Source organism: Rattus norvegicus, chromosome 6 (genome assembly GCF_036323735.1).
Source record: "Rattus norvegicus strain BN/NHsdMcwi chromosome 6, GRCr8, whole genome shotgun sequence".
NCBI classification, from domain to species: Eukaryota; Metazoa; Chordata; class Mammalia; order Rodentia; family Muridae; genus Rattus; species Rattus norvegicus.
The window spans coordinates 86,167,703-86,239,791 of record NC_086024.1 but is presented as its reverse complement, the minus strand read 5'-3'; the positions used below and the strand labels follow the sequence as shown (position 1 = coordinate 86,239,791).

At 36.4% G+C, this 72,089-nt stretch overlaps 1 pseudogene; it reads right to left on the bottom strand.

Annotated features, from left to right (window-relative positions):
• Nucleotides 1–17,377: 17,377 nt before the first annotated feature.
• Cct6a-ps11 (chaperonin containing Tcp1, subunit 6A (zeta 1), pseudogene 11) lies at nt 17,378–20,824 on the bottom strand (annotated as a pseudogene).
• Nucleotides 20,825–72,089: the final 51,265 nt, after the last annotated feature.

Genomic DNA, 72,089 nt, shown 5'->3' with positions numbered 1-72,089 from the left:
CATAAGAATATCAGTAGTCAGCAACTTGCAACCCTATAAGAACAATAAACAATACCAACCAACTAGAGCTCCAAGGAACTAAACCACTACCCAAAGAGTACACATGGACAGACCCATGGCTCCAACTGCATATTTAGCAGAGGATGGCTTTGTTGAGCACCAATGGGAGGAGAAGCCCTGGGTCCTGCCAAGGCTGAATTCCCAAGTATAGGGGAAAGTCAGGGAGGAAAGGGGGAATGATTGAGGAGGGGGAACACTCACATAGAAGGGGGTGTTGGGATGGGATAGGAGGCTTATGGTCAAAAAATTGGGAAAGGGAATAATATCTGAAATATAAATAAAAATATATCCACTTAAAAAACGAAAGAATACCAGCAGTGTCACCTAATCCAAATCCTAGGGAGCTCCCAGAGACTGAGCCACCAACCAGGAGCATACACAGGCCAGTCCAAGGTCCCTGGCACAATTATAGATCTGCCTGGACTGGCCTTAGTGGGAGAAGATGTGCATAGTCCTCAAGAAACTTGAGGCCCCAGGTAACAGGGAGTCCTGGTGGAAGAGGAGCACCCTGTCAGAGGCAACGGGGAGGAAGAATTAGATGAGGAACTATGGGAGTGGAGACTGAAAGGGGGCAATGACAGGAATGCAAATAAATAAAATAATACAAATTAAAGAAAAACAATATAGACAGCAGACAAATAAGTGATGATAATCAATAAATAATTTCCAAGTGACTAAATGTCTCCATATTGTTTCAAACACCTTTTACAAATGTGTAATTCAAAAGAATTCCATACTCCTGAACCAATTCCAACTGAACAATTACTTAAATATACACTGAATTCAGCTTCAAGACTAAACTTTTCTCTACGAAAAAAGTATTGGGAATAAATAAGAATCTTGATTAGAGAGGGGTTAGAAGTAAACACGAGCATATCTTCAGAGACAAATACTGAAGCAATATGATGTTATTTAACCATTTATAATGATGTGTAAAATTATTTAATTAAATATGGCCATCAATTTTGTATTCTATTACAAACATTATTAGACAAAAAATATTTAACTCTAGTCAATCACACACACACACACACACACACACAAACAAACAATTGTATAACTTCATGAATTCTCTAAATGGTTTAAAGTGGCATTGTCTACTAGTGTAGCAGTGTAGTGTTTCTCCTTTTTATCTTTATTATTTTGAAATTTAAAAAAAATAGCCTACTTGTATAAGTAGTAGAGTTTTAACTTACTTCTGGCTACACTGCTGCAAATAAAGACAGGTCTGTATTTAGCCAATTAAACTAGTGGTTCCCCAGTGGTTTACTTGGAACAAAATTGGGAACAAGGAAACTTCTTTAGTATTTAGCTCATTCAAATATAGAACAGTGCATTTTCTTCTCTACCTATGTCCTATAAATTTTTATCACTGCCTTGTCATAATAGATTTGCCTTTGACATGGGAATTAATCTACTATGGTAATGAACATAAGAATCCCATAACATTAAAAATTATTGAAGGTCGCTTTTAGAAAAATAATTAATCTGTTTAAATCATTTGCCTATTTATTATTACAGAAATATTTCTTGCCTTGGCAAGATTTCAAAGTCATTTTAACAGGATAAATTATACATATTTACCTTAATTAAGTAAAAATATACATTAGTAGGATATAGAGATATCCTATAGATTAAAATCATAATGATAATGTAGTCAGTAAACATTACATTCTGGTAATATTAAAACGTTTTGTTAGGAATGACATTTCAGCAACACTCACGTAGCTGAGAATTGTTTAGCTTGTTCTGGGGAGTCCAAGGCTGTATCTCAGGGGTACAGAACATGACTAGGATGTAGGAGAACCTAGATTTATTCTTCAGCATCATCGACGACATAATAATATTGTTACAAAGAATAGTTTATACATTTATTTACAAGTATCATTTTATCCTTCTTGGTTAAGATCTATCTACTCAGTTAAGTATCTTTATATCACTTAAAATTTTTCCCATACAGTTATTTCTAAAAATTACTTAACATATTGTTCTCATGTGGATTTGATCAACCTACACAAGTTTATTTTTGCACAATCCCAGTTTCCAAACATTGATTTTGAGATACCTGATTGAGATACTCACAGTTTTCTCTTATAGAAAAAGATTATCTAAGCTTTTCTCTTTACCAAAGAGTCAGATTCCTGATGAACAATAAAATATCTCCTATTCCACTGGGAAAAATAATAGATTTTTTGTGTATTAGCTATTTATTGTTCACAAATAGAAAAAAATAAGATATAATATGAAATGAAGTTGTAATATCATTTACTTTATTGTGGTCATATGTTTGTTATTAATAAATACAACCAACGCTTCCTGGTTGCTGCCGCTGCAGAGAGCCCGTGGGCAACACCCCACGAGCGAACTTGAGCCTCGGGACCACAGGTAAGACCAAATTTTCTGCTGCAAGAAAGCTGTCTGGTGAACTCAAGACACAGGCCCACAGGAACAGCTGAAGACCTGTAGAGAGGAAAAACTACACGCCCGAAAGCAGAACACTCTGTCCCCATAACTGACTGAAAGAGAGGAAAACAGGTCTACAGCACTCCTGACACACAGGCTTATAGGACAGTCTAGCCACTGTCAGAAATAGCAGAACGAATTAACACTAGAGATAATCTGATGGCGAGAGGCAAGCGCAGGAACCCAAGCAACAGAAACCAAGACTACATGGCGCCATCGGAGCCCAATTCTCCCATCAAAACAAACATGGAATATCCAAACACACCAGAAAAGCAAGATCTAGTTTCAAAATCATTTTTGATCGTGATGCTGGAGGACTTCAAGAAAGACGTGAAGAACTCCCTTAGAGAACAAGTAGAAGCCTACAGAGAGGAATCGCAAAAATGCCTGAAAGAATTCCAGGAAAACATTAATAAACAAGTAGAAGCCCATAGAGAGGAGACACAAAAATCCCTGAAAGAATTCCAGGAAAACACAATCAAACAGTTGAAGGAATTAAAAATGGAAATAGAAGCAATCAAGAAAGAACACATGAAAACAACCCTGGATATAGAAAACCAAAAGAAGAGACAAGGAGCTGTAGATACAAGCTTCACCAACAGAATACAAGAGATGGAAGAGAGAATCTCAGGAGCAGAAGATTCCATAGAAATCATTGACTCAACTGTCAAAGATAATGTAAAGCGGAAAAAGCTACTGGTCCAAAACATACAGGAAATCAGGACTCAATGAGAAGATCAAACCTAAGGATAATAGGTATAGAAGAGAGTGAAGACTCCCAGCTCAAAAGACCAGTAAATATCTTCAAAAAAATCATAGAAGAAAACTTCCCTAACCTAAAAAAAGAGATACCCATAGACATACAAGAAGCCTACAGAACTCCAAATAGATTGGACCAGAAAAGAAACACCTCCCGTCACATAATTGTCAAAACACAAAACGCACAAAATAAAGAAAGAATATTAAAAGCAGTAAGGGAAAATGTCAAGTAACATATAAAGGCAGACCTATTAGAATCACACCAGACTTCTCGCCAGAAACTATGAAGGCCAGAAGATCCTGGACTGATGTCATACAGACCCTAAGAGAACACAAATGCCAGCCCAGGTTACTGTATCCAGCAAAACTCTCAATTAACATTGATGGAGAAACCAAGATATTTCATGACAAAACCAAATTTACACAATATCTTTCTACAAATCCAGCACTACAAAGGATAATAAATGGTAAAGCCCAACATAAGGAGGCAAGCTATACCCTAGAAGAAGCAAGAAACTAATCGTCTTGGCAACAAAACAAAGAGAATGAAAGCACACAAACATAACCTCACATCCAAATATGAATATAACGGGAAGCAATAATCACTATTCCTTAATATCTCTCAATATCAATGGCCTCAACTCCCCAATAAAAAGACATAGATTAACAAACTGGATACGCAACGAGGACCCTGCATTCTGCTGCCTACAGGAAACACACCTCAGAGACAAAGACAGACACTACCTCAGAGTGTAAGGCTGGAAAACAACTTTCCAAGCAAATGGTCAGAAGAAGCAAGCTGGAGTAGCCATTCTAATATAAAATAAAATCAATTTCCAACTAAAAGTCATCAAAAAAGATAAGGAAGGACACTTCATATTCATCAAAGGAAAAATCCACCAAGATGAACTCTCAATCATAAATATCTATGCCCCAAATACATGGGCACCTACATACGTAAAAGAAACCTTACTAAAGCTCAAAACACACATTGCACCTCACACAATAATAGTGGGAGACTTCAACACCCCACTCTCATCAATGAACAGATCATGGAAACAGAAATTAAACAGTGATGTCAACAGACTAAGAGAAGTCATGAGCCAAATGGACTTAACGGATATTTATAGAACATTCTATCCTAAAGCAAAAGGATATACCTTCTTCTCAGCTCCTCATGGTACTTTCTCCAAAATTGACCATATAATTGGTCAAAAAACGGGCCTCAACAGGTACAGAAAGATAGAAATAATCCCATGCGTGCTATCGTACCACCACGGCCTAAAACTGGTCTTCAATAACAATAAGGGAAGAATGCCCACATATACGTGGAAATTGAACAATGCTCTACTCAATGATAACCTGGTCAAGGAAGAAATAAAGAAAGAAATTAAAAACTTTTTAGAATTTAATGAAAACGAAGGTACAACATACCCAAACTTATGGGACACAATGAAAGCTGTGCTAAGAGGAAAACTCATAGCGCTGAGTGCCTGCAGAAAGAAACACGAAAGAGCATATGTCAGCAGCTTGACAGCACACCTAAAAGCTCTAGAACAAAAAGAAGCAAATACACCCAGGAGGAGTAGAAGGCAGGAAATAATCAAACTCAGATCTGAAAGCAACCAAGTAGAAACAAAAAGGATCATAGAAAGAATCAACAGAACCAAAAGTTGGTTCTTTGAGAAAATTAACAAGATAGATAAACCCTTAGCCAGACTAACGAGAGGACACAGAGAGTGCGTCCAAATTAACAAAATCAGAAATGAAAATGGAGACATAACTACAGATTCAGAGGAAATTCAAAAAATCATCAGATCTTACTATAAAAGCCTATATTCAACAAAACTTGAAAATCTGCAGGAAATGGACAATTTCCTAGACAGATACCAGGTATCGAAGTTAAATCAGGAACAGATAAACCAGTTAAACAACCCCATAACTCCTAAGGAAATAGAAGCAGTCATTAAATGTCTCCCAACCAAAAAGAGCACAGGTCCAGACGGGTTTAGTGCAGAATTCTATCAAACCTTCATAGAAGACCTCATACTAATATTATCCAAACTATTCCACAAAATTGAAACAGATGGATCCCTACCGAATTCCTTCTACGAAGCCACAATTACTCTTATACCTAAACCACACAAAGACACAACAAAGAAAGAGAACTTCAGACCAATTTCCCTTATGAATATCGACGCAAAAATACTCAATAAAATTCTGGCAAACTGAATTCAAGAGCACATCAAAACAATCATCCACCATGATCAAGTAGGCTTCATCCCAGGCATGCAGGGATGGTTTAATATACGGAAAACCAGCAACGTGATCCATTATATAAACAAACTGAAAGAACAGAACCACATGATCATTTCATTAGATGCTGAGAAAGCATTTGATAAAATTCACCACCCCTTCATGATAAAAGTTTTGGAAAGAATAGGAATTCAAGGCCCATAGCTAAACATAGTAAAAGCCATATACAGCAAACCAGTTGCTAACATTAAACTAAATGGAGAGAAACTTGAAGCAATCCCACTAAAATCAGGGACTAGACAAGGCTGCCCACTCTCTCCCTACCTATTCAATATAGTTCTTGAAGTTCTAGCCAGAGCAATCAGACAACAAAGGGAGATCAAGGGGATACAGATCGGAAAAGGAGAGGTCAAAATATCACTATTTGCAGATGACATGATAGTATATTTAAGTCATCCCAAAAGTTCCACCAGAGAACTACTAAAGCTGATAAACAACATCTGCAAAGTGGCTGGGTATAAAATTAACTCAAATAAATCAGTTGCCTTCCTCTATACAAAAGAGAAACAAGCCGAGAAAGAAATTAGGGAAACGACATCCTTCATAATAGACCCAAATAATATAAAGTACCTCGGTGTGATTTTAACCAAGCAAGTAAAAGATCTGTACATTACGAACTTCAAGACACTGAGGAAAGAAATTGAAGAAGACCTCAGAAGATGGAAAGATCTCCCATGCTCATGGATTGGCAGGATTAAGGTAGTAAAAATGGCCATTTTACCAAAAGCGATCTACAGATTCAATGCAATCCCCATCAAAATACCAATCCAATTCTTCAAAGAGTTAGACAGAACAATTTGCAAATTCATCTGGAATAACAAAAAACCCAGGATAGCTAAAGCTATCCTCAACAATAAAAGGACTTCAGGGGGAATCACTATCCCTGAACTCAAGCAGTATTACAGAGCAATAATGATAAAAACTGCATGGTATTGGTACAGAGACAGACAGATAGACCAATGGAACAGAATTGAAGACCCAGAAATGAACCCACACACCTATGGTCACTTGATATTTGACAAAGGAGCCAAAACCATCCAATGGAAAAAAGATAGCATTTTCAGCAAATGGTGCTGGTTCAACTGGAGGGCAACATTTTGAAGAATGCAGATCGATCCATCCTTATCACCCTGTACAAACTTAAGTCCAAGTGGATCACGTACCTCCACATCAAACCAGACACACTCAAACTAATAGAAGAAAAACTAGGGAAGCATCTGGAACACATGGGCACTGGAAAAAATTTCCTGAACAAAACACCAATGGCTTATGCTCTAAGATCAAGAATCGACAAATGGGATCTCATAAAACTGCAAAGCTTCTGTAAGGCAAAGGACACTGTGGTTAGGACAAAACGGCAACCAACAGATTGGGAAAAGATCTTTACCAATCCTACAACAGATAGAGGCCTTATATCCAAAATATACAAAGAACTCAAGAAGTTAGACCGCAGGGAAACAAATAACCCTATTAAAAATGGGGTTCAGAGCTAAACAAAGAATTCACAGCTGAGGAATGCCAAATGCTGAGAAACACCTAAAGAAATGTTCAACATCTTTAGTCATAAGGGAAATGCAAATCAAAACAACCCTGAGATTTCACCTCACACCAGTGAGAATGGCTAAGATCAAAAACTCAGATGACAGCACATGCTGGCTAGGATGTGGAGAAAGAGGAACACTCCTCCATTGTTGGTGGGATTGCAGACTGGTAAAACCATTCTGGAAATCAGTCTGGAGGTTTCTCAGAAAATTGGACATTGAACTGCCTGAGGATCCAGCTATACCTCTCTTGGGCATATACCCAAAAGATGCCTCAACATATAAAAGAGACACGTGCTCTACTATGTTCATCGCAGCCTTATTTATAATAGCCAGAAACTGGAAAGAACCCAGATGCCCTTCAACAGAGGAATGGATACAGAAATTGTTGTACATCTACACAATGGAATATTACTCAGCTATCAAAAACAACGAGTTTATGAAATTCGTAGGCAAATGGTTGGAACTGGAAAATATCATCCTGAGTGAGCTAACCCAATCACAGAAAGACATACATGGTATGCACTCATTGATAAGTGGCTATTAGCCCAAATGCTTGAATTACCCTAGATGCCTAGAACAAACGAAACTCAAGACTGATGATCAAAATGTGAATGCTTCACTCCTTCTTTAAAAGGGGAACAAGAATACCCTTGGCAGGGAAGAGAGAGGCAAAGATTAAAACAGAGACTGAAGGAACACCCATTCAGAGCCTGCCCCACATGTGGCCCATACATATACAGCCACCCTATTAGACAAGATGGATGAAGCAAAGAAGTGCAGACCGACAGGTGCCGGATGTAGATCGCTCCTGAGAGACACAGCCAGAATACAGCAAATACAGAGGCGAATGCCAGCAGCAAACCACGGAACTGAGAATAGGTCCCCCGTTGAAGGAATCAGAGAAAGAACTGGAAGAGCTTGAAGGGGCTCGAGACCCCAAAAGTACAACAATGTCAAGCAACCAGAGCTTCCAGGGACTAAGCCACTACCTAAAGACTATACATGGACCGACCCTGGAATCTGACCCCATAGGTAGCAATGAATATCCTAGTAAGAGCACCAGTGGAAGGGGAAGCCCTGGGTCCTGCTAATACTGAACCCCCAGTGAACTAGACTATGGGGGGAGGGCGGCAATGGGGGGAGGGTTGGGAGGGGAACACCCTTAAGAAGGGGAGGGGGGAGGGGGATGTTTGCCCGGAAACCGGGAAAGGGAATAACACTTGAAATGTATGTAAGAAATACTCAAGTTAATAAAATAAATAAATAAATACAACCAACAAATTAATTATCAGTTTGTTCATTTACTGTATGTATTATCAGAAATTATATATAATGAATTGGTTCAAACAAATTAATCATGTGTCATATTCTTAAAGCACCAATAGAATGAAAAGAATAAACTTTGATTTAAATAATGAATTCACACGCATAATTTGCCACCAGAAGCTTTGTACTTTTGAGAAGTAAATGAAAATTATGAAACTTATAGAAAATATAAAGGAATGATAAAATAGCTTTTATGAATTTTGATTGTTACATTAGAACTAGTGAGAGAGGCCTGATATTGATTTCCTTTGCAAATGGATTCCAAGGATAAGCAAAGTTTTAGTCCAAAAGAATGATGTCCTAGATCAAATAACAGATGACAATAGACAGAAAATCACTGAGATTTCAGGAACCACAGTATTAGCAAGGGCAAGGTCATACCCTGTAGATGAGTTCATCTCATTTGTTTCACTTGAAATGAAAACTAAGTTATCAACTGGGAAATTGTCCTGAACAAAAGTGACTAAATATAAAAATTAGGTTATGGTTCAGTATACTAACTTTGTTCTCAGGCCAGTAATTCTGTCAATATGTTCAGAGAAGATTTAAATCAACCTCCTGGGAATCATATCATCATATGTATGACATTATGAATTAAGCATTGAGTTTCTTGGAGTAGTAGGATTACACAATGTGAAGGTTACCTGCTTGTCAGTTTTATCACAAAACAAATTAGTAGTTATTAAAAAGTTATGGGGTTAGGGATTTAGCTCAGTGGTAGAGCGCTTGCCTAGGAAGCGCAAGGCCCTGGGTTCGGTCCCCAGCTCCGAAAAAAAGAACCAAAAAAAGTTATTATTATGATTTCTTAAATTATTTGCTTTTATTATGTACTATATATTACTTACATAGGATGTGTCATTGTAAATACGTTCACTCATAATTGTCATTACTTAATGCTGAATTCTTAGGGAGAAATGTTATCCTTCTGTTTTTGTTCAAAAGCTTGTATGTGACAAATTTCCACTGAGTGCTGTCACTGTAGCAAAGCTCATTTCCAAATGAGCACCTCAAGAAAATATATCAAGATTCTCACTGCTATGATGGGACTCCTTTCGGTTGTTAAAGACAGATTCTATCTTCTTTAAAGTTTCTCTTAAATTCTCCAGTCAATTGAAGAAAGGCCTATCTATAGGCATCCTTGAAATCATCTAGCTACTTTAGTTTCCCATTTGAGTAATCATTGGTCAAGTCATTGGCTACTCGACAGAGGTCAGATCTCAGAAAAACAAAACACCTATTATTATTATTGTGTACTGCATCCATCACTACAAGTTGGTGCAATGAGATATTTCCTTCCTTTTACATTTATGGATTTCTATAACTAATAAAGCATGTCATTCTTTAAACTGAGATGAATGCTTTGATGCCCAGTGGAATATTTTTTTGTTAATTATCTACCACTTCTCTTACAGTATGAACTAGTAGTTAGTCCAAACCAACCTTGAAAACGGCTATTGTTTTATATAAATAAACCCTATTTTCTTATATCCTTTAATAGGCTCATTTGTAAAATCTTGTTTTATATCAATATGGGCCTCTAAAGAGAATAGTCTTATTTCAAAGTCTATATTTATTAGAAACCTTCAGATTATATAAATTTATTAACTTATAGTTATAATTTTAGCAATTTTATAATAATCACTAAATGTTTATTTCAAAATTCTATCGTCGGCTTTTGTTGAGAAAATACGGAACATCCTTAAATCTTACTTTGAATTGCTAGATATCAAGCCCACCTTTGTAATAAATAATTGCCTATCCAATCTCTATCTCTTTGTCCTCCTTTTGTTCCCTGATTGATCTGGCTAGGACTTAGAGTACTATTTTGAATAAGAAGGCGGATAGTGGGCAGCCTTGTCTACTCCCTTACCTTACTGGGATTGCTTCAAGTTTCGCTCCACTTAGTTTAATATTAACTACTGGTTTGTGGTGTATTGCTTTTATTATGTTTAAATATGGGCCTTGAATTTCTGATCTTTCCAGTACTTTTATCATTAAGGGGTGTTGAATTTTTGTCAAATACTTTCTCAGCATCTAATGAAATGATCATTTTTTTCCTTTGAGTTTGTTTATATAGTGGATTACTTTGATGGATTTCCATATATCAACCACCCTTGCATCACTGGGATGAAGCCTACTTGATCATGATGGATGATTGTTATGGTGTGTTGCCAGACTTGGTTTGCTAGAATTTTATTAAGTATTTTGCATCTATATTCTTAAGGGAAATTGGTCTGAAGTTCTCTCTCTCTCTCTCTCTCTCTCTCTCTCTTTTTTGTTTTGTCTTTGCTAAGAATTTAGGTATGAGGGTAATAGTGGCTACATAGAAGGAATTCGGTAGTGCACTGTCTGTTTCTATTTTGTGGAATAGTTTGGACCACATTGGTAAGAGAGATCTTCTATGAGGGTCTGATAGAATTCTTCAATAAACCCATTTAATCTGGGATATTTTGTAGATGATATGATAATATACTTAAGTGACCCCAAAAGTTCCACCAGGGAACTACTAAGCCTGATAAACAACTTCAGCATAGTGGCTGTGTATAAAATTAACTCAAACAAATCATTAGCCTTCCTCTACTCAAAGGATAAACAGGCTGAGAAACAAATTAGAGAAATGACACCCTTCACAATAGTCCCAAATAACATGAATACCTCAATGTGACTCTAAGCAGCAGATGAAACATGTATGGCCAGAACTTCAAGCCTCTGAAGAAAGAAATTGAAGATCTCAGAAGATGGAAAGACCTCCCAATGCTCATGTATTGGTAGGATTAATAGAGTAAAAATGACCATTTTACCCAAAGTGATCTACAGATTGAATGCAGTCCCCATCAAAATTCCAACTCTATTTTTCAAAAACTTAGAAAGAGCAATTTTCAAATTGATTTTGAATAATGAAAAACCCAGGATAGCAAAAAACTAGCTTAAACCATAAAAGAACTGCCAGGGGAATCACCATCCCTGACTTCAAGCAGTATTAGAGAGCAATAGTGATAAAAACTGTGTGGTATTGGTACAGAGACAGACAAGTAGATCAGTGGAACAGAATTGAATACCCAGAAATGAACCCACACACCTATGGTCACTTGATCTTTGACAAATAATCTAAAATCATCCAATGGGAAAACGAAAAGAACATTTTCAACAAATGGTGGTAGTTCAACTGGAGGTCAGCATATAGAAGAAAGACAATCAACCAATTCTTATTGCCCTGTACAAAGCTTAAGTCCAAGTGGATCAAGGACCTCCACAAAAAAACCAGATACACTCAAACTAATAGAGGAAAAGTTGGGGGAAGAGCCTCAATTACATGGGCATTCAGGAAATTTTCCTGAACAAAACACCAATGGCTTATGCCCTGAAATCAAGAATCAACAAATGGGACCTCATAAAACTGCAAAGCTTCTGTAAGGTAAATGACACTGTCATTAAGACAAAATGGCAACCAAAAGATTGGGAAAAGATCTTTACCAATACTTCATTAGATAAAGGGCTAATATCCAAACTATAAAAAGAACTCAAGAAGGTATACTCCAGGGAGCCAAATAACTCTATTAAAAATGAGGTACAGAGCTAAACAAAGAATTCTCAGATGAGAAATATTGAATGGCTGAGAAGCACCTAAAGAAATGCTCAACATCCTTGGTCATCAGGGAAATGCAAATCAAAACAACCCTGAGACTTCACCTCATACCAGTCAGAATGTCTAAGATCAAAAACTCAGATGAAAACATCTGCTATCGAGAACATGGAGATCGAGGAATACTCCTCGATTGTTGGTGGGATTGCAAGCTGGTGCAACCACTCTGGAAACCAGTCTGGAGTTTCCTCAGAAAATTGAACACTTTACTACCTGAGGACCCATCTATACCTCTCCTGGGCATATATTCAAAAGATGGTCCAACACAAATCAAAGACACATGCTCCATTATGTTCATAGCAGTCTTCTTTATAATAGCCAGAAGCTTGAAAGAACCCAGAGGTATGGATATAGAAAACATGATACATATACACAATGGAGTACTACTCATCTCTCATAAAAAGTGACTTCATTAAATTCATAGGCAAATGGGTGGAACTAGAAAATATCATCCTGATTGAGGTAACCAAATCACAGAAAAACACATATAGTATGTATTCACTGAAAAGTGGATATTAGCCCAAAAGCTCAAATTATCCAAGATGCAATCCACAGACCACATGAAGCTCAAGAAGAAGGAGGACCAAAGTCTGGATGTTTCACTCCTTCTTAAAAGAGGGAGGGCATGTGGAGGCAAATTTTGGAGCAGAGACTGATGGAATGGCCATTCAGAGCCTGTTCCACATGGGTATACAGCATATATATATATATATATATATATATATATATATATATATATATATATATATATATATATCAACCAAAACTAGATAAGATTGATGAAGCTAAGGAGTGCATGCTGATAGGAGCCTGATATAATTTTACCTGGCGAGACACAGTCAGACTATGTCAAATACAGAGGTGAATGCTAGCAACTAATCATTGAACTGAGAATGGAATCCTTTTTGGAGGAATTAGAGAACAGATTGAAAGGGCTGAAGATGCTTGCAAAGTACATAAGTACATCAATGCCAACCAACCAGAAACTAAACCACTACCCAAAGGCTACACATGGACAGACCCATGGTTCCAGCTGCATATGTAGCAGAGGATGGCCTTGTTGAGCACCAATGGAAGGAGAAGGGGTCCTGCCAAGTCTGGATCCCCTAGTGTAGGAGAACGTTGGGGATTGGAAAGCTGGGTGGTTGGGGAGGGGAACAACACCCTTATAGAAGAAGGGGAGGGAGATGGGATAGGAAGCTTACATCCTGGAAAGCGTGAAAGGGAATAACATTTGAAATGTAAATAAAAAATTATCCAATTTAAAAAATTATACTTTGAAAAAATAAGTCCCTATATAAGTTCAGGTTACAGGGATTTCCAAATAGCATCTGAGTGCACCTGCTGATATATAAGTAGTTATTATTCAGTGTTTGTTCAAAATAACAATTTCTTTCCTAATGATTTTTATAGAGCACCTATGTATATTACAAAGGGTAAAATGGGCATCCTTAAAGTACACAACTCAGGGTTCAGCTTTTACACTCACCATAATTATAGATATTGCAAATGTCTTGTTTTAGTTCTCTATGGAAAGTCACACATGGCTTCTGCCAAAATTATTCTAAAAATATAATTTACAATTTGAGCATTTATTGGATGCTTTAAAATCACCTACCAATTCTTTTAGACATTTATGTCAACAATTAATTTATTTTGTGCTGTATTTACATTTTCACCTTTTGTTACTTTAATTATTATACCAACCATCACATATCATGTTACTTCATATCAGTATAACGTCTAATTTCCATGTAATCAAAATATAGTAATAAGATTATATAGTCCAAAAATTTTAAGATGACACAGTCTACTGTGATTTCAATGTGAAGAAAATCTGTGTGTTTTCATGTCAATTATGAAATCAGGAATATGATATCTGTGCAACAAATCACCAACTGTCAGTCTCTCTCTCTCTCTCTCTCTCTCTCTCTCTCTCTCTCTCTCTCTCTCTCTCTCTTTTTCCTAACTGCCATCTCTTTTCTTTTTGTTTGAGTCATACTTCTTTGATTGCAGTTCAGGATCAAGTGTAAAGGTATTTAATAAAGTGCATCAATTTTCAGTTTATAAAATGAATAACCTCTTGTGACCAACTGTATTGCTAAATGACTAATGTGTATCAATTATTTCACACTGAAATTTCCTAACAAGGTAGATCTTCAATATCCTCAATGCATAAATTAAGGATAATTAAGCAAATTTATTAATGTATTAACAGGTAAGACTTGATTGACATTCATTTTACAATCCAGAAAGATAAAGATATAATAAATATTTTAATTATAGGCAATTTTATTTGGAAATACATATTAAAATTTGAAGTAAAAGAATGAATGAAATGAATGAAATTGTCAGAAGCAGTAGAAGCTATAGTTTTTGATAATCTGTAAACTTCTAGGTGAAAAAAAATCATAATTTTCTTTACTCCTTTTAGCCTTTTGCTTTTGTTACTTTTAATTTCAAAGTATATGATATTTAATATAAACATTGCCTAAAATTTTAAAGATCTGTTTATTTTTTACTAATGATTTAATTTGTTCCCTATATTTTATCCTATACAATACAATTTCTAAATTGTAAGGAGTCTAATGTGGGGTGTAGTCCACTGGAGGCTGAGGCAGTAGTTTGCTATTAGCTAAAGGACAGCCTGGGCTATATAGTGAATTTCAGGTCAGCCTGGACTACAGTGAGATTCTGTTTAAAAATATCAAACCAATAAATCAATAAATAAACAATGAAATGAATAATTGAAGGATATGTTTCTATACATTCCTCATTGCATTGTTGTTGCATAAAGTCTCCATATATTCTGCAATTTCCTCAAACAGAAAAACTCTGCTCTCTTACTTTTTTTTAATTGGATACTTTTTATTTACATTTCAAATGTTATTCCCTTTCCTGGTTTCCTGGTCATAATCCCTCTATCCCATACCCCTCCCCTTATCCGATAAGGGTGTTCCCCCTCCTCAACCACCCCATTTCCCATCCCTCCTAACATTCACCTGCACTGGGGGGGATCCAGCCTTTACCACTTCAGAAGCTTCTCCTCCCATTGGTACCCAACAAGGCCATCCTTTGCTATATATGCAACTGTAGTCATAGGTCTGTCTATGTGTACTCTTTGGGTAGTAGTATAGTACCTGAGAGAATTTACTTTTAACTCCTCTTTATGACATTAATTTGGGGTTAACACTATTTTTCTATACTCATATAACTTATCAGATACTTTTGATCATACCCATTAGATTTCTTAAAGCCACAGAGTTTCTAACAATTTAATTCAATTTTAAAAATCGTTGTCTAAGAAATCAGGAAAGGGAATAACGTTTGAAATGGAAATAATACCCAACTTAATAAAAATGGAAAAAAATCATTGTCCAGATGTGCTTTAAAATCCACAGTTTAAATGCTAAGATTGCCCGACTTCCCCTCACTTCAGATATTCACCAGCAAAGATGGATAAATAAGAAACGCATAATTCATCTGATTTGGCTTTGAATTGATGGTTCCCACAATTTCCTGCCTTTGAATAATGTTTCTTGTATCCTTTTAAGGCTCATACTTGCTTATTTTAAAGAGCGTGATTAAATATCCATCTAAAAATTCAATGACAGGAAGTGCTCCAGTTTTAGATTACATGTCAAGAGACTTGGTAATTATTCTTTCGTTAAGTATATATATTCTTCAGTCTCAAAGGTCATAAAGCTTTATTTTTTCAATAATTGTCTAAGAGATTTAGTTCAATTTTACATATATTTGCAGAGATCTTGAATTTATTTATTACATACTTTAGTTCACGATCTTGAAAATATGTTGACATGTGTTATGAAATGTGAATTCAGATGTAATTAAAAACATGTTAATCTCACTATATAGATTATATATAATTTGAATATATGCATATTTTAATAAAATATTAAGGTCTTTATGAAATTTTTATAGAACTTAAATATTATTTCTAAGGAGTATTCTACCATCTGTATTATTCAAAAAATTGTAAAGAGTTTGTAAGTCTCTGCTAAGATTACCATCAAGTATCTAATTAGTACTGTATAGTTTCTAATGTTTCTTGAAACTATTAAACTTTACAAGATTGTGAACCATTGAAGTTGCACCCCCCATTTTTCTATAGATATTCTGAATTATACAATTTGAATTTACAAAATTCTCTATGTTCTTATTTATCATGTACAAATAAGTCTATAGAGGATCAACATATGCTTTCTGCTTTATAGTCATGAGGAAGAAAAAAAAATCATCCACAGAAGACACAATGAACACTTCAATGATTCCAATGGGGAGAGAAAACACAACTACTTCATTTAAATGCTATTAATGCACTCAATTTACAGTAAGATATTCATTTATTCCCTATACTGCCAAGATAGGTAATATGTATAATTTACACATGATTTTGAAATTGTAGACTATTATAATTCCATTGTAAAAATAACCCTAAAAATCCACCTTATTATACTCTGGTTACTTCTCCTCTCACAAATATTCAGGTAGTCTTGTGTTCTGCCCTGGGTATAAAGCCTCTAAATATCATCAGTTCTCATGGTAATTGATTTTACAGACCAATATCACTGATAACTTAAGGCCAAGTTTCTCATTCTCTAATTGTCTACTAGTAGTTCAAGTTCATCCAGGACTTAGAGGATGTAATAGAATATTCCATTTGTGGGAAGAGGAGAGCATTCATTCCATATATGTTTTTTTTAGCTTCACTAATAAGTATTTATTAGAGACACTATGAAACCCATAAATTACCCAGATGAGTTTTACACTGGTGAGAATCTTTCTTGTTTAACAGGGAGTTGGCTGAATAAAGTCAAATACATCCACAACAAAATTATTCATATGAGCCATGGTCTTCTGTAGCCTGAGTTGGTGCAGAACTTTCTGACTTTATTTCCAAAGTGCTATGCCCACAGGCATACATCACCATGCCTTATTTAGTAGAAAAACATTACAAAATGTCAAAGAACACTTAAGAAACAAGGTAGACAACACCCCTTATCTTATTATGTAATTTTGTATCACTATAACTAAAACATTTTGTTTAGTGGGTTTAAAAAGACCTGCTTTGGGTGTGATCACTCAATGCAAAAAAACATTTAAATATTCATAGTATTATAATTTGAATAGGTACCAAATGTCTTGTTCCTGTTCTCCAATCAAGAAGAGAACTGTATTTTTCCAAATCACTTGGACAAAAATAACCACTCCCCCCAACATTCTGTAGCGTCACAGGCAGACTTCTTCAGCCCTTCAGAGAGGACATCCCAGCTCTCATGATCTCATCAACCAGGAGAATATTGGTGGCGATCACAGTACAGGGGTGAAGCAGCTGTTTCTTCACACAGTAGTTATCCCACATACCCATTTCGGCGGCCACCATCCGCTCACCTGTGTTCAGATCCACACCTACAAGCTGAGTAGATTCTGAATGTTCAGCTTGAACTTTAGTGTTTCCTGAAGGTCAAAACCAGATTTCTGCATAAGAACCTTGGGAATGATGAGCAAGGCCTGGACTCCAAGCTAAGACTTGCCCTTCACACTGGGCTTGTATTTATCAGAGCTTCTGCCAGTGCCACTTCTACTGCACCTGCACACAGACAACACAGCCATCATCAACAGCATTTTTGACAGCCCTCAAGCCATCTCTTATTGCAACCTTGATTTCAGTCAGCGTGTGCTTATTTGGTCCGTTAACCAGTAAAGTGAGAGAACGGGAACAGTTACACTTCTCAATAAAGTTGAACTTCTCCTCACACAGTGTATACTCATAGATAAGCCCTGCATGTCCCAGTCAGGATTCAGGTCATCAAAAGAGTTCAGAGCTATCCCACCTCAAGCAAGTGTTAGCCTTTCCATGTTTCTCCTCTTGCTCTGCGCAGAACTACTAAACCTTCTTTCACAAGGGTATCTAAAGAAAAGGGGTCAATTCCTTTTTGATTAATAATGACAAATTCTTTATCTGAATTACCACAGACTTTCTTCTTCAGTTCTACGATTTTAATTAACTCTATCTTCAGCGAATTTCCTTTCAGCTTTTACTAGTTTCTCTCTCTCTTCTGCACTCTTGTGAAAAAACCCAGAATTCAACTCTACCTTCTCATACTCCAGGGACACATTGCATGTGAGGATCTAGGCATTTTCTACTTTTTTCTTCATATCAGGATGCTTCGCTCCATGATCCAAAACAAGCCCTGTGATTAAGCTTGTATCAGTTTCAGATTTATGCTTCATCTCCATGATCTCAACCATGAAGAGGTCAATGGGCTCATCTTTTTACTAATGGACAAAATGGAGTCCACCACAGCCTCTGTCAAGACATCTGAAAATTCAGCATGAACTTTAGACTGCAGAGATATCCTGGCCACATCGATGAGCATTTCTCTGTGCATCTCTGTGCTTACTTTGACTTGTTCCACACACTGGAGTGCCTTTTGCTTTGCAGCTTCAAAATCTTCAGTTATTATTCTGGGATGAAGACCTACAGATTCAATGCCATCCCCATCAAAATACCAATCTAATTCTTCAAAGAGTTAGACAGAACAATTTGCAAATTCATCTGGAATAACAAAAAACCCAGGATAGCTAAAACTATCCTCAACAATAAAATGCCTTCAGGGGGAATCACTATCCCTGAACTCAAGCAGTATTACAGAGCAATAGTGATAAAAACTGCATGGTATTGGTACAGAGACAGACAGATAGACCAATGGAACAGAATTGAAGACCCAGAAATGAACCCACATACCTATGGGCACTTGATTTTTGACAAAGGAGCCAAAACCATCAAATGGAAAAAAGATAGCATTTTCAGCAAATGGTGCTGGTTCAACTGCAGGTCAACATGTAGAAGAATGCAGATCGATCCATGCTTATCACCCTGTACAAAGCTTAAGTCCAAGTGGATCAAGGACCTCGACATCAAACCAGATACACTCAGACAAATAGAAGAAAAACTAGGGAAGCATCTGGAACACATGGGCACTGGAAAAATTTTCCTGAACAAAACACCAATGGCTTATGCTCTAAGATCAAGAATCGACAAATGGGATCTCATAAAACTGCAAAGCTTCTGTAAGGCAAAGGACACTGTGGTTAGGACAAAACAGCAACCAACAGATTGGGAAAAGATCTTTACCAATCCTACAACAGATAGAGGCCTTATATCCAAACTATACAAAGAACTCAAGAAGTTAGACCGCAGGGAGACAAATAACCCTGTTTAAAAATTGGGTTCAGAGCTAAACAAAGAATTCACAGGTGAGGAATGCCGAATGGCTGAGAAACACCTAAAGAAATGTTCAACATATTTAGTCATAAGGGAAATGCAAATCAAAACATCCCTGAGATTTCACCTCACACCAGTGAGAATGGCTAAGATCAAAAACTCAGATGACAGCAGATGCTGACGAGGATGCAGAGAAAGAGGAACACTCCTCCATTGTTGGTGGGATTGCAGACTGGTACAACCATTCTGGAAATCAGTCTGGAGGTTCCTCAGAAAATTGGACATTGAACTGCCTGAGGATCCAGCTATACCTCTCTTGGGCATATACCCACAAGATGCCCCAACATATTAAAAAGACTCATGCTCCACTATGTTCATCGCAGCCTTATTTATAATAGCCAGAAGCTGGAAAGAACCCAGATGCCCTTCAACAGAGGAATGGATACAGAAAATGTGGTACATCTACACAATGGAATATTACTCAGCTATCAAAAACAATGACTTTATGAAATTCGTGGGCAAATGGTTGGAACTGGAAAATATCATCCTGAGCAAGCTAACCAATCACAGAAAGACATACATGGTATGCACTCATTGATAAGTGGCTATTAGCCCAAATGCCTGAATTACCCTAGATGCCTAGAACAAATGAAACTCAAGACGGATGATCAAAATGTGAATGCTTCACTCCTTCTTTAAAAGGGGAACAAGAATACCCTTGGCAGGGAAGAGAGAGGCAAAGATTAAAACAGAGACTGAAGGAACACCCATTCAGAGCCTGCCCCACATGTGGCCCATACATATACAGCAACCCAATTAGACAAGATGGATGAAGCAAAGAAGTGCAGACCGACAGGAGCCAGATGTATGCCGCTCCTGAGAGAGACAGCCAGAATACAGCAAATACAGAGGCGAATGCCAGCAGCAAACCACTGAACTGAGAATAGGACCCCCGTTGAAGGAATCAGAGAAAGAACTGGAAGAGCTTGAAGGGGCTCGAGACCCCATATGTACAACAATGCCAAGCAACCAGAGCTTCCAGGGACTAAGCCACTACCTAAAGACTATACATGGACTGACCCTGGACTCTGACCTCATAGGTAGAAATGAATATCCTAGTAAGAGCACCAGTGGAAGGGGAAGACCTGGGTCCTGCTAAGACTGAACCCCCAGTGAACTAGACTGTGGGGGGGAGGGCGGCAATGGGGGGAGGGTTGGGAGGGCAACACCCATAAGGAAGGGAAGGGGGGAGGGGGATGTTTGCCCGGAAACCGGGAAAGGGAATAACACTCGAAATGTATATAAGAAATACTCAAGTTAATAAAAAAAAAAAAAAAAAAGAAATACTCAAGTTAATAAAAAAAAGAAAAGGAAAAAAAGAACATTTAAATATAAAATCTAGTGGTATTACATAAATTTATGATCATTTTTACTGCCTATATCCATATTAGGTGCATTATGCATTATGGGAAGTATGCACTAAATTATAACCCTGAATTCTTTCTTTCTTTTTCTCTATGCCAGGACTGAGGAATGACTTTCCTATCATATCTGTAAATCTGAATTTTCTTGGTAACTAATATAAGTGAACACAAGTGATTCTTAACAACAGTGTATCTGCTGCCCTAAAGGTGAAGGGGAACAAAAAAGGCTTCCTTGCCACAAATAAACAAGACCAAAATCACACGGACTGGTTTATTTCAAGCAACAGAAAATCTTATTGCTTATACAGTTTGGATCAATGGCATCATGGAAGCTTTTTAAAAATCCTTTTTATTTTTAAATAATATTTGATTAATTCTTTAAGAGTTCTGTAAAATATATTTTGATCAAACTTAGCCACATTCTTCAGTTCCTCCCCTATATTTGCATTACAAAACCCTCCCTCTTATACTAACCAAATTAAGTTGTCTTCTTTTTACTAACTATAGAGTTCAGTTTGTGATACCAAACTGCCCTGGAATATGGTAACATCATTAAAGAAAACTAATTGGTCCTCTTCTAGTAGCTATGAAATAGCAATAGTGCTTCAGCTATGGGTGCAATTTCATATCTATTTTCTGCATTCTATGCTAGGATTATGTCTAGCTTGATGTCTTTACATGTAATTATAATCCATATAAATTTATGTGAGCAACTCCTGTTGTGATGGAAAAATCCTGTTTCCTTGGGGGTATCTACCACCTATAAGTCTTGAACAATCTTTCATTCCCCTGCCGCCCACTGATATATGAGCATGGGGACAAATGTATAAACTTAAGTCACAATTAATCTTAATGGTCTCTTATCCTCTGTACACTGTCCATTTGACATCTCTATGTAAAAGAAGTAAAAGAAGTTACTTCTCCAATATGGGCTTAGAGGTTCCTTGTTCTCTGGATAGAGTTGTAAATTATTAGAAGTCATTTTAATACTATGCCCACTTAACAGAATTATAGTTCTTTTATATCTAATGTTTTGAGAGTTTTTCTCATTCAAATTGCCTTTTATATCTAATAAATCAACCATAACCTCCATCCTCTTCTTTCTGTTCCTTTGCATATCACATTTATTATCTATGATTTTTTTTTATTTTCTTTTTTTCGGAGCTGGGGACCGAACCCAGGGCCTTGCGCTTGCTAGGCAAGCGCTCTACTACTGAGCTAAATCCCCAACCCCATCTATGATATTTTAAATGGACTTTATTCCAAGGACAAATGACACTTCACTGTGAGGCAAGATCCCTGTAATGTCCTTAAAGTGGTTTAACAACATTTCAGTGGATACCTGTGTTGCTATATGCTTAGCAGTTATGATGGTAGTTTTCTTATAAAGAAGTTCTTTTTTATCAAGCTATTGTACTGAGGTAACATAATTTTTACATAATTACTTGAAACTCTTCTTGTTTTTATCAATTTTTAGAAAAGTGTGAGAGATGAATATTAATTATTAAAATAATTTCCTTATTTTGGAAATTACATTTATTTTCAGAAAATTTATATAAAAATTAAAATATATCATTAACTATTAACTTATTTTGGACATGGAATTTTAGTGCTTTATGCTCACTGACATAATCTTTTTAAGATAAAGTAGAGAACCCCATACATAACCACGACCATTAAATTTATATAACTCTCCTCCTCTCATCCCTTTGGTCCAAATGTCAAAATCCTTTCCTGTTTTTACTGATTATTTTGTCAGTTTACAGCTCAAAAGTCATCCCCCTTCTCGGTTTTCCCTCTGAAAATCTCCCATTCCATGCCCCCTATCCCTGCCTCCATGAAGGTACATCCCCACCCACCCACCTACTCCTGCCCCACTGTCCAATCATTTCCCTTCGCTGGGGCACAAAGCCATCACAGGACCCAGGGCTTCCCCTCCCATTGGTCCCAGACAAGGTCATCTTCTGCTACATATGCAGCTGGAGCAGTGGGTCCTTCCATATATATTCTTTGGTTGGTTATTTAGTCCCTGGGAGCTCTGGAGGTCTTGTTATTTGATATTGTTGTTCTTCCTATGGGGATGCAAAGCCCTTCAGCTCCTTCAGTCCTCTTCACTCCTCCATTGGGGTCCCCGTGCTCAATTGAAAGCTTGGCTGCAAGCATTCACATCTGTATCCGTAAGGCTCTGACAGAGCCTCTCAGGAGACATCTATATCAGGTCCCTGTCAGCAAGCATTTCTTGGTATCAGAAAGTGACTGGGTTTGGTGGCACATATTGGATGGATCCCCCAGTGGGGCAGTCTCTGGATATCCTTTCCTTCAGTCTTTGTTCAACTCTTTATCCATGTATTTTCTTTAGACAGGAGCAATTCTGGGTTAAAATTTTGTGATGAGTAGGTTTCTGAATCCTTCAACCTGGGACCATGCCTAATTTCTGGGTATGATATCTACAGGTTCTCTCTCCCCTTTGTTGGGTATTTCAGCTAATGTCATCCCTGTCAGGTCCTGGGAGACTATTGCTTTTTTGACATCTGGGACTTTTTAATGGCTATACCCAGTTCCCCATCCACCATTGCTAGACAACTCTGTTCAATTTCTTGACCATGTACATCTAGCCCATCTCCTCCCACACCTAATCTTGCCCCCCTTTAACCTCTCTGACTCCTCTCAATCTCCTAAATTCCTGCAACTCTGAAACTCCTTTGATTATTTTGTTGCCCCTTCTAAGTAGGACAGAGGCAACCACACTTTAATCTTCCATTTTTCTTGACCTGCATATTGTCTGTAAGTAGTGTCACGGGTATTCTGAGCATTTTCCCTAATCTCCACTTATCAGTGAATATATACCATGTATGTTTTTGTGATTGTGTTGCCTCACTAAGGATGATATTTTCTAGTTCTATCTATTTGCCTGTGAATTTCATGAAGTCATTGTTTTTAATGGCTGAGTAGTACACAATTGTGCAACTGTATACCACAGTTTCTATTTCCATTCTTCTGTTGAAGGACATCTGGGTTCTTTCCAGCCTCTGGATCTTGTAAATAAGGCTACTATGAACAAAGTGAAGCATGAGTACTTTTCATATATTGGAGCATTTTTGAGTGTATGCCCAGGAGTGGTATATCTTGGTCCTCAGATATTACTATGTCCAATTTTCTGAGGAACCAACAGAATTATTTCCAGAGTAATTGTACCAACCTGCAATCCTACCAGCAGTGGGGGAGTGTCCTTTTTCTCCACATCCTTGCCAGCATTTGCTGTCATCTGAGGTTTTGATCTTAACCATTCTTACCAGTGTAAGATTGGTTCTCAGGGTTTGTTTTTATTTTCATTTCTCTGATGACTAAAGATGCTGAAAATTCTTTCAGTGCTTCTCAAGCATGTGAGATTCCACAGTGTAGAAATCTCTCTTTAGCTCTATACCCTAATTTTTAATCGGATTATTTAGTTTTGTGGAATCTAATTTCATGAGTTCTTCGTATATTTTCGATATTAGCCCTCTATCAGATAAAGGGTTAGTAAAGATCTTTTCCTAAACTGTGGTTTGTTGTTTTGTCTTTTTGACAGGGTCCTTTGCCTTAGAGAGAAATCTTTCAATTTATGATGCCCCATTTGTTAATTGTTGATCTTAGATCATAAGACCTTGGTGTTCAGTTCAGGAAGTTTTTTTTACCCTTTGCTTGTGTATTTGAGGCTCTTCCCCACATTCTCTTCTGTTTGATTCACCATTTCTGATTTTATGTGAAGGTCCTTGATCCACTTGGACTTGAGCTTTGTATAAGGAGATAAGATTGGAACAATTTGCATTCTTCTACACGCAGACCACCATTTGAACCAGCACAATTTGTTGAAAATGTTCTCTTTATTTTCCCATTGGATGATTTTAGATTCTTTGTCAAAGATCAAGTGACCATAGGATTGTGGGTTTATTTCTGGGTCTTCAATTCTGTTGCATTGATCTACTTGCCTGTCTCTGTAAAAATACCCTGTATTTTTAACACTATTGCTCTGTAGTCTGAGCTCAGGGATGGTGATTCCACCAGACATTAGTTTTCACTATCCAGGGTTTTTTTGTTATTCCAAATTAATTTGCAGATTGCTCTTTCTAACTCTATGAAGAATTGAGTTAGAATTTTGATGGGGATTGCAATGAATTTGTAGATTGCTTTAAATAAGACAGCCATTTTCCTATATTAATCTTGCCAGTCCATTATCATGGGAGATCTTTCCATCTTCTGAGTTCTTCAATTTCTTTCTTCAGAAATTTGAAGATCTTGTCATACAGATCTTTCACTTGCATAGTTAGAGTTACACCAAGATGCTTTTATATTATTTGTGAAGATTGTGAAGGTTGCCTAATTTCTTTCTCAGCCCTTTTATCCTTTTGTTTCCAGCCACTATGCTGAAGTTGTTTATCAGCTGTAGGACCTTTCTGGTAGAATTTTTGGGATTGCTTATGTATGCTATCATATCATCTGCAAATATTGATATCTTGACTTTCTTCCTCCCAGCTTGTATCCCTTTGATCTCCTCTTGTTGTCTGATTGCTCTGGCTAAGACTTTGAGTACTATATTCAGTAGATAGGGAGAGAGTGAGCAGCCTTGTCTTATTCTTGATTTTAATGGGATTGCTTTGCATTTCTCTCCATTTAGTTTGTTGCTGGCTATTGGTTTGCTGTATATTGCTTTTATTATATTTAAGTATAAACCTTGATTCCTGATCTCCCCATTACTTTTAGCATGAATGGGTATTGTATTTTGTCACAGGCTTTTTCAGCATCTAGTGAGATGATCATATTTTTTTTCTTTTGAGTTTGTTTATATATTCAATTTTATTGATGGATTTCATTAAATTGAACTGCTCCTGTATTTCTGGGATGAATCCTACTTAATCTTGGTGGATGATCATTTTGATGTGTTCTTGGATTCAATTCTTGAGAATTTTATTGAATATTTTACATCGATATTCATAAGAGAAATTGGTTTGTAGGTCTCTTGCTTTGTTGGTGTCTTTTTGTGGTTTAATTATCAGTGTAACTGTGGCATCATAGAAAGAATTAGATAGCGTTCCTTCTGTTCCTATTTTAGGGAATGTTGTGAGAGTTATTGAAATTATATCTTCTCTGAAGGTCTGATAGAATTCTGTATTAAAATCATCTGACCCTGGAATTTTATTGGTTGGGAGTATTCTAATGACTGTTTCTATTTCTCTGTGGAATATGAGGCTGATTAGATGGTTTATTTGATCCTGATTTAAGTTTGGTACCTGGTAACTGTCTAGATAATCATCCATTTTCTCCACTTTTTCCAGTTTTGCTGAGTATATACTTGTAGTAGGATGTGATTATTTTTGTATTTCTTAAGTTTCTGTTGTTATGTTTCCTTTTTTGTTTCTGATTTTCTTAATTTGATTACTGACTCTGTGCCCTCTGGTTAGTCTGGCTAAGGGTTTTTCTATCTTGTTGATTTTTTTCTAAGAACAAGCTCCTGGGTTTGTTGACTCTTTGTATAGTTCTTTTTGTTTCTACTTGGTTAATTTTGGACCTGAGTTTGATTATTTTCTGTTATCTACTCCTTTTGGTTATATTTGCTTCTTTTTCTTCTAGAGCTTTCAGATGAGCTGTTAAGCTGCTAGTCTATACTCTCTCTAATTTATTTATAGAGGCACCCAGAGGTATGAGTTTTCCTCTTAGCAGTGCTTTCATTGTGTCTCATAAGTTTAGATATGTTGTGCCTTTATTTCTTTTTTTTTCTTAATTTAGGAGATGGTACTCTTTTTTACTTAGAATTATGAAATATGATAATATAATAGTAAAATGAAAATGAAAGGCCAATGGTTTGTTCTACTTATGGTGTGTATCCTTTCTTTTATTAAAATTTTATTGGTTATTGTGTTTATTTACATTTCAAATTATTCCCTTTCCTGGTTTTCCCTCTGAAAACCGCCCCATCACACCTGGCTGCCCCTGCCTACTGAGGTGCTCCCCTAAACAGTCGCCCACCCACTAACTCCTACTGCACTGCCCTAGCATTCCCCTATAGTAGGACATCAAACCTTCACAGACCCAAGGGCCTACCCTCCCATTGATGCCAGACATGGCCATCCTCTGCTACATAAGCAACTGTAGGCAAGGGTCCATTCATATGTACTCTTTAGTTTGTAGTTTACTCCCTCGGAGCTCTGGGTGGTCTGGTTGATTAATACTGTTTTTTTGTCCTATGGGGTTGCAAACTCCTTTAATATCTTCAGTACTTCCCCTAACTCCTGCATTGGGGTTGCCATGCTCAGTCTGATGGTTGGCTGCAAGTATCTGAAACTCTTTAGGTAAGGCTTTGGCAGAGCCTCTCAGGAGACATCCATATCAGGCTCCTGTCAGCAAGAATTTCTTGTCTTATGCAATAATGTCTGCATTTGGTGGCTGCATCTGGAATGAATCCCCAGGTGGAGCAGTCTTTGGAAGCTCTTTCCTTCAGTCTCTGTTCCACTCTTTGTCCCTTTATTTCCTTTAGACTGGAGAAATTCTGGGTTAAAATTTGAGAGGTGTAGGTCGTCCCTGGCTGAGAGATAGTGCCTTCATTGTCATGGAATTCTACATAGTCTTTTAATTCTTTCTTTATTTCTTCCATGACCAAGCTATCTTTCAATAGAGAGTTCTTCAGCTTCCATGCATATGTGGGTTTTCTGTTGTTCTGTTGCTATTGAAAACCAGCCTTAGGGAACACCCATATAAAAGGGTAGGGGGAGGGGCTAGGGGGCTGATGGACAGGAAATTGGAAAAGGGGATAACATTAAATGTAAATAAAAATTATCCAGTTTAATAAAAATGGAAGAAAAAAGAAAAGAAAGGAAAGGAAGAGAAAAGAAAAGAAAAGAAAAGAGAAGAAAAGAAAAGAAAAGAAAAGAGAGGAAAAGAAAAGAAAAGGGAAGCAGCCTTAATCTGTGGTGCTCCCATAGACTACATGCAATTAATTCAATGCTGTTGTATTTGTTGAGGTTTGTTTTGTGTCTGAGTATATGGTTGATTTTTGAGAAGGTAGTATGGGGTACAGCGAAGAAGATATATTCTTCTGTTTTAGGGTGAAATTTTCTGTAGATGGCTGTTAAAAATCCATTTGGTTCATAACTTGTTTTGGTTTCATTGTGCCTATGTTTAGTTTCTGTTTCCATGATTGGAGAGATTTGGGTTTTGAAATCTATGTTAGGTTCAATATGTGCTTTGAGATTTAGAAAAGTTTCTTTTACAAATGTGGGTTCACTTGCACTTGGGGCATAGATGGTCAGAATTCAGAGTTCTTGGTGCATTTTTCCTTTGATGAGTATGTACTGTCCTCCATTTTTTTGATAACTTTTGTTTGAAAGTCTGTTTTATTGGATATTATTATTTCTTGGGTCCATTTGCTTGGAAAAAAAATTTTCCCAGCCTTTTACTTTGAGCTAATGGCTGTCTTTGTCACTGAGCTATGTTCCTATATGCAGCAGAATTCTGGATCCTGTTTATGTATGCATTCTGTTAACCTAGGTCTTTTTATTTGGAAATGAGTCCATTGATGTTGAGAGACATTAGGGACCAATGATTGTTTGTTTCTGTTATTTTTATTGTTACAGGTGGAATTATCTTTGTGTGTTTCTCTTCTTGTGGGTTTGTTGTAAAACATACTGATTTCTTGCTTTTTCTTTGAGTGTAGTTCCCCGCCTTGTGTTGGAAATTCTTCTATTATCCTCTGTAGGGCTGAATTAGTGAAAACATATTGTTTAATTTGTTTTTTTTCCTGGAATAACTTGATTTTTTCCATCTATGGTAATTGGAATTTTGCTGGGTATCATAGCCTGGACTTAAATTTTTGTTCTCCTAATGTCCGTATGACATTTGCACAAGATCCTCTGGATATTGGAGTGTCTGTTGATAAATCGAGTACAATTCTGATAGGTCTGCCTTTATATGTTACTTGATCATTTTCTCTTACAGTTTTCAATATTCTTTCTTTATTCTGTGCATTTGGTGTTTTATTTACTATGTGACAGAGTAATCTTTTTTCTGGTTCTATCTGTTTGGTGTTCTATAGGCTTTTGTATGTTAATGGGCATTTCTTTATGTTAGGGAAGTTTTCATATATAATTTTGTTGAAGATATTTGTTGGCCCTTTGAATTGAATTGGGAATCTTCACTCTCTTCAATACCTGTTATTCTCAGGTTCGGTCTTTTCATTTTATACTAGATTTCTTGAATGTTTTGAGATAGGAGCTTTTTGCTTCCTCTTGACTGTTGTTTTGGTATTTTCTATGGTATATCCTATCACTGAGATTCTCTCTTTTTATTTCTTGCATTATGTTGGTGATGCTTGCATCTGTGATTCCTCTTTCCTAGCTTTTTCGTCTCCAGGGTTGTCACCCTTTGTGTTTTGTTCCATGTTTCTATTTCCATTTTTAGATCCCAGAGAGTTTTGTTCAATTCATTCACCTATTTGATTGTGTTCTCCTGTATTTCTTTAAGGGATTTATGTGTTTCCTCCTTAAGGGCTTCTATTTGTTTAATTGTTTTCTCTTGTATTTATTTTTTTCTTTTCTTGAAGCAAAAATAATTATGTTTTTAATTATTATAATTAAAAGTAATCAGTAACTTTTAATAGTAGTAAACAAGGCTCACTTCATGAGATGGAACCAATACCTAATACTGCTAAAGTAGACAATAACCTGAGATTAGCTAGACTGTAGGTTAAGCAGAAAATTTTCTACTATTATATTGCTTCTTTAAATGTTTTTCTTTTCTCTTATATTTTGATCTTTCTATTTTTTATTAGATATATTTCTTTATTTACATTTTAATGTTATTTCCTTACCTGGTTTCCTTTCCATAAGCTCCTATCTCTTCCCCTCCCCCAAAGAGTGTCCCCCCCAATCTATCCCTTCTTACTGCCCACCTCCAACATTCCCCTGCACTGGGGGCCCAACCTTGGCAGTATCAAGGGCTTCCCCTTCCACTGGTGCCCCAACAAGAATATTCTCTGCTACATATGTAGTTGGAGATTTGGGTCAGTCCATATATAGTTTTTGCTTCGTGATTTAGTCCCTGGAAGCCCTGGTTGGTTGGCATCATTGTTCTTATGGGGTCGCAAGCCCCTTTAGCTCTTTCAATCCTTCCTCTAATTCCCCCAAAGGGGGTCCTGTTCTCAGTTCAGTGGTTTGCTGCTAGCATTCACCTCTGTATTGGACATGCTCTAGTTGTTTCTCTCAGGAGAGATCTATATCTGGTCCCTTTCAGCATGTACTTCTTAGTTTCATCAATCTTATCTAGTTTTGGTGGAGACATATATATATATATATATATATATATATATATATATATATATATATATGCGCCACATGTGGGGCAGACTCTGAATGGCTATTCCTTCAGTCTCTGCTCTAAATTTTGCTTCCATATCCCATCCTATGGATATTTTAGTTCCCCCTTTTAAGAAGGAGTGGAAGCATCTGCATTTTGGTCATCCTTCCTTGAGATTTCTGTGGTCTGTGGGTTGAATTAGGTAATTTGAGCTTTTAGGCTAACATCCACTTATTAATGAGTGCATACCATGTGTGTTTTTATGTGATTTGGTTATCTCACTCAGGATGATATTTTCTAGTTCATTCCATTTGCTTATGAATTTCATGAAGTCATTGCTTTTGATAGATGAGTAGTACTCCTTTGTGTAGATGTACCACAATTTATGTATTCATTCCTCTCTTGAGAGACATCTGAATTCTTTCCAGCTTCTGATTATTATAAATAAGGCTGCTATGAACAGAGTAGAGTATGTGTCTTTGTTGTATATTGGAGCATCTTTTGGGTATATGCCTAGGAAAGGTACAGCTGGGTCCTCAGGGAGTGGAATGTCCAATTTTCTGAGTAACCTCCAGACTGATTTCCAGAATGGTTGTATCAGTTTGCAATCCCACCAACAATGGAGGAGTGTTCTTCTTTCTCTACATCTTTGCCAGCATCTGCTGTCACCTGAGTTTTTTTTTTATTATAGCTATTCTGACTGGTGTGAGGTTTCCACGCAGGGTTGTTTTGATTTGCATTTCCCTGGTGACTAAGGATATTGAACATTTCTTTAGGTGCTCCTAGGCCATTTGATATTCCTCAACTGAGAATTTTTTGTTTAGCTCCGTTTCCCATTTTTAATAGGGTTATTTGGCTCTTTGGAGCCTAATTTCATGAGTTCTTTGTATATTTTGGGTATTAGTCCTCTATCCGATGTAGGATTGGTAAAGATCTTTTCCCAAACTGTTGGTTGCCATTTTGTCCTAATGACAGTGTCCTTTGCCTTACAGAAGCTTTGCAGTTTTATGAGTTCCCATTTGGTGATTCTTGATCTTAGAGTATAAGCCACTGGTGTTTTGTTCAGGAAATTTTCCCCAGTGCCCATGTTTTGAGACTCTTCCTCAAGTGAGTTTTTCTGTCCCACTAAAATCAGGGACTAGACAAGGCTGCCCACTCTCTCCCTACTTATTCAATATAGTTCTTGAAGTTCTAGCCAGAGCAATCAGACAACAAAAGGAGATCAAGGGGATACAGATCGGGAAAGAAGAGGTCAAAATATCACTATTTGCAGATGACATGATAGTATGTTTAAGTGATCCCAAAAGTTCCACCAGAGAACTACTAAAGCTGATAAACAACTTCAGCAAAGTGGCTGGGTATAAAATTAACTCAAATAAATCAGTTGCCTTCCTCTATACAAAAGAGAAACAAGCTGAGAAAGAAATTAGGGAAACGACACCCTTCATAATAGACCCAAATAATATAAAGTACCTCGGTGTGACTTTAACCAAGCAAGTAAAAGATCTGTACAATAAGAACTTCAAGACACTGAGGAAAGAAATTGAAGAAGACCTCAGAAGATGGAAAGATCTCCCATGCTCATGGATTGGCAGGATTAATATAGTAAAAATGGCCATTTTACCAAAAGCAATCTACAGATTCAATGCAATCCCCATCAAAATACCAATCCAATTCTTCAAAGAGTTAGACAGAACAATTTGCAAATTCATCTGGAATAACAAAAAACCCAGGATAGCTAAAGCTATCCTCAACAATAAAAGGACTTCAGGGGGAATCACTATCCCTGAACTCAAGCAGTATTACAGAGCAATAGTGATAAACTGCATGGTATTGGTACAGAGACAGACAGATAGACCAATGGAATAGAATTGAAGACCCAGAAATGAACCCACACACCTATGGTCACTTGATATTTGACAAAGGAGCCAAAACCATCCAATGGAAAAAAGATAGCATTTTCAGCAAATGGTGCTGGTTCAACTGGAGGGCAACATGTAGAAGAATGCAGATCGATCCATGCTTATCACCCTGTACAAAGCTTAAGTCCAAGTGGATCAAGTACCTCCACATCAAACCAGACACACTCAAACTAATAGAAGAAAAACTAGGGAAGCATCTGGAACACATGGGCACTGGAAAAAATTTCCTGAACAAAACACCAATGGCTTATGCTCTAAGATCAAGAATCGACAAATGGGATCTCATAAAACTGCAAAGCTTCTGTAAGGCAAAGGACACTGTGGTTAGGACAAAACGGCAACCAACAGATTGGGAAAAGATCTTTACCAATCCTACAACAGATAGAGGCCTTATATCCAAAATATACAAAGAACTCAAGAAGTTAGACCGCAGGGAAACAAATAACCCTATTAAAAAATGGGGTTCAGAGCTAAACAAATAATTCACAGGTGAGAAATCCCAAATGGCTGAGAAACACCTAAATGTTCAACATCTTTAGTCATAAGGGAAATGCAAATCAAAACAAACCTGAGATTTCACCTCACACCAGTGAGAATGGCTAAGATCAAAAACTCAGGTGACAGCAAATGCTGGCGAGGATGTGGAGAAAGAGGAACACTCCTCCATTGTTGGTGGGATTGCAGACTGGTAAAACCGTTCTGGAAATCAGTCTGGAGGTTCCTCAGAAAATTGGACATTGAACTGCCTGAGGATCCAGCTATACCTCTCTTGGGCATATACCCAAAAGATGCCTCAACATATAAAAGAGACACGTGCTCCACTATGTTCATTGCAGCCTTATTTATAATAGCCAGAAAATGGAAAGAACCCAGATGCCCTTCAACAGAGGAATGGATACAGAAAATGTGGTACATCTACACAATGGAATATTACTCAGCTATCAAAAACAACGAGTTTATGAAATTCGTAGGCAAATGGTTGGAACTGGAAAATATCATCCTGAGTGAGCTAACCCAATTACAGAAAGACATACATGGTATGCACTCATTGATAAGTGGCTATTAGCCCAAATGCTTGAATTACCCTAGATCCCTAGAACAAACGAAACTCAAGACGGATGATCAAAATGTGAATGCTTCACTCCTTCTTTAAATGAGGAAAAAGAATACCCTTGGCAGGGAAGGGAGAGGCAAAGATTAAAACAGAGACTGAAGGAACACCCATTCAGAGCCTGCCCCACATGTGGCCCATACATATACAGCCACCCTATTAGACAAGATGGATGAAGCAAAGAAGTGCAGACCGACAGGAGCTGGATGTAGATCGCTCCTGAGAGACACAGCCAGAATACAGCAAATACAGAGGCGAATGCCAGCAGCAAACCACTGAACTGAGAATAGGTCCCCTATTGAAAGAATCAGAGAAAGAACTGGAAGAGCTTGAAGGGGCTCGAGACCCCAAAAGTACAACAATGCCAAGCAACCAGAGCTTCCAGGGACTAAGCCACTACCTAAAGACTATACATGGACTGACCCTGGACTCTGACCTCATAGGTAGCAATGAATATCCTAGTAAGAGCACCAGTGGAAGGAGAAGCCCTGGGTCCTGCTAAGACTGAACCCCCAGTGAACTAGTCTATGGGGGGAGGGCGGCAATGGGGGGAGGGTTGGGAGGGGAACACCCATAAGGAAGGGGAGGGTGGAGGGGGATGTTTGCCTGGAAACCGGGAAAGGGAATAACACTCGAAATGTATATAAGAAATACTCAAGTTAATAAAAAAAAAAAAAAGGGAGGGGGAGGGGTTAGGGGGATGTTGGCCGGGAAATTGGGCAGGGAAATAACAATCGAAATGTAAATAAATACTCAAGTTAATAAAGAAATAAAAATCCTCTATCATTTTCATGAAATGGGAATTTGGATCTGAATATTGCTTTATATGTGTGTTGGGGTGTCCAGGGCTTGCTGGGATGGGAAAACTGGGTTCTGATGTTGCCAAGTCAAATTGTTGTTTGTTGTTGTTTGTTTTGTGTTTTTGTTTTTGTTTTTGTTTTGTTTTTCTTTTCTTATGTTCTTAGGCTTGCTTCTTGCCATTTGGTTATTTCTGGTGTTATCTGGCCTTCCTATTTCTGACTGGAGTCTGTTGTTCCTCTGATCCTGTGATCATGTGATGCTGTGACACCGGATGTGTCAGAATATCTGGGGGGTCAAGCTGAAACTGGGGTGTTGGCTGTGTAAGTGCAGATCCAGGGCTAACTCTCTATTCGAGGTACAGATGGAAATAGGAAGATGTGTGGGTCTCTGACTGGGTGGGGAAACAGAGTCCAGTGGTTGCATGGGTCCTGGTAAACCAGGTTAGGCAGGTTTTGAGCTCTCACCTGTGTTCCTGGATGTGACAGAATATTTGAGGGGTTAAACTGCAAGTAGGGTGTTGGCTGTGTTGGTATGAATCCAGAGTAGAGGTTCAGCTCCCAGCAGAGATAGAAAACAGAAGCACACAGGTATCTGCCTGGCTCAAAATCCTTTCTTTAAGTATTGTTCTATACACACAGGTTCATATGTATACACACCCACACAGACACCCGCACGCGCGCGCGCGCACACACACACACACACACACACACACACACACCGACGTATGCAAATAAATGTGTGTAGATCAAAATATATACACATGTATATACATATATGCATGTGTGTGTATATATACAATATATAATATAAATAATGTGTGTGTGTGTGTCTAAGTAGTCTTCTCTTCTATACATGTGCCTTAAGCTGACCACTTGAGACTGAACAATATATGGAGAAAATCATCATTTATTTAAGCCAATCCTTGCTTTCTCCAAGGACACTTCTTCTAGGTACAAGATCATGTGGATTTTCACATATCCACATTGACATGCCAACTGGAGTTATTTCATGGGTATATACTTCCTTTAATATCTAGCAAACACCATGGAGAAACAAGTGTTCTTCCTAATGTAATAATCTAATCCTTGCTTGTCATTGTTTGGAATTTTTAATTATTATTTTAACCTCTTACTCACTATTAGCTTATTTGGGTTTACTATCATTCATATATAGGTTGAAAATTTCTAAGTATTTATTCATTTATTATTCTTATTCATTTCACATTATCTTGTATTTCAAAAATTATCTTCCTGGATGTGCCACCTTCTAGACAACCTTCCTATCTCTCGCCTACAATTCTGAAACATTGACTTTCTGACTATTATGTGATCTTTACTTTACCTAATTCATCAAGATAGAAAAACATTGCTATTACATGAATGTGACTCTGAATTATTGTACTTTCAACATGGTAGACATTCCTCTTTTGCTATCAGCTCATTCTTTTCACTCACAGCTTAATAGTGTGAAAGAGGAGCTTATTTAGCTTTAGGAGTTCCTATGTAGTCCTATGTTTACATCTTCAATTATTAGTCCTCATTATGCCTTTTCTATAGCCCTCTAATGCACAAGAACTATCTTATCAAGGACTCCTCACTCCAGGTCCACTACAATCGCTTGAGAAAGAATATTACAAACTGCTTGCTCTCTTTCCTTACCATTTCTTTTGTCTATATCTGAGAAACTTTTGCTAGGCAGTTTGAGGCATAATTAGAAAATTCTTTGATTGATTCTCTTCTCTCATTTTGTGATTTGCTCTCCCTGTAGAGTAATGATGACAATAAGTACTTTGCTTGTTTTAGACTCCAGTTGTTTACTAGAGAGAATAATTTCTGTATCATTGAATCCCATGATGAACAGCTTAGATGTTTCTCTTCATTTTGAAAAAGAATATCTCATCACAATGAAGCATATATTTGGAAAGCATTTCCAATTTTCTTAATATTTTTCCTTAAGGAATTTACATATCTTCAGGGAAAACATATTTTCCCTAAAGTACTTGTTGGTATTGACCTTTAAACCAAACTTATTAGATGTATAAATTATACAACCTCTATCCATTTACCTATACATTTCATAAAAATATAAATAAAATATATGTATATTTTTCAAAAGCTTTTGCATCTTCTTAGATCACTATTCTCTAGAGTTGTGTAAAACTGATTCACTCATGAACTAAGAAAACTTTCTCAGCTTTGATTCACCTTAGTATCTTACTTGGGAATAAACTGATGGAAATTACATTATTGGGAAAATTGTTTATTTAAAAGGGTTTGTAGTTAATAACCATCATCTGAAAATAAATACAAATTCGGTAATTAGAAAACTTTCATGTTTTTGTTTATATTAAAATGTGGACTATAATTTTGTTCATTGTGAATTACATTGAAACAAGCAATCTTTTTCACTATCTGGTAGGGTTTTATTTTTTACTTTTTTATATATATATATATGACAGTTAATACATAATTTAGATATTTTCAAACATAGGATGATATATCTATCAAATATACCAAATTGAAAATACCATTAGAAAATTCATTCATTCTATTTTAAATATAGTAAGTTACCTCATGTATATTAGATGATCAAAATTCTTTTTTCTAGAGTGAAGCAAACACGAATTCGTAGGCTAATATTATAATAAAGTGCTGAATATTTTATATAATCATTTGAGTAATTTATTGAAATTTAAAATTTTGCAATATTGCAAAATGTAAAAGTTGAACTAGCTCAGTCTTTGAGAATATGTACTGTTTTAAGTGGACATGATTTCAGTTCCCTACATCTACATCAATCAGATTACAACAGTATGTAACTGCAGGTCCAGAGCATATCATGCCTTATTCTGGTTTCAATAATGTGTATATGGCAATATGCTCTAAACAATAAAATGCTGAGGTATTCTGTGTGGAGTTATTAATTGAATACTAATATTATTGATTATTTTGTAAGATTTAATAATCATTTGTCATAAATTCAATTCTAAAATAATATTTCATGTAAGTATTTAATTTTAATTTTATAAATTAAAAGAACTTTTTTGCATTCATCCATTTTTTGGAAAAAAATTAATGAAATGTATATTGTTTGGTGCTGGTGATGGTGGAAGTAGTATTTATACTTTGGGCCTTATGCTTCATAAGCATATTTTATCTCTGAAATGTAATTGAAAATGAGTATATGGCAAATCTATGAAAAGAAATGGCTTGATTTGAGTAAGATTTTATATTGCACTTGTAGTTTAATAAAATAATTATAAAGGTAATGTTTCTATAAGAGACAAATTATTAACTGGACTGGTCATAGTCTTTAAAATCAATGAGTACAGAATGTATAAATTATAGATAGATAGATGGAAAGATAGAGAAAGAGGACAGAGACATAGATAATGGGTAAATAGAAAATAGAAAGACAGATAAGCATAAATAGTAAGAAAGTAGCAAGCTATCTAGTAGATAGATAGATAGATAGATAGATAGATGAAAGAAAATGAGTTTACTTATGCATTGAATAAGAATATGGCACAAGTTTGAAGGTATAAATATATATCATAATATCAAAATGATGACATAGGCAAATTTTATAATTATATTAGATTTACATAAGTTCTCCACATACAAATTGACAAATTTATTATATATAAACCATTTTCTTTTTAACAAATGGAAGTAGTATTATTGAATTGCTAAGTTATGACATATAGCTCTCAATGTTTCAGATTTGTTGTATATTTTATGGTTATAAGGCATTTAATTTTTTAGTATTTGTAATCCTCCAAATTAACACATGCACATATACAAGTTTTATGGGTAAAATTTACAACAGCCATTTAATAGAAATGTTAGATATTATATTTGACAATAGGAAGTACACCTATTGAATATATATGTATATATATTCATACTTTGATGGTATGCAATCAAGAGAATTTATAAGCAATTATTAAAACAAATACATAGACTATATGCTTAGATGCTGAAGAGTTGGCTTATGATTTTCATACCGAGGAAATGGAGATATCACTCTCTTTTCATGTCAGTCCTAAGGAGAGATATTGATGATATAGTCCCTAAGTGAGCAGAAGGATTGGATGCTGAGTTGAGTTTGATGAGAATTGGCCATATCCATGGGTAAAAGACACTGATCTGATGCCCGTGGAGCAGCAGCAGCAGCAGCAGCAGAAGCAATCACTGTGCTCAAGAACTGAGTGAGGCACTTTTTGTTGCATTGGTGCACCTGCCTGCTGCACAGTGTCCCTCACATTCCGTGCCAGTTGTTTTGAGAAATATAAACATCTCCTGAAGCCTGGATTTTCAATCTTGCTATTCATCTCACAATCCAGTAAACTCAGAAGCAAAGTTAAAAGTCACAATGATACTTAAGCATTTTGGAAGATTACAATAATTTCCTTAAAAAGAGAATGAATAGAGTGGTCAATTTTCTTAAATAAATCTTATTTACATTATTACATTATTTCTGAGAGGTTAAATTAATTAACATTTTAACATTCATTTAACTTGCTATCTCTTTTAATCAAGTAAAGCAAAGTAATTAACTTTGAAGTGTGTTAATTATTTACAAAGGCTCACATTTATAACAGCTTATGTTTCACTTAAATATTTTAAAGTCAAAATATAAAACATTTCCATAAACAAGAATACATTGCTGTGATTCAAGATTTTATTAGCAAATCAGTGAAGACATCAGGGTATACAACTACGTATGTTAATGAAAGGTATTCTGATCTTACTTCATGTACAATTTGATTACATATGAAAATATTTATTAACAAGATTGCCATTATGTTCATGCGCTACAAATCCGAAGACTTAAAGTTTAATTAATAGCTGAAAGATATAGTTCAATCTAATTATTTTGATTTCCATATTGAAATAATTTAGTCTTAGTACTTTTGAAGAGTGTTTTTCTATTATTTTATATGTTGCAGCATGCCTAAATTTTTTGTAATCTTTATTTTTTTAAGAAGTACATTTTGAGAGAATAATTAGTACAGAGATTATAAGAAGTTAGACTTTGAATTATGATATTTAGTTCCTCTTATAATTCTTAGACTGTGTGACTGTGAAAATGAAGATATTAGAAGGAAAAGGAATATTTTATATTGACAAGTAACAAGATTCATATAATCCTGAGTGAGTTAACCCAGACACGAACAAGACATGTGATTTGTACTCATTGATAGTGGATATTAGTGCAAAATCTCAGAACATCCACACTACAATTCACAGACAGTATGAAACTTAAGAGAAAGGAAAACCAAAGTGTGGGCATATTTAGAAGGAAGAACAAAATAATCTGGGAGGTAGAGGGGGGGGCAGGATCAAGTTAGGAAGAGACAGGAGAGAAGTGCAGAGGTTAAGGCAATTGAACTGAAATATGTAGCAGTCGGGAATGGGAACTGGGGAGAGCCACTAGAAAGTCCCAGATTCACAGAAAGCAAGAGGATTCCAGGAGAAAATGGGAATGACATCAGTCAAAATACCCAACAAATGGGAGATAGATCCTGTAGAGACCACTTCTAGTAGATAAGCAGAGCCCCCAGTTGAGAGATGGGGCCACCTACACATCTCAAAATTATTAATCCAGAATTGTTCCTATGTAAAGGAAATGCAGGGAGAGAAAAATAGAAAAGAAACAGAAGGAAAGGCCATCTAGAGACCACTCTATCTAGAGATCCATCCCATCTGCTGACACCAAAGTCAGACACTATTGCTGATGTCAAGAAGAGCTTGCTGACAGGAGCTTGGTATAACTGTTTCCTGAGAGGCTTTGCCAGAGATGCAGAGAGTCATACCCAACCACCTGATTGAGCAAAGGGATCCCAATGGAAGAATTAGTGGGGCAAGTGAAGGAGCTAAAGCAGATTGTAATTCCATAGGAAGAACAATAATATCAACTAACCTGACCCCTCAGAACTCCTAGGGACTAAACCATCAACCAAACCATAAACATGGAGGCACCCATGGCTCCAGCTACATAGGTAGCAGAGGAGTACCTAACCTGGCATCAATGGGAAGGGAAGGCCTTGGTCCTTTGGAGGGAGTGAGGTGGGAATGGGTGGGTAGGTGGGTGGGGGCACACTCACAGAGGCAAAGGGGGTGAGGGATGGAATGGCAGTTTATAGAGGAGAAACGGGGAAGGGGGCATTTGAAATGTAAATAAATAAAATAACCAATAAAATTGAATACAATTAACAAATATATTTACTCTTTTAATAGCTAATGTATGTGTTCCTTTTAACAAAATAAAATTAGGAACTGCTGGGGCACAGAATACAATGACAGGGACTGCCAGCAATAGGCCTGGATGTTGTTCCCATTTCTCCTAACCTTAGCCCTGGACAACGGCTGTATAGATTTCATTTGTGCATTTCAGTTGGCTTTGGTGTGTATAATTATTCTATTATATCTGACTTTCCTACTTCTTTCTTCTTGTGCAATGGTGAATTCTGTGAAACTACATGTTCCTTGATGTAATGTTTCTTAAACAATGAGAAATTGAGGCATGGGGCACAGCATAGCACAGCCCTAATGGCCCAGGTGCATACTGTGTGTTCTCATCTTGGAAACAATGTAATAACTGTACAATAATAGTTTCATATTAATGCTTGACTTGCAAAGAAATTTTGAAGAAATTATTACAAAATGAATTAGAGCCAACATTGGGACCTCAAGAAAGGTCAAAAATTATTGAAGTTAGGAATTTTTGAATGAAGTTTTGCATAATATTTGAGAGTGGTTCCTGGATAAGGAAGTACAGAATACACATAATTATATACTAGTAAAACTACGTCAAATACTGGGAATCTTATGAGAGTCATTGTGTGCAAGGAGCGGAAAGCTAGCAGAAGTACTGCGTTAAGGGTTAAGTTGATTCTTTCTGTCCATTGCCTGGCAACTTTGCCCATGTCATTTATCATTATAATTTCACAGGAAAATGCAAGTAACTGACCTCTGAGCTCTGAACTTTGAAGTATAATATGTTAAAAGCTAAAGTTTAAATAATTATAAGTTTACAATTATTATTATGTTGGCTACAGACCTGGGAATAGGGGAAGTTGAATCTTTGAGGAATAATTGTAATTCTTAGTTCTTTGTGGGTGCGGTTATTTTTTTGAATTTGATTTGGCAATGATTATACAATGTCTATTTTCTACCTGCTCTTGGAGTATCGATAAAAGACTCCGGCAAGACAGCGGCTAGAGAGTGAATGTGAGAGCACATGAAGGAGTGAATGTTAGAGCAAATCTGAGAGTGAGTGTAAGAGCATGCAAGAGCGAGTGAGAGAGTAAATGTGTGAGCTAATGTGAGAGTGAAAATGTGAGAGTGAATGAGAGAGTGAATGTGAGGGTGAATGTGTGTGTGTGTGTGAGAGAGAGAGAGAGAGACAGAGACAGAGAGACAGAGAGACAGAGACAGAGAGACAGAGAGACAGAGAGAGAAAGGGAGAGAGAGACAGAGAGAAAGGGAGAGAGAGAGAGAGAGAGAGAAAGAGTGCAAGACATGAGAACATGTGAAGAGTGAATGAGGAGAGAATGTGTGTATGAAGATTGTGTGTGAGAGTGAAAGGAGAGTACATGTGGTGTGTTTGAGTTGTGTGGGAGGTATGTATGAAGAGTTTGTGTGAGAATGAAAGGATAATGAACAGAGGTGTGCATGAGTCGTGAGTGTGGGATTTCGAGAAAAGAAAAGCACAATGGGGAAGGTCAGAGTGCATAAGAGAATGCAGAGTGTGTGCAGCCTCAAGCTTCAAGCGAGCTAGAGAGAGAGAGAGAGAGAGAGAGAGAGAGAGAGAGAGAGAGAGAGAGAGAGAGAGAAGAGAGTAACTTTAAGCCTTGAAATTGCCTGTCAGTTGGTACCCAAAGAGTAGTCTGTGTATATTTATTTTTTTCCATTTATCATTTCTTTTTTTTTCATTTTGCATTAGATATGTTTCTTTACTTACATTTCAAGTGTTATTCCCGTTACAGTTTCCTATCAATAAACCCCAACCCCTCCCCCTCCCCCATATGGGTGTTCCCCCATGCATCCCCCTTATTTTGCCCCCCCAAATTCCCCTGCACTGGGGGTCCAACCTTGGCAGGATCAAGGGCTTCCCCTTCCACTGGTGTCCCAACAAGACTATTATCTGCTACATATGTAGTTGGGGCCCTGGGTCAGTCCATATATAGTCTTTCGGTAATGCTCTAGTCCCTAGAAGCTCTGGTTGGTTGGCATTGGACTGAAGAACTCAACCCAACTGCAGTTAACTTAACTGAACTGAAATTAAATGAACTCTACTGAGATAGCACAAACTCAACTCAACTTAAGTGCATCAAACTGTATTGACTCACTCTGGGTTTGTCTTAAGTAGCCTCTCTTTTCTGACTGTTCTCTGACATATAATATTAAATCTTTCTCTGATTCATTATGTTGTCTTTCTCTTATTTAGGAGTTACTTTCAAACATGGCTACTTCCTTCTACAAGTTAACTTTATCTTCATTGTTTGTGATTAATGGTGGATACTAAGGGAGTGTATATATTCCAGCCAGAGGTACAAAAGAAATATCATTCCAGGAGGATCATACAGATCTAGAAGTTCTATGGTTATGATACAAGAGAGCAAGAAAAAGAGAGAAAAAGAGTGATCAGTGATAGCACAGAGTGAGAACCAGTGGAAGAAGGAAGAGAAGGGGTGGTGTCTTGTGTCCACAGATCACTAGGGAAACTAGACATGTTAATCACACACAGCTTTCTGCAGAAGGGAGAAATGAAGATGTTTTTCACCCAGAGGTCTGGGAGTGGGTGTTCTTTTTTTTTATTATTATTATTAACTTGAGTATTTCTTTTTTTTATTAACTTGAGTATTTCTTATATACATTTCGAGTGTTATTCCCTTTCCCGGTATCTGGGCAAACATCACCCTCCCCCCTCCCCTTCCTTATGGGTGTTCCCCTCCCGACCCTCCCCCCATTGCCGCCCTCCCCCCACCAAACTAGTTCACTGGGGGTTCAGACTTAGCAGGACCCAGGGCTTCTACTTCCACTGGTGCTCTTACTAGGATATTCATTGCTACCTATGAGGTCAGAGTCCAGGGTCAGTCCATGTATAGTCTTTAGGTAGTGGCTTAGTCCCTGGAAGATCTGGTTGCTTAGCATTGTTGTACATATGGGGTCTCGAGCCCCTTCAAGATCTTCCATTTCCTTCTCTGATTCCTTCAACGGGGGTCCTATTCTCAGTTTAGTGGTTTGCTGCTGGCATTCGCCTCTGTATTTGCTGTATTCTGGCTGTGTCTCTCAGGAGCGAACTACATCCGGCACCTGTCGGTCTGCACTTCTTTGCTTCATCCATCTTGTCTAATTGGGTTGCTGTATATGTATGGGCCACATGTGGGGCAGGCTCTGAATGGGTGTTCCTTCAGTCTCTGTTTTAATCTTTGCCTCTCTCTTCCCTGCCAAGGGTATTCTTGTTCCCCTTTTAAAGAGGGAGTGAAGCATTCACATTTTGATCATCCATCTTGAGTTTCATTTGTTCTAGGCATCTAGGGTAATTCAAGCATTTGGGCTAATAGCCACTTATCAATGAGTGCATACCATGTATGTCTTTCTGTGATTGGGTTAGCTCACTCAGGATGATGTTTTCCAGTTCCAACCATTTGCCTACGAATTTCATAAACTCGTTGTTTTTGATAGCTGAGTAATATTCCATTGTGTAGATGTACCACATTTTCTGTATCCATTCCTCTGTTGAAGGGCATCTGGGTTCTTTTCAGCTTCTGGCTATTATAAATAAGTCTGCAATGAACATAGTGGAGCACATGCCTTTTTTATATGTTGGGGTATCTTTTGGGTATATGCCCAAGAGAGGTATAGCTGGATCCTCAGGCAGTTCAATGTCCAATTTTCTGAGGATCCTCCAGACTGATTTCCAGAATGGTTGTACCAGTTTGCAATCCCACCAACAATGGAAGAGTGTTCCTCTTTCTCCACATTCTCGCCAGCATCTGTTGTCCCCTGAGTTTTTGATCATAGCCATTCTCACTGGTGTGAGGTGAAATCTCAGGGTTGTTTTGATTTGCATTTCCCTTATGACTAAATATGTTGAACATTTCTTTAGGTGTTTCTCAGCCATTTGGCATTCCTCAGCTGTGAATTCTTTGTTTAGCTCTGAAACCCATTTTTTAATAGGGTTATTTGTTTCCCTGCGGTCTAACTTTTTGAGTTCTTTGTATATTTTGGATATAAGGCCTCTATCTGTTGTAGGATTGGTAAAGATCTTTTCCCAATCTGTTGGTTGCCGTTTTGTCCTAACCACAGTGTCCTTTGCCTTACAGAAGCTTTGCAGTTTTATGAGATCCCATATGTCGATTCTTGATCTTAGAGCGTAAGCCATTGGTGTTTTGTTTAGGAAATTTTTTCCAGTGCCCATGTGTTCCAGATGCTTCCCTAGTTTTTCTTCTATTAGTTTGAGTGTGTCTGGTTTGATGTGGAGGTCCTTGATCCACTTGGACTTAAGCTTTGTACAGGGTGATAAGCATGGATCGATCTGCATTCTTCTACATGTTGACCTCCAGTTGAACCAGCACCATTTGCTGAAAATGCTATCTTTTTTCCATTTGATGGTTTTGGCTCCTTTGTCAAAAATCAAGTGACCATAGGTGTGTGGGTTCATTTCTGGGTCTTCAATTCTATTCCATTGGTCTATCTGTCTGTCTCTGTACCAATACCATGCAGTTTTTATCACTATTGCTCTGTAATACTGCTTGAGTTCAGGGATAGTGATTCCCCCTGAAGTCCTTTTATTGTTGAGGATAGTTTTAGCTATCCTGGGTTTTTTGTTATTCCAGATGAATTTGCAAATTGTTCTGTCTAACTCTTTGAAGAATTGGATTGGTATTTTGATGGGGATTGCATTGAATCTGTAGATTGCTTTTGGTAAAATGGCCATTTTTACTATATTAATCCTGCCAATCCATGAGCATGGGAGATCTTTCCATCTTCTGAGGTCTTCTTCAATTTCCTTCTTTAGTGTCTTGAAGTTCTTATTGTACAGCTCTTTTACTTGCTTTGTTAAAGTCACACCGAGGTACTTTATATTATTTGGGTCTATTATGAAGGGTGTCATTTCCCTAATTTCTTTCTCGGCTTGTTTCTCTTTTGTACAGAGGAAGGCAACTGATTTATTTGAGTTAATTTTATACCCAGCCACTTTGCTGTAGTTGTCTATCAGCTTTAGTAGTTCTCTGGTGGAACTTTTGGGATCACTTAAATATACTATCATATCACCTGCAAATAGTGATATTTTGACTTCTTCTTGAGTGTTATTCCCTTTCCTGGTATCTGGGCAAACATCCCCCTCACCCCTCCCCTTCCTTATGGGTGTTCCCCTCCCAACACTCCCCCCATTGCTGTGAGTATTTATTATTCTCCTTCCAGATATTCCTGCTTCCATTTGGGAACTCTGATCCTGTGAAGAGGCTGGACCCCAGCAAGGAACTCATTGTAAGAAACTTCAAGTTGAATATTTCTTTGCACGTATATTATATTATGTCAAGCAAACTCATAAGCATAAACAGGAGTGTCAAGAGCACTGTGGAAATAAAGAGATCCATTGCAAATGTTCTTTTCAGTGAGGATTTATTCATTGAATTTTCAAAGGAAATTCACAGTATATGCAAAGAAACCTATCTATAACTGATCAAGAAAACATGCTGATCTATCAATGCTAATTTGATTAGATTTACTGCAACATTGTCACCAAAGTTCAAGTCTTATGTGGCAGAAGAAATAAATTAGAGTACTATATTTAGGGTTATAGACTCTTTCCTACAAATTGTAAAATGAAACTTACAAAAGAGGGATAAGATAGGGCTACTTATAGTTTTTTTTGACAAAATAGCTTTGTAACTGGGGGCTACAGTGAGGAACTTCAGAGCTTGGTTTAATGAGAAACCTTCGGTTTTGAGGCTTTTTTGGTTATCTTTGTTCACAGTTGTACAGGAATGAGTTTTATAAGCAAGGTATTTTCTATAGAAAAATGTCATGGGAATATTGTATGTTATTACTTTGGTTTAAAGTTAGGCTCAGAAGAAATTTGCTTAACTACAAAATAATTTCATATGAAAGAAGACAAGAGTATTAATTTTTGATCAATATGGAGACAAAAAATAAATTTGTATTACTAGTAAAACTAGTTCTTTTTATATTTTTCTGTACGTCTATTGGTCTATTGATATACAATGTCTATTTTTGTTTCATTGGGAATAATGAAATTTTTGTTAATCTAGATTTTTTGATATTGAAAACTGTATTTCTTATCATTATCAACAACCCATAGAAATATAAGACCAGATGATATGAAAAGAAAATATCTGTTACCATCATCATTAGGATCCTCAGGGAGTATCAGAACAGGTAAGAAACTTGGGAGCTTATTAGTGAGGAGAAGGAAAAAGAATGTCTCAGCTCTCCACTCATTAGAAATAACCTAGTAAGAGCACCAGTGGAAGGGGAAGCCCTGGGTCCTGCTAAGACTGAACCCCCAGTGAACTAGACTGGTGGGGGGAGGGCGGCAATGGGGGGAGGGTTGGGAGGGGAACACCCATAAGGAAGGGGAGGGGCGAGGGGGATGTTTGCCCGGATACCGGGAAAGGGAATAACACTCGAAATGTATATAAGAAATACTCTAGTTAATAATAAAAAAAAAAGAAATAACCTATAGAAGAAATCTGGGCAAAGTAGGAGAAAATTACCTGTGTTGACCAGAAGGCATATTTTCCTGAGTCATTTGTAGTTGTGTTCATGGTTAATGCGATAATTTCAGGCCACCATGGACTGAAGACTAATAACTCTAATGAAGTAAACTTAGAGTTTCTGCTTCATTTGCAGATGCATGGTTTCATGACACATTTGATTGATACAGATGTATGTAGGGTATCAGAGTTGTTCAGTTGCCATACAGCTCTGGACTTTGTGTTTATATAATCAGCCATTTAGAATCAGAGACGTATATTGTCATATTTTCCTTTAAGATTCCTCCAAACACTGCCTACTGCTCGTTTTACCAGTTTTAGTTGCATAGTAAGGAAACTACTCAGTAATGGTAACAGTCCAAACTCAAAGGGTTTATATTGTTACTAGTGTTATTAATATTTATTGTATTGTATTTCTGATTCCAGCTTAATATACTGTAGTATCCAGAAACTGGAACAGATACTTTAAAATTCTATTTATACTTTGAGAATTTTAATTTTCTTTTTATTTTTTTGGGAAAGAGAGAAAGGATAGAAAGGGAATGAAAATGGAAATAAAATTGGGTTGATAGGAGGTGGAAAATGTAAGAAAACAATCTGAATAAAACATCTATGAAACACAATTTAAATAGAAAAATGTTGACAGTTAATTTTTTATAAAAATTTCAATGTACATCAAGTGACACCTTCAACTCTCTCCATACCCTTCTCTCTCCTTTCCCAAAATCATATCTTTCTCATCCTTTCTCTGCTTCCCTCAATTTTTTTTTTTGTTAACCTACTGAATCAAATTAGTACTACCCACATAACATGGAATTACTACTCTTACGGGTGCATGGCCAAGCTACAGTGCTTAAATCCCTATAAAATCCAACTCACATTTCCTCAGTAGACATCAAATGTCAATACCTTGTAAATTCAGTGTGAAATCTTTCCAGTGTGTCTCTCATCTAAGCTAGAAGTGTAGTTGGCTTGGACTTGGTCTGTTACAGATACTTTACAAGCAATAGGAGCTGTTGTGAGTTCATAGTTGCATGGGCCTTATCATATTTGGAAGACTATTTCAGAACATTACTCTATCTTCTGACCTATGGATCTTTACAGTCCACATTCAATAATGATTCTTAAGTTTTGAAAGTAGAAACTGTTGTCCAGATGTTCTATTTAGTGAGAAGCTGTTTACAATCATTCTCTGTATTTTTACCAATGGTTTTGGTGAGGATCAGAGGTCTGAGATAAATGGTATGCATATTACAGGGAGTGTTTAGAGGGGAATATAATAAGTTGATATTTTAAATAAAATTATTTTTCCATTTTCCTAAATGCAAACATAATAACTTACCAAGAGTATGTTGTTCTGTTCTTCTTGATATCGAGTACATGGAAAACCCTAAATTCTTTAATTTTTAACTTCTAATCTTATAGATTAAGAAATGATAGATATTAAAATGTGGAATCTAAGGTCTAAGATTTTTAGAAATATTAGTTTGTAGAGACTAGACTTGTATGGAAGGTCAATATTCTTTTCTTATGTAATATCAATGTCTTGGATCTTTTAAATAAAATATGTCACTTTCCTAATTGGACTACATGTTGGCTACAAATCTGGGAGTTTATATTCTCTTCATCTATATACTTAGAAAACAAAAAGCCAAGTCAATATTACAATAAAATATAATCCCTGAAAATGGGAGATAAATAAAATATCCTCATGAAGTGAACAAAAGAAACGAGATTGGTGATATAAAGAAAATATGCATGGACACTTGAAAATTTTATTAGTCTTCTCATCAATTATCACTGATAGTAATAGATCGCAATTTGTAATAGACCAAATTATCACAATCCAACAGTTATTGAGTAGCCCTAAATGTGGAGATTTGGAGCCAAATATAGCTCCTTTCAGATCATTTTAATTTGCTATGAAATTACTGCTGTGTAGTTGTGAATGTGTCACAGTAAATTAGTCTAGATTTCTACTATAATTCTCATCTATAAATGTTAGTAATTACCATAGAAGTGTGTAAATCTCACGTATTACAGTTTATAAATTGTATTACATCAATTTCCAAAGCCCTGCTTACACATTTTATTTAATCTTTAAGTTATTTTAAGAATACTTTTAGTTTTATTGAAAATTTCAACAGAAAATACAAGTTTCCCCACCCAATGCCTCCAGAACACCTGCTTAATTTCCTCGCTACTGGCAGCAGACTGTCCCACTTTACAATCCATGAATTAACACTGGCATTGCATTATCACTCCTGTTCTGTTAGAGTTCATTATCACTCTTGTGTATATTGTGGATTTTTATACATAGACTTATAGCTGCTATTATAGCATTATACTGAATAATTTTCTCTGCCCTACAAACACTAGATTTCTCTAACCTCAAACCTGAAAATTACTGTCATTTTATTGTCTTCATAGATTTACTTTTTGCATTGTCCTATTATCATAACTATCCTATATGTGGAATTTTCAGATTTGCTCCTTTTACTCAGTCAGACATACCTAAGGCTATTTGGTGCTTTCCCATCACTAGAAAGTTCATTTCTTTTTAGTTCAGAATAATATTCCATGCCCTGGATGTGCCACAATTTATTTATCCATTCACCCATTGAAGTTGCTCCTGGCACTTTCCAGCTTCGTAACTTATGAATACATTTATTGTAATAGTCTTCACATAGAATTGTTTTCTACATAACATTTAGGCTCCTCTAGAGGGATACAAGAAAAATAATGACTACACCACCCAGTGAAATATGTTTATTTTTATAGAATTAGATAAATTCTATTTCTAAATAGCCATGTCATTTACCATTCACACAGTGCCTGAGACGTTTCTCATTCTAACCTCTCATCTATACTCATCCTTGCAGTACTTGAATTATATTTATCTTTGTTATTTAATTTGTTATTTGGGTGTATTTACTTTCACATCGACCTTCTTTAATGTTCTCCCAAGCCTTATCGACTTGAAAGTTCCTATAGATCATTCTTTATTGTTCAGATTTTATTTTATTTTATGACCCACTGGGTTTAACAAGTTTAACTAGTACAAAACCCTGTAGCTTTTGTGAGTTTGTGGCTGCAAGCTGAGTCATGCCTAGAAGATAGAATTTCATCCTTGTTAGACAATGAACATTACAACCAAAGCAGCCTGGGGAGGAAAGAGTGATTTGGCTTACATTTCTGCACCACTTGTCATCATTAAAAAAAGTCAGGACAGAAAATAAAGAAGGGCAGATCTGGAGAAAGGAGCAGATGGAGAGGCCATGAAACATGCTTTCTGGCTTGTTCCCATGGCTTACTCAAGCCCTTTCTTTCTTTCTTCTTTTCTTTTCTTTTCTTTTCTCTTCTTTTCTTTTCTTTTCTTTTCTCTTCTTTTCTTTTCTTTTCTTCTCTTCTCTTTCTTCCTTTCTCTCTTTCTTTCTTTCTTTCTTTTTCTCTCCCTTCTTTCCTCTCTTTCTTCCTTTCTTCCTTTTTGCCTTTCTGTCTTTCCTCTCTCACTCCTCCCCTCCCTCACTCTCTCTCTCGCTATCTCCCTCCCTCCTTCTTTCTCTCTCTCCCTCCCTCCCTCCCCTGCTCTCCCTCCTGCTCTCCCTCCTGCTCTCCCTCTCTCTCTCCCCCCTTTCCCTTTCTTTCCATTTTTTTAATTTATGTATTTGCTTTACAACTAGATGGCAGCCCCTGCCTCCTCTCGGTCCCACACCTCACACTTCTCTCTCTAGGAAGGGTGAGCCTCCCCCTCGGGCATCAACCCACCCTGGCACACCAAGTCACTTCAGGATGTGGTGCACCCTCTCCCACTGAAGTGGTTAAGTAGAGTAACAGGAAACCACAGGCATGGCACAGAATAAGGGACAGCACCCCACTCTAGCTGTTGATTAACCTACATGAAAATCAAGCTGCACATTTGTTACATATGTGTGGGGGACCTAGGTATAACCCATGCTATTTGGTTGATGGTTCAGTCTCTGGAAGCCACCAAAGGACCAGGTTACTTGACTCTGTTGGTCTTCTTATGAGACTCTTATCTTCTTTGGATCCCGCAGTCCATACCCCAAATCTTCCACAAGAGTCCCTGAACTCCATTTAATTTTTGGCTGTGGTTCTCCGTATATATTTCAGTGAGATGCTATGTAGGGCCTCTTAGATGACGGTTATGATATGCTCCTGTCTGCAAGCACAATAATATCATTAATCGAATCAAGAATTGGTTCTTACCTGTAGGATGGATCTCAAGTTGGACCAGTCATTGGCCATTTGCCAACTCTCTGAGCCATCTTTGTCCTTCCATGTCTACTAAACAATGCAAATGTTTAGTCAAAGATTTTTTTGTGGGTGGTATCCTTATTCTGGCTGGGGTTTGGCCTGCCTACATTAGGTAGCCACTTAAGACTTCAAATCACCCATTGCTGGGAGTCTTAACTAGAGTCACCCTATAGACCCCTAGGAGCCTTCACTTTCCCTAGTCCCTGGCATGTCCTTGAGAAGCCTAGCCCTCTGCCGTCTATGAATTTCCACCCTACCCTCCTTTCCTACATGTAATCCTCTCCTTCTCTTCTCTTACCTTCACCATCCCTTCTCCCATCCGGATCCCTCCCTCTATACACCCCAGATGATGATTTTATTTTCCCTTCGAAGTAGATTCAAGCATCCTCCCTTGTAGCTTCCTTTTTATTTACGTTCTTCGGGTTTGCAGATTTTAGTATAATTACTGTGCATTTTATGGCCAATATTTGCTCATATGTGAGTGCATAACATACATGTATGTGAGTGCATAACATACATGTCATTTTAGGTCTGCGTTGTCTCACTAGGGATTTTTTTGTTTCATTTTTATTTGTCTACAAATTTTATGATGTCCTTGTTTGTAAGTAGTATACAATTGTGTAAATGTTACTTTTATCTATACTTCAGTTGAGGGATATCTGGGTTATTTCCCAGTTTCTAGGTATTATGAATAAAGCTGCTATAAACGTAGCTGAGCAGATACCCTTATGTTATGATGAAGAATCTTTTGTGTATATATCTAGGAGTGGAAGAGCTGAGTCTTTGGGTAGAAGTAATACCTATATTCTGAGAGACTGAAAATTTGATTTCCAGAGTGGATGTACAAGTTTTCATTTCTAGGAGCAATGGAAGGGTGTTGTTTTTACTCCATATTCCTCACCATCACTTGCTATCCCTTGAGTTTTTATCTTAGTCATTTAAATGGGTATATGATGGAATCCGAGTCATTCTGATTTACATTTCCCTGATGGCTAAGGACACTGAACATCTTTTTAAAGATTTTCTTGGACACTAGATATTCCTCTATTGACAACTCTTTGATTATATTTATAGCCCCCTTTTACATTGGGTTACTTGGGGTTTTAGTGTATAACTTTTTTTTTCTTTTTTTTTTTTTCGAAGCTGGGGACCGAACCCAGGGCCATGCGCTTGCTAGGCAAGCGCTCTTCCACTGAGCTAAATCCCCAACCCTAGTGTATAACTTTTTTAGTTCTTCTTATATTTAGGATATTAGCCCTCTGAAAAATATAAAGTTGTTGGAGAACGTTTCCTTTTCTGTAGGCTACTGTCTTGTCCTTTTGATGGTTCCCTTTGTCTTAAGATGATATTCAGTTTCATTAGGTCCTATTTATTAATTGTTGATATTAGTGCTTGAGTTATTGGTGTTCTATTAAGAAAGTTATCTCTTATAACAATGCATATAAGGCTATTCCCCTTTTATCTTGTATTACATTTACTGTATCTGGTTTTGTGTTGAGATTTTTGATCCACTTTGCTTGAGTATTGTACATGGTAATACATATGCATCTACTTGCCTTCTACTACATGCAGACATCCAGTTAGACCAGCACCATTTGTTGAAGATGGTTTCTTTTGTCCATTGTGTGGTTTTGGCTTTTTGGTAAAAAATTCAAGTTTCTGTAGGTCCATTGGTTTATTTCTTGGTCCTTTATTGATTACATATATCAACATGTGTGTTTCTATTCAACACAATGTAGTTTTTATTAATATTGCTCTACTGGGTATCTTGAGGGTAGGGATGATACTACCTCCAGAAGTTCTTTTGCCGTACATGTATACTGGTCTTTTTTTCTTCCATATAAGGTTGAGAAGTGTTCTTTCAAGGTCTGTAAATAATTGTGTTGAAATTTTGATGGTGATTGTCTTGAATCTGTACATTGCTTTTGGTAAGATGACAATTGTCACTGTGTTAATTCTATAGATCCATGAACAAGGGCAATCTTTCCATCTTCTGATATCTCTTTCAATTTTTTTCTTCAGAAAGTCTTAAGTTCTTGTCATACAGGTCTTTCATTTGCTTGGTTAGAGTTACACCAAGATATTTGATATTATTTGTGGCTACTGTGAATGGTGTTGTTTAACTAATTCCTTTCTCAACTCATTTATCATTTGTATAAAGAAGAGTAACTGATTATTTTAGATAATTTTTTATCAAACTACTTTGTTGAAGGGGTTTATTAGGCATAGGAATTCTGTGGAAGAATGTTTGTGGTAGCTTGTATAAATGATATGTATATCATATCATTTACAAATAGCAATATTTTGACTACCTTCCTTCTTTCCAAATCATATCCCATTGATCTCCTTTAGTTGTCTTATTGCTCTAGCTAGAACTTGATAGATATTATCCACAATTCTTGGTTTATCTCTGTATCCCACTTTTAAGTTGATCAAGAATACCATGATAGTCCATCTTTGTCCTTCCACATCTACTAAGCAATGCAAATATCAAGTAGTCTTTATCTCAGGGATGGGTTGTTCACTATTGAGTGAAAAATCAATCAATGTAATTCACTAAACAAAAAAACTGAATAAAAAATACAAAAATGTTCAACTCCCATTAGATACTGAAAAAGTCTGTGACAAAATTCCAACCTCTTCTTGTCTTGGGGAGATCAGGGACATAATGTCCATAGCTAATCATAATAAAGGCAATATCTATGAAGCCAATAGTTAAATGGGGAGAAGCTTGAATCAATTCTACCCACTCACAATGGGCTCTTATCTTACACAGAATGATCATCATTAAGGCGTCATACAGCAGCATATGTTAGTGAAGATTTAGGGAAATATATAATTAACTGGTTGTAATGCATGATACAGTCACTATGGAAGTCATAATGGAGGTCATCAAATCAAAACATTACAAATTAAAATAGCATATGATCCAGCGACAACACTTCTGAAAACATAACTGATGATCTCTAAGTCTTTCCACAGAGATGCTTGCTCATCCACTTTTAATCATTTCCCCCATTTTCCGTGTAATAATTGTCTCTCTGATTTATTTGAATTATCTAATTAGATTCTTTTCTTTTTCTTTTCTTCCTTTTTTCTTTTCTTTGTTTCTTTTGTTCTTTCCCTTCCTTCCTTCCTCCCTCCCTCCCTCCCTTCCTTCCTTCCTTCCTTCCTTTCTTTATGTCAAAGAGAGTGTTTAGATAATTATCCTATGCCTCTATTCCACCTCTATCAGACTTCTGAATTATATAGGCAAGCTTCCCTTCCCCCACCCATATTCCATGCTCTTTCGGCCCTCTGGAACAAGCAAAGCAGCCCTAAGCAGCTTCCCAACATTGGCTTTTGCCATTCATTTTGTAGGTGTGTTATTCTAATACAGTAATTGATTTGTTTATATTGAGTCATACTTGTTTCCTCATGCAAAATATCACTTGGTTATACTATAAACTGTTTTTTAGTTTTCAGTTTGCTTTTGGGTTACACTATGTTTTACAGCTTCCATTAGTATTCATAGAATATATTGGTCTATGCATTTCTTTTCTTAAAAGCTTAGACTGTCATTTCATAGATATGAATGTTTTTGAATAGTACCTTAGACTTTGAATTTTCTCTCAGAAAATGTATGGATCTTATAAAATCACACAATCAGAGCATCTGAATCACACAACGCACACACAAAATGTTTTTTTAATTTTATCTTGAAACACATATTCTAAAAACCTGTTGAAACGTTGGTGATAGTAGATATAAACATTTAGATTGTGGATGTTTTACAGTGGTCATATGGTTTTCCAAGAGAGTGATCATGACTAACAGATCTATAACATGTGCAATATAGTAATAGTTGTATGTCTTGCAATATACTTTCTGCATATAGATATTATTAATTTTTCGTTAAATCATTAAATGGATGTTTAAATTCAAGGTATTTCTTAAAATGTAAAATAACAATCACAAAAATTTATTTATTGGCCTTTTCAATAAATAATGATAATATTTTGTTCCAACTTGAATAGAATATATTAAGGCTATTTTGTAAAAAACCTGCCAACACATTTAAAGTATATCCTCTCGATCCATATATCAAACTTGTATTCAAAACACTTTTTTTTCATTTATAAATCTCATTGGACTAAATTCTCTCTAATTATAATTTGTCATTGATAATTTATTTTCATTTGGTAGCATAATCTGTGAATGATATTTGTGTTTTTATTAAGTGATATTTTCAAAAGAGTTTGTGATATTCTGTATTCTTACTGGTTTTATTAGTTAATGTGGAATTACTTCTGTATTATTAAAATCTTAAAAATGTATTTCATTTGAGCATTGATTGTGCTTTCATGCAGGGAATGTTTTCTAGTTCAACATTATCAGTATTTGTACAATAGCATCCATTATTAATGAGGTTGATATAATGAAGTTGACATTGTTTACTCCCCCAAATAAAAATTTAGTTTTGCATATTAAACAACTAAGAACTCTAGTGAAACAATTGTAAAAAATGAAACGAGAATGGTTTAATAATGCTTTCATATAATCAATGAATCTGGAGAAGAGAATTTTTCTTTGCTTCAACATTCATTAAATGTATATGGAATTTTAGTGAAATCATGTAGTCCTAGATGTATTTAACTGTATTTACATGAGAAACTATGTGCCCTACTTTACTTATATATAACTTACTTAGACGAAAACAAAAATTCAGAATATATTCTATAGAAAAGCAACATACATTAAGGAGAAAATTTACCAAATGCTTTATTTCCAAAAATAAAATGATTTCACTTTTTAGCATTGTACTCTTAAATTCATGTACCTACGGACACTGAAATTTGATAGTGAAGCCACAATCATAGAATAAGAAAAAAAGAATGCATCATCAAGAAATGGTGGTAGACTAACAGAAAGTCAGCATGCAGAAGAATTCAAATAGTTTCATTTCTATCATCCTGCATAAAAATCATGCCCAAGTGAATCAAAGACCTGAACATAACCAGGTAATCTAAATCTGAGAAAAAAAAAGAGAAAATGAGAAATATCCTTGAATGCATTGGCACAGGAGACCACCTCCTGAACAGAACAGAAATAACACAAACACGAAGAACAACAATCAATAAATGGAACCTCATAAAGCTGAAAATCTTCAATAAGGTAAAGGCCTCTGTCAATAGGACAAAACATCAGCCTACAGAAAGGGAAATATTACCAATTCATCGTCTAACAGAAGGCTAATATCTAAAACACATAATGAACTCAAGAAAGTAGATGATACCAAAGCAAAATATTCAATTAAAAATGGGTACAGATCAAAACAGAAAATTCTCAACAGAGGAATCTCAAATACCTGAGAAGCATCTTTTTTAGAAGTTAGGGAAATGCAAATAAAAACAACTTCGTGATTTCATCTTGCACTTGTAAGAATGGTTAAGATCAAAACTTAAAGTGACAACTCAAGCAGATGAGGATGTGGAACAAGTAGAACACTGTTCCATTGTTGGTGGAAGTGTAAACTTGTACAGTAACTTTGGAAATCAATAAGTCAGTCACTCAGAAAATTGGGTATTAACTTATCTCAAGCACAATTTTCTACTGTGGGCATATATACAAAGGATGGTAATTCTACCACAAGGGTGTTTGCTCAACTATGTTCATAGCAACTTTATTCATGATAGTCAGAACCTGGAAACAACCTAAGAAATCCTTTGAAAAAAGAATAAATAAAGAATATGTGGTACATTTACACAATGGAGTAATATTTAAAATTTAAAAAATGACATTGTGGGATTTTCAGGCAAAAAGATGTAACTAGAAAATTAAAATCATCTTGAAATAGGTAACTCAGGCCCAGAAAGACAAATATGATATGTACTCAGTTGTAAGTGAACATTAGTTATGATATAAAGGCAAATCATGCTACAACACAAGATGCAGAAAGGCTATATTACAAGGAGAGCTCGTGGGCCTAGGGAGGATGGGCCCATATGAATCTCCTTGAGAAGGAAGATTAAAATAGTTATCTTGGAGAGGTCAGGTTATTGGGAACAGGGAAAGAGATTTTTTTTGGGGGGGTGATGCCTAAAGAGAGTTCTGGAAGAGACAAATGGAATGATGAGAGGAATTTTGTGAATAAGGGAGAAAACTAGTGCAATGGAAACTCTGAGGAATCTTTGAGGGTGAACATAATAATACTCCTAGTAATGGGGCAAACGGAGCCTGAAATGACAATTTTCTTTAAACAGCCATGGCTCCAGTGTAGGGACTGAGATATTCAACCACAAACTCCTTCACCTACAATTTGTTCTATCTGCAAAGTATGCAGGGATAAAGGTGGTACAGAAATTGTAGAAGTGGACAACCAGTGACTGGTCCAAAGTAAGGTCTAAGCTACAAGTAGGAACCTATCCTTGATACTGCTGGAGGGCCAGGAGTCAGAGTCTGGATAGCCTAGTGACCTATGTTAGGACCAAACACGAATGAAAAAAAGAAATCCATGAAATGACTTCCAATGTTATTCTATGCTCATAGACTGATGCCTAACCAAAATTGTCATTAGAAAGGCTGCATCTAGCAACTTATGAAAACAGATGTTCACAGTCCAAGAATTTGGAGAACTCAGGGAATCCTGTGAAAGAGGGGGTAAAAGTATTTTAGCATCCATGTGGTTTAAGGATATCACAAAAGTCAAATAACCTAGGCTCAGAGAGGCTCACAATGACTTAACTAACCATCAAGAAGCCTTCACAGTCTAGATCCTGTGCATATGTTAGAGTTTAAATAGTTTGGTCTTTTTGTGGGACTCTAACAGTGGGAGTGGTGACTATCTTCTTTGACATGCTTTGGAACCCTTTTTCTCCTACTGTGTTGCCTCTTTTTTATCCTAAATATGAAGGGCTATGCAAAACTTATTGCAACTTGACATGTCATGTTTGGTTGATACCATTGGTTGTTCTTCCTTTTTCTGAAGGGAAAAGGGGGAGGATTGTATTTGGAAAAGAGGGGTGAAGGGTTGGCAGGAGAGGAGAAGGTATAACTGTGGTCACGGTGTAATGTATGAGAGAGGAATACATTTTCAAAAAGAAATGTAGTAGTTTCTATATAAAATGCATCACTACAAAAAGTTTGAGAGATAGTAAAATCTACCCATAGTATTGAAGATTAGTGATAATGTATTTGGAGAATCCCCTAAACAAAACTTTCAGATATTAAAAGAGAATGGGTCAAACTCATCCACTCCTGAATGTGTCCTAAATTTATAGCATACAAAAAGGACTCTTTTCTTCCCAATGTCTATATGTAGGTGACAGCTCCACCTGTCAAGTGTTATGTTCTTTCTCATATTTTCTTTGAAAAACTGCTATGAACTCCCATTAAGACACCTTCTAAACCTCCTCATAGATTTCCACATAAATCCAGATGTTAGCTATAGAATTATTATATAATTTATTCAAATACAGAACATAAACATTTAGTTTATAACCGTTAAAAGTAATAAATCCACTCTGCTGCTTACACCTCCATGCCGAGCACAGCATTATTACTGTCAATAGGTTTTGCACTTCCTAAAAATGCAGCTTATTTTCTGCTGACTAAGTCTTTGGAGTACAGAAAAGAAGTAGTTCAGGCATACAAAATAAAAAAGCAAACAGGTATGAAATAGAAAAGAAAAAGTATAAATTAAGAGGAAATGATATAGGATTCTCTCTACTGGGTCAGTTTCCTCTTTTGAAAATGATATAGTTTAACATTAAATATCTAAGGGCTTTTCTAATTATTAAATTCTATGTCTCAAAATATGTGAAGGGATTGAGAGAGTAACTATTATCATAAGCTCAAAAGTGTTTTCCTTAAAAAAGGCATATACTTTACTATTATTTATGTGTTCACCTAGTGACATGGTACTTGACCCTGTTTGTGTGAATGACAATAACACATTTATTAATGAAGATCACAGTAAAAAGATGGGGAGAAGTGGGGTAGGCAGTAGAAAATGGTTTCAGTAGCAATTGGTTCTTACCTTGAAAGCTAAACTATTGAAACTATTGAAAGGTAAACTATTTATATATTACTTACTTTATATTATTTTACTATTTATATATTACTTACTTTATTGCTATCTAGAGTAAGATAGATAATATTTCTTTTGTAGATTAAATGGGACTAATTTTGTTTATTCTTCTTTTGTGATTGCATAATTTTCACCTTTCTAGAACCACAACAAAATTTCAAAGACTCCTTATCATATATTCATTTATTCTATCCTGTTACCTGAGCACTCAACCCATGATAAATGGTTTCTCACACTCGTGATATCATTATTGTGAGTTTATTCTTCACGAGCACAGTTCAAAATGTAGCAACTTAGTAGAAAGTTGCCATAATTCATGCAGTGGAAAGGAACTGTCTTTTTTCCCCCTTTCTTCTAACATGGAGTTGTCTGCTTTAAATTCGAGATCATTTTAATTTTCCTTTCCTTTACTAGGTTTCAGATCTGCCTGTTGTTCTTCACTGTTCATATTAATTATAATTACCCACTTACTTGTCTTTATAAGAAACAGTACGTGTTAATAATTCATGTTCTATTACACGACTTGATCACTAAGAAAGTACATTATGAAAAGTTGTTGAGGTAAAATGTTTTTTATTGTTGTTTTTTTACTGACTCTTATTCTTTTGTTTTGCAATTTTTAAATTATTCTTTACTCTTGTTTTACATTCCAGACTTTATCCTCCTCCCAGTCCACCCTCCAACTGTTCCACATCACACACTCCCCCCTAACTGTCTCAAAAAGGAGGGTCCCACCTCCAATTCCTAACCCCCATTTCCCACCTCTCCCCACCTGTCCCCACACCCTGGTGCCATAAGTCTCTCAAGAGTTCAAAGCATCTTCTCTGACTGAGTCCAGACATGGCAGTCCACTGTTGTATATATGTTGGGGTTCTCATATCAGCTGGTGTATACTGACCGGTTAGCGGCTCAGTGTCTGAGAGATCCCACAGGTCCAGGTTGATTACTGACTCTTAGCCATTTTAAAATAAACATTTGTTAAATTGTACAGAAAGTATGAATTAATTTGTGGTTGAAAAGAATAGGTTGGTTCACTTTGTGGTTAAAAAAAACTAGTTACCCTAAACACTTTTATAGATAGTAATAATTATATTAAAAACCATGTGCTATCATAAAAATCAATAATTCAGTATACTTGAAAGACATAGATCAAATAGAATAACTACTAGAATTCATATAAACCTGTGAATCTTGAGTTTGAATAGAGTAGGTGCTGTGCAACTATGAAATGATCCAAATGTAAAATATGAATATAATTCTCTATAGATTTTTTTAGATGATCACAATCATAAAAACCCTGTTCTTGTCAAATGTATCTGGGCACTAATAGCTATGATTAGAATGGTGGGCAGTGAGGATTCCAGCGTGATTCTGTCTGATTAAACAAAAATGAAGTCATATTTTCTCTTTAAACACAGACTTTCCTGATAAAGAACTAATTCTGATATAAGAAAAAAACTAAATTTGATAGAATTACTTAGTTAGACTGAAGGAACACCCATTCAGAGCCTGCCCCACATGTGGCCCATACATATACAGCCACCCAATTAGACAAGATGGATGAAGCAAAGAAGTGCAGACCGACAGGAGCCGGATGTAGATCGCTCCTGAGAGACACAGCCAGAATACAGCAAATACAGAGGCGAATGCCAGCAGCAAACCACTGAACTGAGAATAGGTCCCCCGTTGAAGGAATCAGAGAAAGAACTGGAAGAGCTTGAAGGGGCTCGAGACCCCATATGTACAACAATGTCAAGCAACCAGAGCTTCCAGGAACTAAGCCACTACCTAAAGACTATACATGGACTGACCCTGGACTCTGACCTCATAGGTAGCAATGAATATCCTAGTAAGAGCACCAGTGCAAGGGGAAGCCCTGGGTCCTGCTAAGACTGAACCCCCAGTGAACTAGACTATGGGGGGAGGGCGGCAATGGGGGGAGGGTTGGGAGGGGAATACCCATAAACAAGGGGAAGGGGAAGGGATTAGGGGGATGTTTGCCTGGAAGCCTGGAAAGGAAATAACATTCGAAATGTAAATAAGAAATACTCAAGTTAATAAAAAAAAGGAGAGATTATTTCTGAGTATTACATAAAGGCTTTTAATTAAATAGAGATTTAGCCTGCATATCTGTGTAAATTTTAACATCTCAAGGGGGAAAGTTTGTAGGTAAACATTACGTTTCTATTCTCTCAACTTTAGAAGTTATCAAAGCATACTTACAAGGTTGAACAACAAACGAAAGTGATGAATCTTTCTTCTTTAGACATCTGCTCTCAACAGCATGTATGATCAAAGAGTTAGGAGCAAGTTTCCCAGTATAACAGCAGGCACCAGAGGAAATGTTGAGCCAGGGCTAAAACCTCTCTCTGATCAACACACAGTATAGAAGCAGAATCTGCAGGTGTGAATTATAGTCGGAGAAAAATTAGTTTCTCAGGAGAGTATGCATCTTTTAAGTAGTTGAGGGCATATGGTGGGAGCAAGAAGCCAATGATTCTATAAAATTCTCAATTAATTAAAAAGTAATATCAATTTTTCAATACTTCACTTACATCAGAATAAAATGAAAGGTTTAAGACGTAAGACAGGGTACTTTTTTTTTTTTTTCGGAGCTGGGGACCGAACCCAGGGCCTTGCGGTTGCTAGGCAAGCACTCTACCACTGAGCCAAATCCCCAACTCCTGACAAGGTACTTTTGAGTTGCACATTACCTCATTATCGAAAGCATAAAATAATTTATATTTATTAAGCTGTAATAAGGCATGGAGCAAAAGCTATAATCTTACATCATTACTTTGACTACGTTACCACAGTATAGTACATTGTGTACTAGATGTCATTTTAGACTTACACACCTGAAAGTAAGTTCCATGAATGTAATGGTGATAATATCATCTTTGCTTCTATGAAGCTTAGAGTATAAAAGGGCAAGAAAACATATCCACTCAGTGGCAGATGAGACAGGGATGAAGGTTGATTTTTGATGCTGCACAACCAATTAGGCTGATCTTTGCCTTGATTTCTACGTACCTCTGTTCATGGTGTGAAAATAAGTCATATATGACATATACAAGTAACTTGACTCATGTTGTTGAAGCCCCAGCACAAAATATTGGGTTGGAAGCTGAGGACTGCAGATAGACCAAGCATGTGGAGAAATATCCAGTTTTGAATAATGTTTGCTTAGTCTGTTGGAGAGGAAGTTCTGGAGATTGAGTACTAGCTCTTCCATATGATGAAACTCTAGAAAACTTGCCTACCTGAGCACGATAAAGGCTCTCAACTGCTCTTCATACTGCAATGCTCAGTTATGGTTACATGTTCTGTAAACCTCAAGGCTTCCTGTTTAATATTTTCAGACTTCCCTGTATTTATCTTTTCAGAAATTGTCTTTTGTTTCAATAACATGCTTCTTAAAAAAAAACTTTAATCACAAGAATAACACTTTCCAGAGATCATTACAGTTAATTTACAAAAAAAATATAGCTAGTCAGAAATAGGACTGGGGATCTCAGAAGCCTTGAGGTTACAGACACTGTCTCAAATCAAGAAAATCCCATGAAGACTTTCTGAACAATGCCATTTTACCTATCTCAGCATAACTCACATCAGAACTGCACATCAAAGATTCAGCTTTTAAACTGTCAAGAATGAGTCCTGCCACTTCATATTCACACCTTGATTAACCCATGGGAAATGGAAGTCATCATATGTTCTTTTCCTCTGCTCCCACCTCTCCTTCTACCATTGATATCATAGAGCCAGATCCTACTTGGAACCCACACAATGGAGATATAAATGTACAAGAATAGATGGTGGCCTTTAGAAGCCATTTGAGGCAGCTGGAAATTGTATTTTCTTATACAGCAAGAATGAGGCTGATCGGGGCTGGGGATTTAGCTCAGTGGTAGAGCGCTTACCTAGGAAGCGCAAGGCCCTGGGTTCGGTCCCCAGCTCCGAAAAAAAGAACCAAAAAAAAAAAAAAAAGAATGAGGCTGATCATAAACCCTTCTGATTTATTGTCTGATCCAAAAATAGACAGACGAAAACGTATTCAGTTAATCTGGATTTTAAATCTTGTCCCTTGGAAACAATGTGAAATAACAAGTGTTTTTTGGCTCAAATTTCTCATGTACAGAGGTATTTATATGGGAAAAGATAATTGAGTTACAAAACAATGTTATGCTCTCTTTTTTCCTTCGGATATATTAGTTTGTAGTATTGCAGCATACACTTACTAATTAGGAATACATAGGAACTCCATGGACTTGTCACTTGGAACTTCCAGTATGTCAAGAAGGAAGCAGATTAGAAATGTGCTTTCTCCACAGTAAATACAAATGGCCATCATTGCACAGAATAAATTTGATATCATAGTAGTATGTTACTAAAATACCAAAGAGTTTTAAACTTTTCAAGAAATTAATATAGATCATAATAGTTAATAGATTATTATAATAAATCATAATAGTTATTTTTACATTCACTGTAAAAATAAAAAAAGAAACTTCATTGAAATATCAAGCAACTGTTTAATCCCAGTACAATTAAAATAAAGCACTATAATATCAAACAAGAACTAAAGAATTAAGTTTAGGGTATGTTTCCCTCCATAAAATATTTTAAAGAATCAATAGTTTCTTATTTTCTTGAATTTTTTTACAGGGTCCTTAATTACTTCTAATGAAGTAATTAAGTTAGTGTTGGTATTTATCCAGTTGATACTTAAGGTTAATATGCTAACTGAGTTTAAACCTCATATCCTTACATCTATTATGCATTCCAACCATTTTCTCTATTTAGGCTTGTATCAAGTTAGCTCTGCATATCTAATTCACTTTACTATCACGTTAAAAAGGCCTATTTTTGAAGAAAAAACAAATTATAAGCATTTTTACATGTTAAAAGCCTTTCAACCAACTTATTAACCATTTTAATTTTTTTTGTAATGAAGCACAGCATTTTTTCCATCTTTATTAACTTGAGTATTTCTTATTTACATTTCGATTGTTATTCCCTTTCCAGGTTTCCAGGCCAACATCATCCCCAACTGCTCCCCCTTCCCTTCTCTATGGGTGTTCCCCCCCATACTCCCCCCATTACCGCCCTCCCACCAACAATCACGTTCACTGGGGGTTCAGTCTTGGCAGGACCAAGGGCTTCCCCTTCCACTGGTGCTCTTACTAGGCTATTTATTGCTACTTATGCAGTTGGAGACCAGGGTCAGTCCATGTATAGTCTTTGGGTAGTGGCTTAGACACTGGAAGCTCTGGTTGCTTGGCATTGTTGTTCATATGGAGTCTCAAGCCCCTTCAAGCTCTTTCAGTTCTTTCTAAGATTCCTTCAACGGGGGTCCTGTTCTCAGTTCAGTGGTTTGCTGCTGGCATTCGCCTATGTATTTGCTGTATTCTGGCTGTGTCTTTCAGGAGAGATGTACATCCGGTTCCTGTCAGCCTGCACTTCTTTGCTTCATCCATCTTATCTAGTTTGGTGGCTGTATATGTATGGGCCACATGTGGGGCAGGCTCTGAATGGGTGTTCCTTCTGCCTCTGTTCCAAACTTTGCCTCCTATTTTAATGATACAAATACTACCTTTAAAATTGAACTAAAAAGTAATTGGGTGATGTACTAGAATATTGAAGGCTTAATAGAACTATCATTTTGGTTTTCTATGCTTCTTTGTACTTTGATTGTATTTATTTGTGGGAGTGTACAATATATCTGAAGCTCTTCATTTTCTAGAGATGTGGAAAATAACAAATCATTAGTTTTATGTTCCTGGATACATGGCTACAAGATGTTCTGAAAATGAAGACAATTATCAAAATCAAATATGTAAAGTATATGAGTAAAGAAAATTTACTCCAATGTTTAATGCTTTCACTGTTTTACATATTATTTGACTCATATTTTACCTTATTTCTAAATTCATTTCCTGCAAACAATACTTTTGATACATTTAGCTCCTTGAATTCCCCAAGCACGGCAGGCAAGCTGAAATATCTATGTCTTTGCTGTGTTTTTACATATGCTGTTCCTTCGGGTTCCATTGTACCCCAAAGATATTGAAGACATCATTCACAAATGCAGGCTCACAAACACCCTCCATCTGAACAGGAGTTGGTTTTTCTTCCCTCTATTCCCATAAGTGCATTTGCACAGATGTCTAGTAACTGTTCCTTGTTAAAGATTTTTATAATGGAACAGTTTTGTTATTTGTTTTGAAATTATAACAATATTTTATTTTATTAATTTATTGTTATTTGTGATCGGTATATTCATATTTTCTTCATATCTAAATGTCACAAAGCTTGATCGAACCTATCAATGATAAGATCAGGTAAGGTTTATTCACACATTACAATACAAAAGTACCCTCTGTGAACCAGGAGAGCTCAAATGAATCCTTAAAACATACACTCAGAGTCATAGTACTATGTGAGAAGCATAAATATGAGTTATTTTGGCTTTTAGAATCATCTGTCATACATTATCATACTTTCAAAGGCAAACTAGGCTATTTAAGCTCATTTGTCTATCGTTGATTAGTTCAGTGTATTGAGTTGGGATGACAATGAGATAAAACTTTCTTTGTACTTTTGTTTGAATAGAATGTGTGCTCAGAGAGAACAGGATAGCATAATTATTATTTTTTTGCTTGCATAGGTATAGGCAGGTTCTCTTAGGGGTCTAAGTTATGGCTTCCTTTCTCAGGGAGGTTTAGAAATGTTTGATAGTGTATTGAAAAGTGAAGAGTAAAGTGTGCTCATCATGAGACAATCATGCTCATTACACTATATGCCTAAACTTAGAAGGACTAGACTTACAGAATGATTATTTGATATTTATTTAGATACATTATATATGTGCAAACATTATAAATAATTTTAAGTATGTGTGTCATATATGGAAGCAAGACTTTAAGGCATTAGAAAGTGACTCATGAAGCTAAATGATAGTAGTGAGAATTAAATTTGAATTTTGGTGAGAAAAGTCTTTATTACAATAACATTTCAAGTTGATGCTTACTAAATAGTATTTTTATATAAATGTATAATTCAACAATATATATAACCTAATATCATAATATATCCTTTTATCCTTATAGAATTAATGATAGAATAAATTAAAACTTTGATATAGTTGCAAGAATATAAATATATGATATGTAGATAGGCTTTAGAATCATATAGTACAGAACAAGCACACACACACACACACACACACACACACACACACACACACGCACAGACTAGAAAGAGTAATACATACCAAACCTAGGATCCTTTAATTCTTTCTACCACCAAAATATATTCTTTTTGCTGTTATTATTATTGATGTTTTCTTAGAAGCTGGGCTTTACACAGCTGAAGTAGAAAGAAATCAAATGTAATTTTTATTTGTGTCCCTTAAGTAGAACTGCAGTGATTTGTTCTCCAACCAGAAAACTGATGGGAATTTGAATATTTCTATACTTCTATTGAATAATATATAAGAATTCCACATACATCATAAACAAGAATTGACTCTATTTTGAATCCTGACAGCAATGAAAGGATTAGCAATGTAGATAACTATTAGAATTTAAATATAAGCCTGTACTCATTACTGTATATACTAAATAGAAGTACTAGAAATAATTCATCTCACTAATTTTATTTGAGAACTGAGAATACACTATATTAAGAGGGCAACATATGTCAATAAATATTACTTTTATCTATTTTTCAATATGAGTAAGCAATGAGAATGGAAGGAAATAAGCAATATTACTTGTTTTGTTGTGTAGAACTATAAACTGAACCTGAAACATGGGTGTGGAGCTTGGAGTCGAGATGCCTCAATTCAGACAGGGCACTGCAGGCTCCAGTTGCTCACTGCATTGTGACGAGTTTTGTTTTTCTGTTCTGGTTTCTCACAGCTGCAAAGAGATGTTTTCTTAATGGGATATATAAAAAGTACACTTATCTGAGGATATAAAGTAAGTATTTAGAATGAAATTAGGAGTTACGTTGACTTGATAAAGAGACAGTCGTAGGTTTTCTCCTAAGAGGTATGATTTCACTGCCCAACAGATTTTGGCCTATGTTGCCATCACCAGGTATAATTTTTCTTCCAATTGAGTAATCCTTAAGTCCTCCTAGATTGCTGCTGATTTCCATGAAATCATGAATGCCACTGTTACACCATGAGCGGTACCATATGGAGACATCACAGTCAGGTAATATTATTCATAACTTCTCTTGGTAGCTTGCAAAGCATCTTCTGACACCAGGAAAGCCACCTCTCAGGGAATAGACTTTTAAATCAGATCAAGGTCAAATCCTTTGAATCCTGTGCCTAAAATATTTGTTGTCTTTACCAACAGACTTGACTATCAACTTGTGGGAAGCAACCAAGGGCAGTAGCAATAACCTGTGTTGTTTTGGGAGTCTTTCATGCTGTCCCGACAAACAATTCTAAAGGAAGTTTTCTTACTTCTTAATTGTTTTCTAGTAAGTTAGTTTATGGTTTGTGGTAATATTAATATCATTTTAGGGATAATTTAGGAAAATACAAAATAATATGCTTCCTTATGACGTTTTTCAAAACCGCCTCACCTTCTCTCCTGAATTGACCTTCCTTTCCAGTTAAACATTGCCATTCTTTTCATTTTTCTCCTTAATATCACTAACATCCTGTTGTATTTGCCACTCTATACTTTGATCCCCACAATGAATGCTTACTTTCCTGGTTTCTGTGGTTTCTGTGGGTTATATATTCATATATGCAGATTTGCACTAGGAACCAAAGTTGAGAAAGAACTTGTAATTAGTCTTTCTGGGTCTGAATTGCATCACTCAGTATTTATGTTTACATATATTTACTAACAAATTTTATTCAGTATTTTATATAACTTTATAATTTTCCATTTCGTATGGGTACCATATTTTTCATTATTCATTCCATCAGTGATAGGCACTTTGTCTCTATTTCCTAGTTATTATGAACAGATTGGCCATGAACATGGCTGAGCAAATATCTGTGGGTTAAAAGATTGAATCCTTTGAACATGTGCCAAGGACATGGTTGGATCACATGGTATATCTTAAAGAAATGAATCAATAGAGCAACCTATAACAAACCTATGCAATTACATTCATTTGATCCACGGTGTGTAGGCCGGTGGGCTGTGAAAGGTAACCTGATTCCAGGTTGAGATAGGTCGAATCCCTGGGGACCCTAAAAGGAACAGCAGGTGCATTTCCAGTCAGGGCCTTCTCACATAGCTACAGCCCCCCACAACCACCTATAAAGAGGTTTGAGACAGATTAGTTACATAGGACAACTCCCCAAGTCCCTCCTTCACAGTTGAGGACATAACCACAGGTCAAGACAGATCAGTTGTAGAAGCAGGACCATGCTCCAGCTCTCAGGCCTAACCAATAGGAAGTTCCTGCTGTCAGATACTGACTCATCCAAAAACTGTTTTTAAGAATCCTATTCAGAAGGATAAAAGGTGTGCAATAATTATTCCATCGACTGAGAGCTTCTGCCATAAGAGTTGTAACACCAGTGATTGGGAAGGTATTTGTTCTCCTGAAATCACCTCCAGAAACTCCCCTGCACCCCTAGCCAGCTAGTCAGACTCCTGCTGGTTCAGCCTTACCCAAGCAACTGAAATGGGGCTTGGGGGGGTGGGGGTGGCGAAAGCTATTCTCTCTCCCTGCCTGGGTTCTCTCCCCCTCACCCAAATCAGAGCACCGAGCTGGGCCAGAGATCTCTGTGGGAATTTTCCCGGCACTCAGCCCGACAATGATGAAAAATTAAAAATACTGCATAAGAATCAGAAAGCTTGATTTAACACAATATTAAAACAACTTCGCCTTAGCAATGTGTGAGGTGGTATCTTGTTCAGAGCTGAGGAAATTCAGAAGTAGAGGAAAGAAAATCCAATGACAACTGATTATTTTCTTTTTCTTTTTGCCATTTAATTATTCCATCCAGGATTCTTGGCTTTTGGATGATGTCACCACATTAAAGACAGATCATCCCACTTCATTGAAATATTCCACAAATACACAAGATTAGATTCATTAATAATCTTGGACTGTTTTAATCTAAACACATTAATGATGGAAATAAATCATTACAATCTACCCTAGGAACTTAAGAGCACACCTGAAAGCTCTAGAACAAAAAGAGGTATGCACATCAAAGAGGAGTAGAAGGCAGGAAATAGTCAGACTCTTGGCAGAAATCAACCAAATAGAAATAAAGAGAACAATACAAAGAATCAACAAAACCAATCAGCAAGATAAATAAACTGCTAGCCAAACTAACTACAGGGCCCAGAGAAAGTATTCAAATTAAAAATAAATCAGAAGTGAAAAGGGAGACAAATGGGGCATCCTGAAACTAGAAAGCTTCTATAAGGCAAAGGACATTGTCAATAGGACAAACTGGCAATCCACAGACTGGGAAAAAATCTTCACTAACCCCAAATCCGATAGATGGCTAATATCCAAAATATATAAAGAACTCAAGAAGCTAATCACCAAAAAATCAAACAACCCATTCAAAAATGAGGTGTAAGACTAAACAGACAATCCAAATCAGCAGAATCTTGATTGACTGGGAAGCACCTAAAGAAATGTTCAAAGTCATTAGTGATCAACGTTATACAGTCAGAATGGCTAAGATCAAAACCTCAGGTGACAGCACATGTTGACAAAGATGTGGAGAAAGGGGAACATTCCTCCATTGCTGGTAGGATTACAAACTGGTAACCACTCTGGAAATCAATCTTGAAATTCGTCAGAAAATTCAAAAAAGTTCTACCTGAAGATTCTTAGGTATATACCCAAAAGATGCCCCACCATGCCACAGGAGCACGTGTCCTGGTATGCTCATAGAATCCTTGTATGTGATAGCCAGAAGCTGTAAACAACCCAGATCTCCCACAAGAGAAGAATGGATACAGAAATTGTGGTTCATTAACACAATGGAGTACTACTCAGCTACTAAGAATGAGATTATCCTGAGTTGCAGGCAAAGTAACATCCTGAGAGAGGTAACTCAGACCCTAAACTAAAAAGTGGATATTAGCCAAAAAGTACAGAATTCCCAGAATACATTCCACAGAACTCAAAAGGGTTAACAAGCCAAAAGACACAAGTGAGGATGCCTCAATCCTACTTGGAAGAAAGAAGTAAGTAATCACAGGATAGGGGAGTGAGTGAGTGTACTGGGTGGAAAAGTGGAAAGGGATGGGAAGAGGGGAACATGGTCATGTATTGGGTGGGGGAAAGGACTGAAGCCCTGAAGGCCAGTAGAAAGAGTGGAAACATGGAACCTATGGAAGTAAGAGTTGAGGGATCCTCAAGATTGTACCAGAGACCTGGGAATAGAGAGACTCTCAAGACTCAAAGGGAAGGACCAGAGATGAAATGCCCTACAGTGGAGAGAGGGAATTTATAAAGCTCATCTCCAGCAGAAATATAGGACATCAAGTGAGGGATGGTGTTGCCATCTCAAGGTCAAACACTCTGACCCATAATTGTTGCTGTCTAAAAGAACAGCAGGGAGATATGGAGAGGAGCTTGAGGATAAGGAGATCCAGTAATAGGCCCAAAGTGGGATACAGCTCAAAGGGAGGCACCAAGGCCTGACACCATTACTGAGGCTATGGAGTACTCACAAAACAGAACAATATATTATGACTGCCCTCAAAAAAACCCAAAAGCAGCTGAAAGAGTCAGATGCAGATATTTACACCCAACCAGTGGAGAGATGATGGTGATTGAATTCCTATGGTTGAATTAGGGAAAAGCTGGAAGAAGTTGAGGAGGAGGGCAAATCTATAGGAAGACCAGAAGTCTTAACTTACCTGGACACGCAAGATCTCTCAGACACTAGACCACCAACCAGGCATCATGCACCAGCTGATATGAGGTCCCCAACACACATATACAGACAAGGACTGCCAGTTCTTAGTTCAGTCAGAGAAGATGCATCTAATCCTCAAGAGACTTGAGTCCCCAGGTAGTGTAGAAGTCTGATGAGTTAGGGGGTGAGGAGTGGGGACATCCTCACGGAGATAGGAAGGATTGGAGGTATGGGATGTGGAACAGTCAAAGGTAGACAGGGAGAGGAATAATATCTGGAGTGTTAAAAAATGATTAGATAAAATAAATAAAGAACTCTAAAAGTTGAGTAAAAATATACCTCATGAAAATGGATCAAAGTTCTGAATATGTATTTCATCTAAGAAAATACATAGATAAAAATAAATGCATAAAATATACTCATCATATATTATTAGAGTACCACATGATTACTAATGAGATAATAGCACAAATAGATTACTCAAAATTCACAGAACACTGAATTTTGTGAAACTTGAGAAAAAAATACACATTGTTGTTAGGAATGAAAAATATTACAGTCATATTACTACTTTTGCAATTTCTTACAAAATTACATGCATTCTTGCCATCTATCCAGATATGCAAGTCTTTGATATTTATCTGAAAGATTGATAGCTATATTCAGCACAGAACATGGTATTTGAATATTCATAGGACTTTTTAATAATTATCTAAAATTTGAAATAACTGTTACACCTTTTAGTAAATAAAATGAAAATCATTAGTACACACACACACACACACACACACACACATGCACACACACAATGAGTGTTATTTGATGTTAAAATTAATTACCCTTTAACCACAAGACATTTGTAAAGGAAATGTACATATATGACTAAATAAAATAAATCTATTAGATAATTCACATATTTTATAATTCTAAATATATAATATTTTAGAATGAATAAAACAATGTAGACAGCAAAATACTTAATAGGTGACATGCTTTTTAGTGAGAAAACAGAATGAATAGGGAAAATGATTTTGAAGATTAGAGATGTATGCATATATGCATATATTTATATTTTGTATATTAATATATACACATATTCTACATGCTATTATATATTGTACACTGATACATATACATATGTATTAAATATGTGTATATATATACATATGTGTGCA